The 72,089-nt window shown below is 41.9% G+C and overlaps 2 long non-coding RNA genes across 2 annotated transcripts; both read right to left on the reverse strand.

Annotated features, from left to right (window-relative positions):
• Positions 1-41,263: 41,263 nt before the first annotated feature.
• LOC119874314 lies at positions 41,264-45,289 on the reverse strand. Its single transcript, XR_005367497.1, has 3 exons — positions 45,199-45,289; positions 43,967-44,014; positions 41,264-41,632 (listed from the first exon to the last, which is right to left on the reverse strand). It is a non-coding gene; the product is annotated as an uncharacterized LOC119874314 (long non-coding RNA).
• Positions 45,290-45,357: 68 nt separating this feature from the next.
• LOC119874315 lies at positions 45,358-56,536 on the reverse strand. The gene is made up of 3 exons (XR_005367498.1): positions 56,372-56,536; positions 46,837-47,806; positions 45,358-46,344 (listed from the first exon to the last, which is right to left on the reverse strand). It is a non-coding gene; the product is annotated as an uncharacterized LOC119874315 (long non-coding RNA).
• Positions 56,537-72,089: the final 15,553 nt, after the last annotated feature.

Raw genomic sequence — 72,089 nt, forward strand, 5'->3', positions numbered from 1 at the left:
AGTAAGTTCTCTGACATCAGCTGTGACAATATGTTTCGAGGTATGTCTCGTGAGGCAAGGAAATAAAAGTAATAAACCACTGGGACTTCATCAAAATAAAAAGCTTCTGCACAGTGAAGGAAACAATCAGCAAAACTAAAAGGCAACCTACTGAATGGGAGAAGATATTTGAAAATGCCATATCTTATAAAGGGTTAGTATCCAAGATATATAAAGAACTTCTACCACTCAGCACCAAAAAAAAAAAAAAAAAAAAAAAAACAAATAATCCTACTAAAAATGAGCAGAAGAGAGAAATAGACATTTCTACAAAGAAGACATACAGATGGCTAACAGACACTTGAAAAGATGGTCAGCGTCACTCATTATCAGAGAAATGCAGATCAAATCACAATGAGATATCACCTCATACCTCAGTATGTCTAAAATCAAAAAACACAAGAAGCAACAAGTGTTGGTGAGGATGTGGAGAGAAAAGAACCCTCATGAGCTGTTGGTGGGATTGCAAACTGGTGCAGCCACTCTGAAAAACTGTGGAGATTCCTCAAAAATTAAAAACAGAATTACCATGTTATCCAATAATTTCACTACTAGGTATCTATCTGAAAAACGCAAAAACTCTAATTCAAAAAGATATAAGATCTATGCACCCTTATGTTTATTGCAGCATTATTTACAAAAACCAAGTTATAGAATCAGCCCAAGTGTCTATTGATAGATGAATGGGTAAAGAAGAAATGGGATATATATATATATATATATATATATATATATATATATATACACACACACATACACACACAATCCAATATTACTTAGCTATAAAAAAAATGAAATCTTGCCATTTGCAACAACATGGATAGAGCTAGAGGGCATAACGCTAAATGGAATAAGTCAGTCAGAGGAAGAAAAGTACCATATGATTTCACTCATGTGTGGAATAAAATCAAAGAAAACACAAAACCAACCTGAAAACAGACTCTTAAATGTAGAGAACCAACTGATGGTTACCAGAGGGAAGGTCCAAGTCAAATAGGTGATAGAGATTAAAGAGCACACTTACCATGATGAACACTGAGTAATGTATAGAACTGTTGGATCACTATATTGTACACCTGAAATTAATATAACACTGTATATTAACTATACTGGAATTAAAGTCTTTTAAGAATAAAATATATGACAAAAATAAATCCTAATAAAATAGAGATCTCTGAAAGCCATATTTTAAGATGAAATTGCAAAAATATCTATAGGCTACCTAGAAACAAGGATTGTGATTACTCAATTATATGAAAGAACATACACACATAAAAGCAGTGTACAGTTGGTTATTTGAAAATAATCTACTGTGATTATTCACTCAACCCAATAAAGCATTCTTCTTTTATGAGGGTTTTAAAATCCTAGACAAAAGTTAGTGTAATATTCCTGGATTTTACTTTGCTTTGGACATCACTTCTGGTCATAAGAAAGTAAAAGTGTTCAAGGAAATTCTCTTCATCGGTTCACAAATACAATTTTGTTCTGACCTGTCCTTTTCAAAAACACCCCATGAATATATGTGGCATAGGCAAGAGGTTGGTTCCTTTCTTGTCTTTATTAGTAAACTCTTTTCTCTCAATCCCAACGTGAATCTGATGGTTGGTTGCCAGAAAGTACTCTCGTTTTGCTAATAATCAGATTTGACTATCATTGGAAAGAAAAGGAAATAATGTGAACCTAAAAAGGGATTTTATCTTAAACATTTCAGAAAATAAGACTTCAAATAACATCTTCAGAAAGCTAGAAAATAATGTCATGTGTTCATCTTGGAAATTTTGGTAAGTGTTAACATTGTTAAATGAGGATTCTTGTTATACTTTATAGTCAACAGATAGAGGTACTAGAACATCTTTATCATTATCATTATTACTTTAAAAGTCCTCTTCAAATGACAGCATATAATTTCTACAAATCAAGTAAGTTTTTTCTATACTTATGCATACCTAAATGAATTTTCATGCCATCATTTATTCTTCAATTTGCTTTGAGAGTTGGTAATTACTGTAATGTACCATAACTCATTCATGTGAGCCTTTAAGTTTAGCTTTATGATGTATACAAATGTGAAGAAAGCTCTGTGGGAAAGATAAGTAAAAAGAAAACCTTTTACTTCGCAGTATCAATATTTTTTTTTCCTCAAATAGTCTAAATTAGATTACAATTTTTAAAATTAGTGTTTATCTATGCACAATATTTTCTTTCTCAAATAAACACTACTGAAAATCAGTATGAAAGTAGAATGATAATGACATGTTTTATAGAATAAGATAATGTACAGAAATTGGCATAACACTGAGAAATTATATTTCTTTGATGGAATCAGAATGATGCTTTGTCGGGATAACTTTTATATTTGCATTTATTTCTTTGGTTCTATTCAAAGTCACAATCTACCCACATAGGTCTGCTTATTCTGTGTGTGCCATCAATAAAACTCTTCTTTAAACTATCAATTTGCAGATTTTATAAGCTTCTGCTTTCATTTCATTTCATCTCCACTGTTCTTGGTTGTATTTTTATATTTAGCTGAACATACCTAATATGAACATTGAATGGACTGTAAAGTACCTGGCACTAAAAAGATACATTTATGTTAGTTCAACATCAGAGGTTCACCCACACCTATTAGATGAAATTACTGTTCATAAGGAACTAATTATTTTTCTGGCTCTTACCATACATTAGCCTCAAAAAAGTAACACATCAGGAAACAGGGCCTTAAATTTCCACATTTCATACTGATATTTATCATTTTAAAACCAATGATTCTACCGTAAACCACTGACCCAATCTACCATGGAAATGCAACATGGAGGGACTCTTAGGCCATTGACTTGAACCAAATAAAAAAAAAAAAAAAAAAATCAGGGAAAATGTTATTTTAAAGAGCTGGATATCCTAGCTTAAAATCATGGCTTAAGTCCCCAGGGAACTACTATTGACAAATTGCAGAGTTACACTGGCATCCTTTTCCTCAAAACAATCTTTGAGCTTGCTCACCACTCGGACCAGCATCTACTCCCTCTGGGCTCAGAAGTCATCAGAAGGCACAGCCACAGGTAGTCAGAGCAAACTGCCCACCGGGCATGGTGGTCACTGCAGGGAAACCGCCTTGTCCCTGTGAGGTTCCTATGTCTTCTATGTGCTCTTTAAATGACTCATCAGTAATCAAAGTCTCTTTTTCTTTAAAGGAAGAGTGTAGTGACTTTAATTACTAAAAATGTTATCTAAAGAATGTCAGGATCTATTAACTGGAGACTTGCTATCCGAAGTGTAGTCCCCAGGCCAGCAACATGAGAATCACTCAGGAGCTGTTAGAAATACAGCATCTCTGGTCCTGGCCTAGATCTGATGAATCAGAATCTGGATTTTTAACAAGATCCTGAGATGATGCATGTGCCCATTCAAAATTGAGAAGCCCAGAACTCAAACAGTTGTCTCAAACTGTTTGTCACATTGTGGTGAGTGAACTGGGTTGTTTTTTTGTTTGTTTAGTGATTTCTTTACAATCTATGTTTTTGTAAAATATAATAAAAGTAAATTATTAGAATAATTAAATAAAAGACACAAAGGCATACAAACTGCTACAGATATGACTTTTCTATTATACACAGACAAAAGAGCATGCTATCAAATTTATCAGGTGTTTGGTGACAACTTTTCACAAATGTGCAGCAACAGGATTGACCCTCACTTTGTTGAAAATTGTTGTTCTATTATGCAATTTATCATAACCTAGAGGAGCTCTAGTCCTTCAAGCTTCTGACTTCTATTTTGGCTTTTCAATTTTATCTGCCATTGGAAAACACATTGCATACTTTCCTTGCACACGTGCAAGATTATTATCATTCAAAAAAACAAAATCAAATATATTAGAAAGATAAGAAAGTCCAGCTAACCAATTCCCATCTTTAAACAGTTGGGAACGAACTGCTTCTTATTTTGCAGATGCACAAAGAATGTATTTCATAGTTTAAACCCTCTTGACAGGAATTTTCACCCTCTTGCCTCAGCGTGTAATAATAGTAGTCGATAATCAGTTTCCATATTATCTCGTAATAAAGAGAACAATCTCTAATTTAATGCATCAGGCTTTACATAATTCATAGTTTTTACTGTGTTGCTAGGGGCACTGCTTAGTACTGCTGTCTTTTTATTTTAATAGCAGGCCTCTCTTATTGAGGAAAGTAGTGCATTGCTTGCAACCTACCCCAATCTCCTCAACTAGATGACTACCCCAGAACATTCTTCTGTCACAGTCAGCATCACAACATGTCACGCACCACCAGACCATGCCCCTGCACAGAAATTAAACCCCAAACCAGATTTGTTGATAGTATAATCCTTCATAGTTTTCTTCCTTTTACACAGTTCAGAGCTAGCATACATGGTCAGCTCGGTCAAACAAATCATTCTTCTATACACCATCATGCTCAGATTGCACATATATGAAAAGAACTGCTATGTTAATAATACATGTACATTTCTCAAGTGTCATTAAAAAAAATCCTGCTAACTCAGTTTATTCTTTGCATAGATCTTCCGTAGAACTACCAGCTCTTGAAAACATCAAGCTGTAACATCATTGGTTTGATTTGGTTCAAGTCAATGGCCTAAGAGTTCCTCCATGTTGCATTTCCACAGAAGGTAAACTGGGTCAGTGGTTTTCTGTAGAATCATTGGTTTTAAAATTATAAATATCAGTATGAAATGTGGAACAGATGCATAGCCTTAATTCTCCTCTGCAGACTTCCCAGTATTTCTAGCAAAGCATCTTTGATCTGGCCTTTCACAAGTGCTTAAGCATTTGGATAACTTCTTATTCTTAACAGCCCAAAGTGCTACTTTACAAAAAGACCAAAAATTACTAATATTTATATGTGAAATACGAAACATCTTCTGTCAACTTTTGAATTTAATAGCCTTACTGTTAGACTTTTAAAAAAACAAAAACAAAAACCTGTGCTCCATGATTTTTATATAAATTATTCTTAATGTTTAATGGTATCTTTACTTCATTAATCAGTACCTTTTAGTTAATAACCAACCGTGATTTTAATACCCCACCATCAATTATGGATACAAAGTAGAACTTGTTTATGAAGGATCATAATTCCAAGTGCAAGCAGGATAAACTCCTTGATCTTCATTTTTTGGAATCATTGTCACCATCATCAGCATTTTGTTTCTGTATTGATAGTTATTAACCAAAAAATAATCCAGTGAACCTTATTTTGCCATATGTTAACTGGAAATGCAAATAAATAATACATGCTATGTCTGTTGTTTAGCTAATAATATTAAATTATAAATTTAATTTGATTGAAAGATAATGGTGGGGGGGGTGCCTCGGTGGCTCAGTTGGTTAAGTGTCCAACTCTATTTTGGCTCAGGTCAGGATCTCATGGTCATAAGATCAGGCCCCACGTCAAGCTCTGTGCTGGGCAAGGAGCCTGTTTGAGATTCTCTCCCTCCCTCTTTAAATAATAATAATAATAATAATAATAATAATTGGAAAATTATAAGTTATAGAATAAATGCTTACATTTTTCTTTTCTATTTTTGGGTTACAGTTCACCAACCTGAAAATATCACATGTCGTAATGTATTCTTACTACACATGATTATTAGGTACTTCATGCCACATATGACACCATATAAGTTTGACAATGGTCTAATTGGTCTATACTCTCTGCATTGAGACAAATCAGGAGTTTAAATATCACAATAATATAAAGTTGCAGTAAAAATTCCTAAATGCTTATTCTCAATTTCTGTACATATCTCAGTGCAGAGCATCAGATGCACCGTCTGCAAGCTGGTACCATCTGGTTGGGCCACATTTGACTAGCACTGATCTAGTCTGGCTTTCAGTTTTGTTGAATTTATTTCACTAAGGATATATTGAGCACAGTGCCCTGCTATGAGGTGAAGGTGGTTAAAGCATGTACCTGTTCTAGGGATGCTAAAAGTCTACAAAGGAGACAAAGAAGGAAATGGATGGTATTTTTACATATGTAATTGCACTGGGTTTTACTTAGAGTATCTAGAGATGCAACTACATTGACGTAGGGGATCTGGGAAGTTTTCCAGAGAAGATAATGCCTGAACTACATATATTAAAAGATGAATGAGTAGCAATAAAATATGGGAATTTTTTCCATGGAGAGAGAACATCTTAAGGAATAGCATGACCTAGTGCTGGAAGAAGGGGTAGGAGGAGTGAGAACACGGTGAACATTTCGGTGCTTCTAAAGGGTGAAGTACAAGATGGGTCATGACAAAAGAGGGAACTGCAAGAAGGAAGTTCAGTTTATGAACCCAGGAATTGGCTCCATGATGTCCCCTGAGAGATAAAACAATTTGTTTCCTTACGTATGCTTTGTTTCATTTATGAACATATGGGAAGCAGGCACAAAACCACCCCACTCCATTGCTATCCAGGCTACTGTGGAACGCTCAGCCACTGTGCATCAGCTTTTGCTTATGGTCTTTAAATGTTTCTGCTATTCCTGTCACCCTAGCATCTCCTTTGTGACGATGACCGTGAGTCCTTAATTTCTCAAAACTGATCATCCACTCAGGCGTTATTTCAGAATGTTGCTTCTCTCCTTCAAACTAAGTCCTTCTCTGATCTATAGCTATATGATGAGGCCAAGAGGATGAAAAGAACAGGTTATGCTGACTTCAGATAGTTTTATTACGTGCAGGCAGATAGCTTTTAAAAACAAATACAGCGAGCCAACTGAAGGATGCTAGAGGAGGAGATGAAGACCGGCTGGGGATGGGCAAAATGGGCAGATGGGGTGGGGGATGTGGGCTTCCAGTTATGGAATGAGTAAGTCATGGAGATGAAAGAACGGGGGGTATAGTCAGTGATACTGTGATACCATTTTATGGCGACAGATGGTAGCCACACTTGTAATGAGCATGGCATAAGGTATACAGTTGTCAAATCACCATTTTGTACACCGGAAATTAATGTAACATTGTGTATCAACCGTACTCAAATAATTAGCAAACAAACAAAAACATAGTGGGGAGATGGAAGTTAAAAGTCACTAGAACAAGAAACGTTGGCCTTTTCTTCTTTATTTTTCATTTAAACATGCTCTTCTTCATCAGTTATCAAAATTGCTATGTTGTTAGGTTGAATTCCCGTTCTGACTTCCTTTCATAAGCCTATAGGCCTCAAATAGCTGCCTGCTTCTTACGTTCTCACTCTTTTATTTTTTTTTTCAGACTCTCCTTTTAGAACTCACTTTGTCCGTGAATCCATTCACTTACTGTGAAAATAATTTGATCACTCTGAAGTTCTATTGATTTGCTTTTACTTTATGTCCTTTTCCTATTTCATCAGGGTAGGAAACTGGATGTTACCGTATCCAGTTAATTAACGTGTTTATCCATGAGGTTACATTACTTAAAGGTGCAAGCATACTTCTTATCACAGTATGTTCCCAGAAGCTATATATATATTTTTTTTTAAAAAAAAAAGGTGATTTCAAAATGGAACCTACTGTTTTTAAAGAAAAAACATAAATCAGGAGATTTTTTTTTTAAGTTTTTTCATTTGCGTGGGTATCTCTGTTTTTTGCTGGCTCTAGCCACTCAGAATAAGAGAAATCAAAAGTAAATTTTTCTTTCATTTTGTGGATATACTTTGGGCAAGTAAAACTTAAGAAGCAACTTCTACAAGAATTATCTTAAAGATTTTATTTATTTATTTATTTATTTATTTATTTATTTATTTATTATTTGTGTGGGTGGGGAAGAGAAGGAGAGGGACAAGCAGAGTCCACGCTAAGCATGAAGCCCAAAGCAGGGCTCAGCAGGGGCCCAACCCCACTACTGTGAGATCATGACCTGAACCAATATCAAGAGTCGGATACTTAAGCAACTAAACCACCCAGGTGCCTTTACGATCATTTAACCTTCTAAGGCAATTCTCTCTTCACTGAATAAAACTGATGTAAATGCTCACTATGAAAAAGAAATTGACACATAAAAATGCAACTTTATTGACTCATACAATAGGCTAGCTATAACTTATACATTATTCAAATACTTCAAAATAATTTATTTGTTTTCTGATTCAGAATCTGGAACAGCTTCTGGACTGGGTTTGGGTGTCCCCATCTCTTGAGATCATTGTCCAGGTAAGTTAGAATTATAGCCTTCCTTTGCTTACACAAATGTCTTTATTAAAAGAAGACACTTTCACAATTGTCCCATAGACCTTAAAACATTTTCAAGCTCCAGAAGTAAGTGTTAGTATTTTTCACTGTTGATCTGGTTGACATTTCTTAAAATAAAAAGGAAGTTTTTAAAGTAATGACTAAGCCAGTACTTTTCCTGTTTTCTTCCATTACCTTAGGTAAAGTTTCTCACCTGAAGTTTCTTGATATCTACAGTGGCGCGATATCTGCTTAATAATTTATTAATAACTTATTCTGCTTAATAACCAAATTGTAAGTGCTGTTACCTTATTCTTTCCTTGTCACTCTAGGGACATTTTGAGGCTTGGTTGACGGTTGTCACTGACCTTAACACTTCGTTGGAAAAATGAAAGCTTTATAAGCAAGTATTCGATAACCACTCGGTCTTTTCAGAGGAAACCTTAAAGTTGCACCCAAAGAATTGTAAAAGCTGGACTAAGTAGTGCTAATTTGTGAGTATTTACTTGGGGTTGGGAATGCCAAATAGCAAATAAAAGGCATTGTGAGCTGTGGTGTGAATGTTAATTGGTCAGTAAGAAATGAGAGATGTGGTGAAGCACAAAATTATAGGAAATGAGTAACCTTAAGCAGCAATCCAGCAAAGTCCTGAAAATCACATGCTCCAAACTCACTGTCTGCGGCCTCCGCTACTTATTCTGCAGAACGACTTCAGACTTTCCAGCACAAGGGTAGAGTAAATCCTAAGAGCCAACAGCTGCTTGTGTTATTTCCAAATTATTTCAATTCGTATGCAACAGCTAACCATTGCTCAGATCCTTCTTTGAATATAAAAGTAAGTCAAATATTTTGAAAAGGATATGGATGGTTTGTATAAACGCAAATAATGAGTAATTTACTTTGTATCCTCTACAATTCTCTCATTTCTCTTATATTAATTTTGTAATTGGGATTTTTCTAAATTCCATATTACTCCGGGCTTCCCAAAGTGGAGATCATAATTATGTTGCATTGTCTGTCCCCTCAGCGTGCTCAATAAGGTGCTCAAAAAAGTTTGTGGACTTGCTTTCTTTTAAATCCATTCTTCAGATACAACTCTTTTTATTCCGTAACGGCCCACTCCCTTCTTTATTTTATTTATTTATTTATTTTGGGGGGTGTTATTTCCTCCTCTACTCAAAAGGCTGCATTGATAAAAGTCAAAAATAACAAAAACGTACATGCTTTGTGTTTGCAAATAAGCTCACGAATGGAGTTCACATCTTTGATCTATTTCTTTTCTTTGTTCACATCTGTTGTCCATTTTAATAAAAATTCTCTTTCAGGGCTTGAACTGCAACTTTGATCCGCCACCATGCTTTTGTCTACTGGTCCTCAGCATGAGGCATCAGGCACCAGAGATTTTCATGGGAGGAAAAGATAGAACATAAACCTCCAGTGACCTTCTAAAGAATAGATTTAATATTTTGACCATGCTTTTCTTTGGAGTACGAGGATATTTCTAGGGTTGGTCAGACACTTAGAAGTGTGGTTCGAAGGACTACTTGCATTTTGTTCCTACTCAAGAATAGGTAACGGTTAAACCTGATACTAAATGTCTGTGTTTTAAGAAAACAAAGCAAAACAAAACAAAAACCTCTGGATTAAGACATCACTATGATCAGATTACAAAAGGATTGCCAAAATTGGTTATTCACACTCAACTGTGACATCGATATCATACCAAGTTGTGTGGCCTGTATTTTTGTTTGTTTGCGTATGCGGATGAGAACATGAGTTGTGAAAGGAGAGAAATTAGTCAATCAGACATCCAAGCAAAACAATCTACTTGTGGTTTTATAAAGGAAATAGCCACCTCACCATCTAAAACTTTTACTCTCTAAATAATTGTTAAAGCATTGCATAAATACATCTAATGAAGAGACTCTGGTTGTGTGCTTTGGAAAGCCTTTTAGACTTGGTCTTGCATCCCCCAAGCTTGCTATTCACTTAGAAGATTCTTTTTTGGTTGCATTTCTACCAGGTCCCTGTGTTTTAATACAACGTATGCTTATATAATTCTCCTTGAAAATATGCCCTTATTAATTTATTTCCAAAATAAGAGAAAATGGCCCTCGAGGTCTTTATTAATCTCTGAGATTTTCTTTCTTATTTATCAAAGAATATTAATTCATTTGAATTATATCCCAATCCCTTCCTTTAGTAACAAGGGACTACTGTAGCAAGCTAGTGTTTGTGAGAAATGAGACAGGGGAGGGAAGAAGAGATTTGCAGGTAAATTGAAGAAGCAGTTTCACAGGGGATTTTTGTTTTTAATAAATTTTATGTTCAGGGTTTATGTAGAGAGAAATCTAGGGAAGAAGAACCATCAGTTGCAATGGTCTCGCTGCATTGCCCAATGTCTTTCAAAGGTACACTAATGAGATAAGAAACCCCATGTCTTTAACACAAAGCAGGATGGGAAGGTACTTCAATGCTGCTCAGTGGAAGAGGATAGAGAAATGAGGCCTCCTTGGTCTCTTCCCCATTACGTCCCTTGACTATTTGCCCTTTAGGATGAAGTGACCCCCTTAGAGCACTCTTTGTTGGCTCTAGTAGTTTCAAAGCAGAAAATTCTGTGTATAAAGGCAGGTTTTTCTGGATTTTTTCATCCCCAAAGAGGATCATGAATAACACAAGCCAAGTATAACTATTCCCCACTCAGATTTATTCATATGGTTGGGTGTGTCATGGTGCTGCTGTGAAGCTTTCGTGGGTTCATTGTCATATGACCGTGGTATCTCTACATGAATAAATGTTCTCTCCTCGGCCAGCTGTCTCATCAATGTGTGCCATTATTCACAGAACCACTACACACATGTGTTGAGGAAAACTCATTGCCACTATCAGGAAATCAACTCAAAACATACATCCTATTTTAAAAATATACATAGCAAGTCATGTTCTTTTAGAAAATCGGTTACAAAAGACATGAAAGTATCAGTTTAGATAACTTATTTTTTCACTTTCTATCATCCTAGAAATTGTCTAAATACATACAGTTGCCTCCAAGAAATTGTGAACCTTAATATATCCAATTTAGCAGTCCTATCATGCAGTGCACGTGTTTAGGTTTAAGTGTAGCCGTGGTATGTTTCTTCCAGCTGGTATGTATGAATACTTCAAAGTACTTGGCTCTTGACTGATGAAGATTCCATGTCTTATTGATTTGGTTTCTAGAAAAGTAGGAGATTTGTTATTTTCTATGAGCTAGTGGCATTTGAGAAACACATGTGTAAAAGACTTGAAAATTTATATGCACATGCATGTGGGGGCACTTTTATTGATCTCATATGAAGAAGCAGGATCTCCAGGTTGATTTTTTATGTGTGTGTGGAATAAGTCATATTATATAACTCTTTTATTTGCTGCCTATAACATACATGATAGGAAACTAAAATAAAATATTTGTTTTTAAAACCAGATGGAAAATTGTGCTGCCTAGATAATACAATGTCTTCTAGAGACTCACACAAAAAGTATAGCAAAGATTCCTATTTTTAAAAAATCTTTTTAGAAAGAAAGCAAAGGAAGCAAAGTTTTTTTTTTTTTTTATCTTTTTAGAAAGAAAGGAAATTATTTTGGAGAGATTAGGATTATTAGGTATTTTTTTCTTTCTTCCTTTTTGCAAAGGAAGAAAGAAAAATCTTGCCTAAGACAAGACTCTGCTGCCAAATACTGGTTGCTGAAGGCCCACAGTGAGGTCTAAGTAGAGTTCAAGACTGAAATAAATGTCTAAACACAAGACAAGCATAGTTTCTTTCACCACTGCAGTGCTCCATGTATTAATCTGAGCACTGGAGTTCTTTTCTGCATTTTTGGTTTCTGTTTTTATAAAAATAAAAACCCTCAATATAATGAGAGGAATAATTCCTGAAGCCACTAATGTGTTTCTCGGAGTCAGCACAGATGAGCCTCATTGGCAGTGTTTCCTTCATTGTGTGTGTTTCCACACTCTCAACCCTAAATCTGCAGACTTTAAAGTTTTTTTAATCTTTCAACATACAGACTAGAAGTCTCGTCATTAAGTATTTTGCTGCTTGTTTTTAGAAGGCAATATCTTGCAACGTAGTCTCGATTCCTGACTATTTAAGAAGGTACGTGTTGCCCCCTAGGAGTCAGGCCACCAGGCTTCACAATGTCTTTTGGTGTCTTTACCTTTTTGAGCTCATATTATGACTCACAGTACTTTGGTAGACATACTCATTCATGCTTTCATGATTAGTATCCACTGGATCTTTCATTGCAAATCATTTGTGTGTCTGTGGCATTGATGACGATAATAGCCAATATTCATTGAGAGCTTACTATGTACCAGGTGCTCTCCTGTGCTTTATACAAATTTATCATCTACTGTTAGGGTTAAGTGCTCTAATCATATCCTCAAGGATTCTGAGGCAAAATACCTTAGCTAAATAACTTACTTAAGATCACTGAGCTGGTAAATGGTGGAGCTCGAATTCACATCTAGGAAGTATGGCTTTAGAGCCCTAACATTTAAGTGAGACCCTATGGACATGGATCAATCCACTGCCCTTTTCATTATCCCCATCGCTAGGTGCTGCTGGCCTTGACAAATGATGGAAGGGCTCATTGAAGCCATCCTTAGGCGGTGGTAGATGGACAATGCTTTTTGGGAGGGCATTCTCTATATGATCCACTGACCCACTGAAGTTGTGTGATTTCTCACATAAGCCAAGGAGAGAGATCTAGGAGCCAGGGAAAGAAGTCCAGGTGGCACTTTCTGCACCTGGAAAGAATGACTCCTGGGAAAATTTCGATGGAGATTCCAAGATAATAGGCTCTGATGGGGATCCCAGGGTGGCTCATTGGTTTAGTGCCTGCCTTCTGCCCAGGGCGTGATCCCGAGGTCCTGGGATCGAGTCCCACGTGGGGCTCCCTGCATGGAGCCTGCTTCTCCCTCTGCCTGTGTCTCTGCCTCTCTCTCTCTCTCAGTCTCTCATGAATAAATACATAAAATAAAATAAATAGGCTCTGATGGATTAGAGCTGTGCTGTCCAACATGGTAATAGTCACATGTGGCTATTTAAATTCATTTTAATTAAAATTAGTTTAAGATTAAAAATTTAGTTCTTCAGACACATTTCAAATACTCAATAGCCACATGTTGCTAGGAGCTGCTTGTTGAATAGTAAAGATACACTTTCATTGTCATGGAAATCTCTACTACACAGCCCTGGTTTCAGATCTAAAGGTAAAAGGAACAGAGAGTCTGGCAGTGGTGGTGACACAGGTGTCCAGATGTGACTGCTCCAGGGGCACCTTTCTAGCCAGATCCCAGCTGCAGCTGGACCCGAGCTATTCCTTCAGCCTAACGGCTACAGGTCACGGCCTATTTTGCAAGCCTGATTCTGGAAGCCACCTACACTCCTTCCAACCAATTTCTTTTCTTTTCTTTTTTTTTTTTTAAGATTTTATTTATTTATTCATGAGAGACACAGAGAGAGAGGCAGACCCAGGCTGAGGGAGAAGCAGATTCCAGCAGGAAGCCTGATGCAGGACTCGATCCCGGGTCTCCAGGATCAGGCCCTGGGCTGAAGGCAGTGCTAAATCACTGAGCCACCCGGGCTACCCAGGACCATCTGGGTTTAAGCCAGTAGCATAGCAGATTGAAGAGGACCAAAATGAAGAATTGGGCTAGAACTGAGGTCACGTGTAAATTAACATCCTGGAGGAATGAAAAAAAAATTTCTGAGAAGCGAATTCAAACAAACAAACAAACAAACAATCACCAAAACCTCAATTTCTTACAAGGGCTCACAGGGACTCTAAGTCAGCATAATTTGGATTTTAATGGAAACATAATCTTACAAATTTTCAGAGGCTGAAAAGGTGAATAGAATTTGAATTATATAAGGAAAAACATTTTTTTTTTTTTTTTTTGCCATCCGATGTATTCAACAATAGAATGGGCTGACTTGTGCCCTAATAAGGTACTTACTAAATCACGGGACGGACTCAGCTAGAAATTGGATAAACAACTGTCAGCAAGGCTGCGGGAAAGATTTCCGTGCAGGTGGGATTTCAAAAGCTTCCTCTCACCTCAAGGCTTTGTGAACCTCTGATTCCAAATAGACTAGCCTCTAAAAAACTAATGCGATTTCTGTTGCAAAAGTAGCAAAATTTTCCTTAAAACCCAGGGAAAACCAAGAACGTCTATTAAAATACTTGGAATTTTGTGGCTGGGCTCTCCAGTTTAACTCTGCTGATGCCTGGCTCTTTCCACTTCTTTCTGTTTCCTTTGTGTGTAACACAAACTGTAATTTTGCATAAGATGGAAGCTATTAAATTGTGTTAGTGGAAAGGTAAATGGCTCTTAATACTATTAGGATTTTAATCAGAATATGATGAACAAATCTTGGGAAATCCTAACCCTATTTTCTACAAAGATGAAAACATTTCTCTGTAGAAAAACAATCCTATAACTCGCTCTGATTTCTTCAGTGTTCTGCATATTTATGTTTCCAAGAACATTTCAGTCAGGGGCTGAGCAACTTGGGGAAATAGAATTATGGCTGAGTTTCCCAGGACATTCACATGTGCGACCAACTCTGTGGATATGCTTGGAATCTGTTCCTGGCCCAGGATCAGATACATACATAAACTCCTCATAAACTCATACCACATTTTCATCCTATCTGCTTCCAAGAGTAATTCTTCACAAATGCTGGAAGCCTGCTTTATGTTTCACTCATTTATTAATGGCCCACATCATCTGTAATTTTTCATACCTTTGGAGACTTCAGGTCTACCTTAATCTCTGCTTGCTCTGCTTTTCACATTTTGATTTTTTTTTCTTTTAAGTTGCTGCTCTCCCAGCATATGCTAAAAAGGAATATCAAAATAAATGATCATAAACGTTACCAACTTTTCTCATTCAGTAAACATAAGCATTAAAAACCCATTGTCCGTATATGTATGTGGTTTGCCAAGCAGTAAGCTACCACCCTGTGATATTGCTTGCCTTGTTGTACATGTTCCTACTTCTATTTCTCTGTATTCCCATTTTTTGTGAATTTTGTACGTTGCCTCAACAAGTAGGTTATAAGGTCTTAGAAGGCAATGTTGATAATCCCTATATAGTCTGATAATGCCTTAGACATACTTGGTATGTGACATATATTTTTATTTTATTTTTAATTATGAATATTTTTATATTAAACATGGAAAAGTCAACAAAAAGAAAACATCCAGGAACAATGATAATATTACTAATATCTCCTGAGGACTATGTGACAGTCACTTTTAACTGCTTTGCATGAACTCATCTGTTTAATCCTCACAACCCTCTGACGTGAGAATTATCATTATTTCTCCTTTATCACTGAGAAAACTGAAGTACAAATAGTTAAGTAGTTGGCCCAGTGCCATACAATATGGAAGTGGTGAAGTCAAAATTTTAACTCAGATCTTGTGGCTCCAGAGCCTAGACTCTAATCACAAATGTGTGCTGTCTCTAAAGATGGAGAATATTTTGAAAAACTTGGAAGATGCTAGTTCTTCTTTCTTTTCATTAAATCTTCCATCGGGAGGATCAGTAATCAGGGTGACAAGGAAATTGGATGCGTACCTTCTCCCCTAACACCCGCACCAACAAGCATCCTCTACTCCAGTACACAAGCAGAGGACATCAGGTGGAGGACCACAGCACACCTGCCCTGATAAGATTCTGGAAGGCAGGGAAAGAATATGGGCCCTGTTGAGCTCTATTTACTGCACCTGAGAGAACATAGGTCTACATGCCACAAAAATAAGCACAAATACCCTCTAAACATTTATTCCTGGTGGTTTTTTCAGTGATAAACATCTTGCCTCAAAACCTTAGGGTTACTTTATGTTTTGCCCTTAACCTGAGTTAAAACCATCCTGAGATAAGATTACAGATCCTCCTGGTTTTCTGAGACATGCTTACTCAGTCATTTATTTCTTCAATAAACTATTATTGTTTGACTACCAGACACTGCATGATTGGGTAAAGACAAATAAGACAAAATTCCTGCCCTTGTGAAACTCACATTTTAATCAAAAGACAGGTAATTGACAAGCAATTGCATGGAGAGGGGGAAACCAGCCTCTCTTATACAAGTGAAATAGATCCTGTTCTTATAAATGGTCACGCATTCATTCAAACATGCATTCATTCAGCAAGCATTGACCAAGAATACAACATGTACTGGGTGCTGCACGAATGGTAATTGCCTTCTGTAAAATATGTCCCAGAACTGATCCTAGATTCCCAGACACACTTGACCATCATAGAGTAGCACAGAGCCGTTAGCTTACCTGGCTCCAAACCCAGAGGTCAATTTATATTGAACGTAAGGTCCAATATACTTGATACTTGTTCAGTATACTCGTACTCGACATGGTATCATCATCCCATACTGGGGGATACTATGATAAACACTTCTATAAAATCTGTCCCCAGATTTACGGTAAGTATAGTTGCATGAAAGCCTTTGTGGGAGAAACCACCCTCTGGTTGCCTATAAGAAATAGTGATGCTGGGATCCCTGGGTGGCGCAGCGGTTTGGCGCCTGCCTTTGGCCCAGGGCGCGATCCTGGAGACCCAGGATCGAATCCCACATTGGGCTCCCGGTGCATGGAGCCTGCTTCTCCCTCTGCCTGTGTCTCTGCCTCTCTCTCTCTCTCTCCTGTGACTATCATAAATAAATAAAATTTAAAAAAAATTAAAAAAAAGAAATAGTGATGCTTCATATAGATACCTCATTTGCTTTAATAGCATGGACATTACATCAATTGTAAGTGATTCCTACCCTAGCTTGCTGATAGAAAATCTAAATCATGATTTAGGAGTCCCTCCTCACCATACCTTATTCAACTATCCCTACTGGGTCTGCTCACGCATGCATACAGGACTTCATGCGTCCATGCATGTTTTGTGCACATTTCCTCTTATTGTCTTGTGTTGACTTTCCCTTTGCTTCAATTTTTATTTATCTTGCATTTATTTTATCTTCTAATAATGTATGCTTCTTTGTGAATTACTTATACCTTGTTAAAAGTGAAATTCAGAGAAGAGATAATTACCTTGATATCTAGCAAGCTGGATGACAGATGACAATGAGAGAGAGAGAGATTGCAGATTCTTTAACATTCCTTAAATTTGATACTATGCTTCCATCCCTGCTGATTAAAATGTCACCTGCCTAGAGTTTCCTGTCATCACTGTCTTCTACTTACGTGTGCTCTTTAGCACTAAGCCACTACACACATATACTGCACTTTCCCCTTGATTTCCCCCTTGTGCATGCCCTTTACCAACTCCCTTTTCTCTGCAGTCCCATTTCCTCTGTCCTTGTCCAGAGTCTATGGCTGGGTTAAGGCAGTCATTCTTCCAAATATCCCTGCGGCAAATTCAGGTTGGAGTTTCTGTCCCATTTACAGTGATTCCCACAGTGACTGTTTCTGTGATACACCTGCTCTCTCTTTTGGGAGAAATGGGTCCCATCCTATTGTACACATGCTCTGAATAGTAGATGCCAATTTCTTGCTTGACATTACCTCCCTGGCCACAGTATTTGACTGGAAGTACTGCATAACACTTAGCAAGGCATTTGGTTGCAATTAACCATAACTGTTCAACAGTAGCTCAAACAAACCCAGTTTGTTTTTCTCACATAATGAGAATGCTGGAGGTAGGTAGTTCTTACATTAGTGATGGTGGCTCAAAAAATTGAGACCTATAGTCTTTGCCATTCCCTTGGCTTTTCCACATAAATAGCAATTCATCGTCACTAGTTGGCTACTATGACTCAAAGCATTATATCTGTTCTGAGGCCAAGAAGAAAAAGCAGAAGGAAAGTGGCTCCCCATCAAGTCCAGTGCCTTTCATCAAGAGCCAAGGTGCAAGAGTGGAGTACCAATGAGTTTTTAGAAACTCCTACAACACACAAATCTCATTGGATTGAAGTAGGTTTTGAGGATACCTCCAGTGAAGAAAAAAAAAAAAAAAAAGTTGAAAAAACAGAATAAGATTGTAATGCTCAGCTTAAACAAATCATGATCAATTGCATGATGCTGGGCCCACTACATCCTGAACAAATTCAGGGTTCTGTTATCAATTAAGAGGTTGGAACTAGGTATTGAATAGGCAGGTGAGCCCCAAGCCTATCTACACCCTGTCTCATGGCCTCAGTGATATTTCCATGGATGAGCAGCACATGACTGAAACTCAGCCAACAGAGCCCTTACATAAGATTTTTGAAACTCTGGCAAGACAGCCTCCTGTAGTCACAGATTAAGCCTAATAAAAAAAATTAAAAATAAATTTTAAAAATACCTTGTATGAGAGAAGGAAGCTGACATGAAGAGAAGACAAGATATAAAAAAAAGAAAATCCAAATGGCACTCAAGGCACTGATCCATATGGAGTAATTGGTAAGGGCAGTTTGCATCTACCCTTGAATACAGGATCCAATCAATTCTCTATTATGTTCAAACTAGATCAAGTTAGATTTCTATCCCTTGCGATCAAAGACTTCTGACTTTCCTACTTCTTAACATGTTTCCCTGCTTCAGTCAATGAAGCCCTGAGCCCTTAGAGTTGTTTTTCTCCACCATAAATCCAATATTGCCACCAACTTCAAATTCATGATATTTTCACTTCACCTGCAAGATGAAGATCAAATATTTTGTTAATTAAAAGCTTTTTGTAACCTGCCTTAAACACAACTCACAAATCTATGTTTCGGCCATATAAAACTTGTAATACTCCTAAAACATGCCTTCATTTCCATGCCATTGTCTCCTTTATCTGAGATGTCTTTCCCCACGTTGTCCAAATAGATAACTCCAATTAATTCCTCAGGACCCGACTCAGCAGATCCTGCCTCTCTAGCTTCCACTGACCTGTATAGGTGCATTCACATCTAAACATACATATGCACACCTGCAAAAAATCTCACTCATCCTTTTCTCAGCTCCAACCATCCCTTTTACATATCTTTCTCACAACATGGATTGTATTGTAGTATAATTCCTCCCGGTTAAGTGTGAGTCCTGCAAGGGCAGGGACTGAGAAAAAGCAAGGAGTGTTTGTTTCATTGAAATAAGTGAAATATTTGCACAAGTGGAGAAAGGAGAGAACTCTGAAAATCATCTGAATTTTTCACCCATTTGGCTTATATTCAATTACATTCCTCAGTGCTTTGTTTCTTGAACTGTTATTATAGTCACCTCTCATCTTGTAATAATGTTACTGATACTTTATAATTTGAAGAATATGTCTGTGCATAATAATATGCTTATGCACAATAAACCTGGTATTGTGTTTTAGCTCAGTTTTACAGATGTAAAATATTTTGATGACTGGATTCTATAATTGGAAGGTATCCTCTCATACTTACGTATGGCGTTAAGAATTATTAATTCTTTATTTCTACGGCATATTGATAATATGTGGAGCAGGATAGAATTTAGAGTTGTGAGGGACACTCACTAGGACCCTTATATAAAGTTGACATTGATCTACTGACCAACGGTCTTTTCGCCTAATTATTATTATTTTTTAGTAATCGAAGTATAATTGACATGAGCTTAGTTTTTTGTCTTACTGTGAGTCCACCTAACTACAGTTTCATCCAAGCCACAATTCTTAACCTTGTTCTCAAGAAACCAGTAATTTTCATTGAAAATACATAAATCGATATGCTTATTTTAGAGATGAAGTAAAGCTAGCTTCAGAAAAGCTATGTGACTTGTGAAAGCTTATGGAACTGATAAATGGGAGAGTTGGGTCAGTTTTCTGATTCTAAATCCAAAGATTGTTTTATTATACAAAAACCACCTCAATGAAACTCTATCAAATGTCCTACTGAAATAAAACATACCTGTAGCATTTTGTAATCTACCACTCACAAAGCTCATTTAAATAGGAAATGGTGTTTCGTTGGTATGATTTGTTTTCAATGAAGCCATGGAATTTCTGAACAATCACGGCTTCTTTTTCTACATGCTTACCAACCATCTGTTAATAATCTAGTTTAATCCTAAATGTCTCTTCTGGTTATCCAAGATGTCTCTAGTCAGAGTGTTTGCTCAGCTTCTTATAACCTCCAAAACTATAAGACTTCTGTAGGTTTTTCAGGTTTGGAAACATTTTGTTTCAGAAGCTACATGATCCAAGGAAGCTGAGTATGACTAAGAAATATCAGGGAACAAGTATGACAACCATAATTCTTTTTTTTCTTTTTTAATCTGGAAAATATTCCCTTCTAAGCTATTATCATGACTAGTTGCAGCATTACTGTGTAAAAAGAGCTTACATTTTGGAAGAGGAGGATTATATGTTTGTCTTGAATTTGCATGCATAGCAAGCTCACTGTTTGTTTTGATTTAGATTTTTAGACATTTGACGTGTTTGGAGGGTATGTTATGGAGATTGGGGTAGGGAACTAAAGCACTGCCCCCAGCCACCTTTGGTATTGTCACTGGATCCAGGCCAGTTACTTCACATGCCTGAATTCCTATCTCATCCAAGTGACATGCTTGCTTTGCAGTCAATAAGACCAACGACTGAACAGAAGCCTGCTAATTGTCCAGACCACTCATGTCTGGTTGCCAATTGGCAGTTTCCCCTGGAACAGTAGTGAGAAGTCATTGTAGACCAACCTGAGACATTTCCATCCCCGAAGGGGAACACAGCAGAGGGACTCAAAGACTTTGCCAACCAGAAATCTGAAGACTTAATTTCTCCAGGGAGGAGCAGCCTACTGTGCAAGCCAATAAAATCACAAACCAAGAAATCCAGACTATAAAGTACCTCTTCATAAAATTCACACTATGATGGAGGTAAAGATTAGGTCTCTCCTTACATTTCCTCATTTTGGCTGCCAGTGAGAAGAAGAAGAGGAAGAGGAAGGAGAAGAAGAAAAAGAAGAAGAAGAGGAAAAAGGAGGAGGAAAGAGAAGGAGGAGGAAGAAGGAGAAAGAGTAAGAAGAGGAGAAAGAACTGGAGGAAGAGAAGAGGGAGGAGCTGCAGCAGTTTACAAGGTAGACTGAGAAAATCAGCAATTCGTTTTTAATGAGAAGTTCCTTGGAGAACAAATAAATGATATACCCAACCATGGCACATATTATACCTCTTGCCTGAGTTTTCCTATGAGCCACATAGTGGTTGTACATTTTGTAGACACTCACACACACACACACAAATGCATGCACACACACACACACTTACAACTTTGATTTAGTGAGGAAAACAACGCAAACATAGGAACCCTGTTTCTCGGCTGTCAGGGCAGTGGGGCCAAAGATTACCACTCAGTCTAAACCAATCTCCCAAATTTATAAGCTTAAAGGCATTTCCTTCGTTTGTTATTGTCAGGGCCTACTCTGGGGGCAAGGCCCTAGGCGAGTATTGTTCAGTGTGCCCATTCATAATAAGATCAAGTTAACATAATATTTTGAATGTTGGAATTCCTTTCTCTTCAAAAGGAATATAGACACAAAAGTCACCTCTAAGATAGGGACAGGAGAACGACTCAATGTCATGGCTTTGTCTGATTTTAGTGATGTCGGGATGAAGTAGGTAGACTGTGGTTTTATTGTCTACATGCAGATCACAAGTACCTTGTCTCTTGGTAAGCCAGTTCCCTTCTGGTTTAGAGGCGGTCTCTCAAAAAACCAATGCAGGAGTGCCTTGAAAATGGTAATTTCATAATCTAGGGGTGATCCCAGACATGACTTTTAAAAGTGAAATAAGTCAATCAGAGAAGGACAAACATTATATGGTCTCATTCATTTGGGGAATATAAAAAATAGTGAAAGGGAATGAAGGGGAAAGGAGAAAAATGAGTGGGAAATATCAAAGAGGGAGACAGAACATGAGAGACTCTTAACTCTGGGAAACGAACTAGGGGTGATGGAAGGGGAGGTGGGTGGGGGTGGGGGTGACTGGGTGACGGCCACTGAGGGGGGCACTTGACAGGATGAGCACTGGGTGTTATTCTATATGTTGGCAAATTGAACACCAATAAAAAATAAATTTATAAAATAAATAAATAAATAAAATAAAATAAAATACTCAGCCATTTCCACACTTTTCCAGGACTTAGGAATGATGGTATTTGATTAAACGTACTAGTTGCTAAAAGGAATGACACACTGGCCATTGTTTACTTGTTTCTAATAAAATTTATAAATTAATCATTTTAACTTTTCCTTATTTTGTCTTGAATTTCTGAAATTATTCATATAGTAAAAGACTATCGAACTCGCGTATTTATAGAAATAGGTTAAAATATTCTATATCTTGGATGATTACCAACAAGAATGTTATTAGCCTGTGTTGAAGGGAAGCCATAGCCACAGCGCTAAGTCAAGACTGTTTTCAGAGGCCGGGGGCTTTCCTTAATGTGGAAGCTAAAGAATGAGTATTAAGACCTTAGAGAAGACTTTCAACTCTCAAAACATCTTTTTTTTTTTTTTTTTTTTGGTCTACCCTGTAGGTTTGCCCACAAAGTTAAACACTTGGAAAAACATTTTGCAAAGAAAAATGTGAAATGCTTGTTCATGGGAAATCTTTACTCCACCCAGGAAAAGATAAATGGTACTTAAGAACTACTCTTTAAGAGTGAGATGTTTATCGAAATAAGGGAGGCTAATTGTCAAAAATGATGAGAAACAAATGTGAAAACCCCTGCATTTGGAACTCTGGCTATATGGAGCACTTAAACAAGCAAATGCTGTGTTTCAAAAGAAGAGGCATAGTTTTAGAAGTTGCCAATTTTTGGAAAAAGCGTTCAGTGTACGAAAAAAAAGAACATGGCTGCCAAGGAACATGGAAGAAGAACTGGGGAACATGGTGCTGAAGTCCACTTCTCGGAAGCACTGGGGCACCACTTTGATATCAGTTTAGCTCTTTTATAATATTCGGTGACATCCCAGTGACTAGTCCTGCTGAGGACAGGTACTAGGGGAGCTGACACGTGAGAGCTGCTGCAGATGGAGAAAATTCTCCGTAGAGATGTACAGCACTGCTTGTCCAAGCTCTCAACCTTTCCAAGGATTTGCTTTTAGTTTCCAGAGCATCGAGAGTAGGGTTTCTCAAACTTGGCACTACTGACATTTATTCTCTCAATAAAATAACTCTTTATTGGGAGAAGACTGTCCTGTAGCTTATAGGATGTTCAGCAGCAATCTGCAACCTTGGCCTCAAAGCACAATATGCCAGTAGCAGCTCCCACCTAGTGGTAACAACCAAAAATGTCTCCAGACATTCCCAAATGTGCTGGGGGTGGGGTGGGGGGTGGGGGGGAATTGCCCCTGATTAAAATCCGCTGCTCTTGAGGATAAACTATTGACTAAGGTTGTCAAATAAACCCTGTATTGTGCATTTGCAAATGCATTCAGCAAAGACGTAAAATTCATGAGGACACTACCACCCTGGTCCCCACCGGAAAAAAAGGTAAGTTGGGGATCCATCTATTCTTCTCAGGTAATGAGGATTGCTTCTGGTGCTTCCATAGATTTTGCTCCTGGCTGCATCATTGCCACTGGTGTGGCCAAGAACTTGTTATCTGACCTTTGTAAGCCTCGGTTTTCCTCATTGCAAGATGGGGTCACTACCTACCTCATGGTTTCGTTGTAGGGATCAAAGAAGAAGCCTGTCTTAATACTCTCACTTGGAAATCACTTAATACATCACCATCTGTTATTCCATGGCACAACTCATATTCAGATTCAGCGAAGCAGATCTGTCTTTTTTTTTTTAAACCACTAACCCAATCAGCATTGACAGATCTCATTAACTGGAACAAGTTTAAATAATCATACAGGAAGACCTACAAATGATTAGAGCTCTTTCCAGCTTGTATTTCAACTTGCCTTAGTCACCCTCATGTTGGATGCGTATTAGTCACTTGTTGCTGTGCCATCAGCCCAGTTTTTGTTTTCAGGGGGAGTGCCCAGGGAGACACTCAACACCAACTGAACTGCGGCTTCACACACCGCAGAGTCGTTTCAATAAACCCCTGATGTGCCGAGCCGTGTGCATCTGGGAGCGGCTGACAGGACCGTCGACCAGGACTATCCTGTGTGGGGGTCCACCCAGTCACAACCCCGTCACAGCATGCCCCTGCGATCATGGGGGCGCTGCTGATTGCTCAGAGCTTGAAACAGAAACGCACCTGCCCCAGGAGAGAGGATGAGCGGACACAGAGCCGGTTGGACCAGGCCATGATCTAAGTGACAAGAAGAGACAGGCCCATCTGAGGTGGCTTCTGCTCATTTTTGCTGAAATTTTCCCAAGATCATGCTGCTCGGGGGACCAGCGGTGACTATCAGAAACAAAGTAGTCTCCTTTACAGAAGCTTTCCAGAGAGATTAGGATGTTTACGCCACTTAGAGAACAGGCAAGCCCGAGTGAGCTCCAGCCCAGCATGGAGAAGCCACCGCGTTTACGACCTGTGGTCTGTACTTGGGGCAAGCAGGCCAAAGGGCCCCCCAAGAGTGGCACTGACTGGAGAGCTCTATGGGCCATTCTACAAGGGAAGATGATTCCTCGTCGACAGTCACCTCTATCTGGGAGACTCTCTGCTTTCACCAGCTGCGCAAGCCCACAGAGCCTCCCCCAGGAAGATGTCGGGGGTCCTCACCTTGGCCTAACCAGCTACATGCACAAGCAGCTGCTCTCCCTACCCCCTTCCCAGCCTCTCTCCAGCCCCAGAGCCCGGCGCCTACTCATTTGTACAAGCAAGACCCTCGCAAGGAGCAAGAAACGGTGGTACAACTCTGACCACTTTAGGCCAAAGACAAATTTGTTGACTCCATGAAATAAAGAGTAAGACTCTTGCTCAAGAAAAGAAGACTCTCAATCAAACAAGAGTGTGTAGGCCCGAACTCCTCCATCGCAGTGAGTGTGGCTGAGCGTTTCTCAGAGGAAGGAGACCGCTGGTCCCGCACACCAAGTACTGGGTGTCTACGCCTACGTCCAGCCACTTCCCACAGGTCATCTGGACGCAGAGCAGTGACGATGCTTTGCATCAGGCCCACTGGCTGCCTTTGTAAATTAGGTTTTGTTAAATACAGTGGGTGATTCATTTACGTGTGGTCCATGGCTATTTGGGCCCTGCGTGAGCCAAAGGGTCGCTCTCAAGACGGTGGCGCCAACAGAGCCTGTATCTATTGTCTGCCTCTTTGCAGGAAAAATGTGCTCACCCCTGCTTTAAATAATTCTCTCAGAGATTATCTAGGTTTAAAATCTGGCTTAAGTAAATCCGAAATGGTTACAGGTTTGACAACCCTTTCCAGCCCCAACTGTTTCCTCTGAAAGAAAATTGGTTGTGTGTTCCCGTACTTACCCTGAGACTTTGACTTGTTTATACGCCCTCTCTTTAGAGGCTGGAAACATGAGGCAATATATTTACAGTTTTAAACATGTCTTGCATGATGTGGGTTTGATAATTGACGAACCCCCAAGTCACTAGGCTCGCCACCATCCTACACGGGTAAGAGTCCTGTATATTGTTATGATTCCCTCCTTCAATGGATTTTTCTTTTTTAAATAACCAACTAATTTCAAATGACAAACAGATAAGAAAGATCCTTTCATATATTTAAATGTTTTTCAAAGTCCACAAAATTTGGACAAGATTTGGCTGAAATAAATGCCTTTATTCTTGCTAATGTAATTATTACTGATTAAAATAATCTTCTTTTTTTTCCCAGGCTTGACTGACACACCCTGGGACTTGTCTACAACTCAAGATTTCAAAAAAGACTGGTGCTAAAGGCTCTGTAAGGGACTTTTTTTAGCCTTTGTTTTCTCTCTGTAATTGCTAAAATTGCCTGGTAATCGAACCGGACTATTAGTTCATGAGAAGGCTCTTGTGGGTTTCCTAATGAGTTAGATAGTCCCTGTTCTATTTCCTCTGACTTGTCCTCATATTCTATGACTTAATGAGAAAACAGAGGGAGGTACAAAATATAAAATAAATTAAATAGGAAGAACATTCTATCCTTTTTGGCCTCTCAAAGTTTTCTTGGGGGTGCCTGGCTAGCTCAATCAGTAGGGCATGCTATTCTTGATCATGGGGTTATGCGTTCAAGCTCCACATTGGGTATGGAGATTACTTAAAAAAATAAAATCTTAAAAAATTTTCTTAATCCTCCAGTTTAGGTTATTTAATGATTTTTAAACAATGGTAAAATTAAAGATAAATAAGTTTCATTTTATTTCGAAAATAACCAGGCAATGAACAAAACATTTGTTGAGTGCCTGCATTGTGCAAAGCACTGTTTGGGGCAGTGGTGGTTATAGGAATGTCTAAGACAACATGATCCCCCAACAACTCCCCAATGCAGGAGGAAGATGAACAGACCTCATCTCAACTCCTACTTTGAAAATAAGGGTTTTGATGGAGGGAAAGGAAAGTGCTATGGGAACGTAGTGTAGAGAACAACTAACTCCAGCTAGGAAGGAGGCAAGATGTCTAGAAAACGTTTCCCAGGGAACACACATTGGAATCCAATCTTAATGCCTCTGATATGTGTGAAAGGGTGCAGATGAGGGCTCAGGTTTACTGTTTTTCAAGGAGAGATAATATCAGGAACAAAAGCAAAGAGCGTGTGTACCTCTTTCAATCACTTACCATATCGCATTGAAGTTACTTGGTCATGGGTCTACCTTTCCCACCAAATGTTAAGTTCCCAAGAATTTCCCACGTCTGCTTCATCACCTATGCTACCAGAGTTTCACAGGTAGGTGCCCCTTGAATTCGGCAATGAATTGATCACATGATCCAATCTGTGCCTTATTTCACTTACTTCAGTGTAATTCAAGTTTTCCAGAATGAAGCTTTAAAAAAAAAAAATTGTAAATTTTAATCCCTGCCTAAGTCTTACCAGTTTACCGGGACTCTATACTTACCCTCTCGGATCCTGTTTCCTAATCTACCCCGTTGGGAACAGGAATGGGGTGCATGGCCAGGAAAAAGATCAGAATAAACAAGACAACACCTAACCTAACTCCATGTTGGGCCCAAGAGATAATTAATTTGGCTTCATTTCTTTTCTCTTAAAATCAAGAGTGAGAATTGTGATTTCCACATGCTCAGTACTAAACATAGAAATTCCAAAAACTGTGACCCAAGGACCTATTTCCCTGTGAGCTCTTCTAAATGTATTCCATCGATGAATGCGTTTGGGAACGTTGGTACTATAGTCCTCCTCTGGCCAGGTACGGGGCGCATCGGCATATTAAAATCCAAAGTAAGTCCTACGGAAAACAAGTCTGTTGAACTTTATTTGTCCCAACGTCTTTCAAGCCTATTTGACCACAGGCTTCTTCCCCGTGGTATTAGCATCCATCAAGACATACTTTATGCCCTCAGATCTAAAGAGGACAGTCTTGGCTCACCACTCTCATTCTACCACCCACCTCACAAATATTCTTGCCCTTATACACATCTCATTGCATAAGTAGACATAGCAGGAAGGTAGTTTTTTGATGGTTCACTTGTTTGTTTTGTTTTGTTTTTTGGCTCTGAATAGCTGTGGTACTAAGTCATGTGTCCTGTTTTCTTAAGCATGACTTAAATAGTCCTCCTTCCATTAATACTGAGCATTTTTTAAATCAAAGCACAGCAATTAAGGACCATGTTATTCTAAGGATTATAGTTTTCTCTCTCTCTTTTTTTTAATCTGCACTATTTGGGCTTATGTATTTATTTTTAATGCAAAGAAAAAGAAAAGTTTCAGGAAAATCCCCTTAGTGACTCACACCACCCATGGCTATCTGGGTTCTTCATTTCTACCCCCTGCCACTATTCCCGAAACCGACCCAACACTGTTATCATTTGTCATTCAACACCACTAATGTGTCTGTGTGATGTTCAGTCCCTCTTTCACCAGTGTTTCACTTTTTATTTTGTTTTCGCTGTTATCCATTAGTCCCAGCCTGAGGATATTTTCATCTTGCTAAAAGTATATGTAATAATGATGCCTCTTCTCTCTCATTGTGAAATTAAAGAAAACAGAAATATTGCTTTCATAAGCTCAAAACTCTTGATTTAAAAAAAATGCTAGAAATCTTTTATAAATAGTAGTAAAAAAAAACAGTAGATTAGCACAAAATATACAAATATGTTTTTGAAAATTTGGAAAATATTATCATGTTCCCCTTTTCCTGCTAGTGTCCCACACCAGATTCTAAATTCCTCAGCACTGAAATAACATCCAATTTATCTTTTTACCCCCAAGGCTTAGGGTAGTGTCTTACACATAGCATGCTCCCAAATATTATTTATTGAACTGAACTGAATTTACGTCTTTAAAGAGTTAATTTTTCCAGTGGAAGTTGTTTCCAAGAACATCTAGATCTTTGAAGAATAGTGGATTCTAATTTCATATCAATTTCTGAGTCTTTACATGAGCAGAATCTGAGTAAATCAGTGGGGAAAAAAACAAAAACAAAAAAACACAGCCCAATATCCTGAACCTCAAACTGTTTTTAATGCTGACCCACTCGAGGAAAAATAAAATGTGTTCTACATTTGTGTTAGAAATTCTCTCAGTTTGATGAATAACATCTTGATTATTCAGAATTTACAACTGGGTGTTACCTTGCTCTTCTCTTCAGGACAAAGGGGTGGGAAAGAGAGAAAGACAGAGAAGAGAAATGGGGAGAGAGGAAGATCAGAAGAGAGGGAAGGGAGAAGGGAGGAAGAGGGGGAAAGACCAAAACAAACAAAAAAGGAACGGAAGGAAGGAAAAGAGGATGCTGTTATTAGGGTGCTTCTTTATTTCAAACGACTTTGGCAGTTTAGAGGGAGTCTAAATTAAGTTGAATTCCTATCAGTCTTCCTCAAGCTTCAGGATTGTACAGTCACCTTCAAAGGGGAAAATTTTGATGATGAACTTACCTTTACCATCAATCCCTTATCAATAAAGTCCAATAGTGAACCACAATATAAAATAAGTTTTTTTAAAAAAAAAGAGTATCAAAAAAAAAAAAAGAGTATCAATGAATTTTTCAAATCTTTCGCTTGTATTTACCTCTGCATTTATTCCTATTGAACTTTTACAAGCTTCTCATACACAAGCAAGAAAGTTTCTCATGCGACACTCGCTCACCGCCTGAGCATTGGGAGTCTGGTGCCAACTGTGTCTGCCCAGGCTCTTTGCAGTTGCGCTTCTGTCCCATGTGCCAAGCGGAGGCCTAAACTCCCATTACTTCTCTTTAACCAATTATGGTAAAACCATCTTTTGCATGGTTCTCCATGATATCATTTTGCCTCCACGTAGCAAAAACATATCATTTAATTATGTACTAAGTCCACTCCTGTTTATTTTCCTCCCTGCTCTGTAACAATGAGTACTCAATTGCACTTTGATGGTGCGAAGTCCCAATTTCTTAAATAACATAAGAACATTTCTGCAATTAAAACTGGCAAAAGAAATTCATCTCAATGAATTTTCTAAGGTAGAATTTTTTTTTTTTTGGTTTTGGTTTATTTTTAAAAGTTTTTATAAAATAGTTTTTTAATTAAAGGTATTTTTTCTCCTTAAAATATTGTTTAATTTGAAATTTTAATTTGTCAATGCTCTCCACTTGATGAGAGTTTTGTTTTGTTTTTCCCCTATTGGGTTTCAGTTGCCAAGACTTATAATTCAGTTTTTAAGGAGTAAAATCATCCATCCAAGACCTGATAACAAGGGAGTTCATCATTGTGACACTTTTAACATTTCTATAATTATATTGTGCTTCTCCTAACAGTTTTTTTTAATCAGTTTGTAACTAATAGAATTTCTTTTTCTTTCTTTCTTTCTTTTTCTTTCTTTCAAAGTCAGATACCCTGACTTTATATTGCTGACCATTTCCTTTTTTTTTTTTTACCAAGCTGAATTTTTCACTTGGTGGTATGATCATTCTTTCAGTGTACTATTACTCTATCTAAACACACCATGGTTCAAAATGTCTATGTTCATAAAGGATTGAAAATAGAACAAAGTATCAATGTGCAGTAAAAGAACTATGAGAGTATTTGAAATCTGGTTTTTCTTTGCAGAAAAAGCAAGTTTTCTTTCCAGAGCACCACCCAGATAGTATCAAATCACATTAACTAACCATATGGACCCATTCCAAAAAACCAATTTCAGAGTCACTGGGCTTTCTGACTTTGAATAAGATAATGTCATTTCTATTGACACGATTTACTAAAATTCAAATTTAATGCAGCCTGAACTATGGTCATTACCTATAACTACCCAGAGTTATCACACAGTATGAGATCTAGCAAAATTCCTGTTTTTCTCTGATATGACCAACTTTCCTTTTGGAATGCTAATTTATAAGAAATTGTACATTTAGAAGTAAATATGAAAGTATCTTTGAGGCATGAAAAATTCGCCCCTCTTAAGAGTTTCTGGTTTGGTAGTGCTTGGTTGGTTTGTTTTCTTTTAATTCCCAGAGTTAATACAAATCAGCAGCTTGTAATGCCCTAATTGCAACCAAGACCAAAAAGTCAATGCCAATAATACCACTAAAGCAATTTGAAGAAAATCATTACGTACTAGGCTAGCTGTTAATGGGGATGGTAATCACAATAATGATATTTTATACCTCTACAATGCCTTTCCGCTGAGCATCTCAGGCGGCTTTATTGATAAATACTTTGATTTTTACCTAAATAAATCTGCTTTTTCATGTATATGCACTTCTGTAAAGTTGCTCCAAATATCATCATTAATCAAAAACACAGAATCCTTCAATTTTACCATTTCAACCGTTTATACACTTAGCTTGAGGAATACCTGTGCACTTTTTGATGTTCTAGAAACAGCTTGCTTCCTGGGAATTCATTATAGGTGTTATCAGAATTAAACATCTGTTATTGTAAGAGGTACCAGAATAAATAATAGATATCTGCATTCTTCTCTAGGTCAGGAATAGAAATTCTAACGACGTAGAAAAGCAAATCTTTGGGAAATTTGTTCTAATCTCAATAAAATTTAGGCATCTGTTGTTCTTCTTCTTCCAACTTGAACATCTGAATAGCAGAACACTTTGTATTTTTTAAAATATATACATACACACACACACACAAACTCCTCGGGTTTCATGGTGGTCTGATATACTGTAAGATACCCCCGGTGTCAGAGTACTATTCCTTCCTTTACTCTGCGTGGGCCTTTCCAGGGTTGGTGCTGTGTTGTATCCCTGTTAGAAAAGGGCAGCCTTGCCCAAGGGATACATCTTGCTCTGTGGACAAAGGCATAAATTAGCCAATGGTCTCCTGATAGAACGTACACTCAGGCTCCCCAGGTTCACCCATGAGCAACCCAAAACATTTGGCTTGGTCAGTCATGTAGTCAATGCTAAGTAAACAACAACAAAGCCCATCACTCAGTAGGATTACTGAAGGGACTAACGGAGTTAAAGGTTGAGGAAGTTCCTAACATGATGCCAGGCATTCATGACTGCTTATGAGCCAAGGGAACGATTCCACTGAAAATTACTTTAAAACCAAATGGAGCAAAACAAAACAGAAAACAGACTGAAATATAAACAGAAAACTCCATTGTTGCCTTATGGACCAGGTCTCTTAACCTGGGGTCCAGGAATGGCCATTTTGAGGGGCAGGTCTCAGGTGATTTATAAGCACAATTGGAGGTAAAGATGTCCATGGGAATTTTTCTAGAGTCTCTCCCTCTCATCAGAGATTCCGAAGGGTCCCAGACCCAACAGAGCTCAGGAACCACTGCCTTACAGTGATAATAGTGAGGTCAGTAGCAGTGACAGCATGACAGCAAAATCCTCTCCGCCTTCTCGACATACCACACCCTCACAAACTCACTGGAGGGAAAAAAAAATGTTTACAAATTACAATATTTGATAATTTAGTGTCTTCTGCTGATAATTTCCTGATGATTTTATTTGTAAAATAAGGCGTGCAGCCCGTGAACTCTGTACTACTGCTCTTCCATTATCTAGACACATTGTTCTCTCTTTCCTTTTCTTCCTCCTTATCTTTCACATCCATAAATCCCCTTTCACTAATTTCTGGGTAGATAGAGATTAAGATGTTGGTGTGTAACTACATGGAGATGTATAGTGTTTGTGAATCCCAGTCATTGGGGTGTGTGCAGCAGCTGATAGTTTTAAAGTCCTTAGTGTGAGTCCCATTTTGTGGATCAGAAAATCGGGTTTTCTCCCCACTTACTAGGGAGCCCTGCTAAATGGCTAAATGACTTGTCCAATTTTAGTTGCCTCATGCAGGATAGAGCCAAGGCCCAAGCCTAAGAGATCTCCCTCAATATCCTATATTCCATCTACTGACACTGCTACTCTCAAAGGGATGCAGCCTGGCCCTCTTTTCCCATAAGATTCCATAAAAAAAGCATTCCAAAATCAAATGCATCTCAACTCCTGTGGCTCTGTTCTGGAAGATATAGAAGATCGCAAAGACAACAACAGCAACAAAACAACTGTTTAACTGTCTTACCCCAGACACAACCAGAAGACCCTATAGAACAAAAATACCAAATGATGCCAAACTACATCAAGCTGTGTCTCAGAAACTAAGTCTCAGGATGGAGAGTTGGGCAGGAAGTAACTTTTTATTCCATTTTCCCTAACAGCCCTCCCAAAACATGTATTTTGAATGAAGCAGCCGTCAAAAGGAGAAGTTTTCTCTCATCTACCTGCTTTACTTTATCAAAGTTTTTAGGCAGCTCTATTCCGGATCTCCAGCCCCCACTTAGTGTCAATCCATTTCCTACTGTTGGTCTCCCCCAGGCTATTTTTCTACTACAACCAAGCATACTATGTTTTTGCCAGATCAATCTTTCTAGAATACAGGCCAAGTGACATTAGTCCCCCACTCAAAAACGCTTTACTGTAGATGGTGACCTACTACAGAACACTCTCAAGGGCTTCTATAACCTGGACCCAAGTTGCCTTTTCGATTTTTGTCTTTCCATCCTGCCACATTGAAGTTGATAAATATGTGGCACATCATTCAACAACTGGCTGTTGAATCTCTACTGTGGGCATGGACCCTGTTGAGCTCCAGAAATATCATGGGCATGTGATTCCTGACCTCATAGAGGTCAAGACTAAGTGGAGAAGATAGGCAATAAACAAGAAAACAAATGAACTGTGGTAAGCATATCTAAGGAAACAAAACTGCTGCTGAATACAGAAAAGGAGTTGGGGCTTATGGAAGACAGGAAACGACCTAGTTAAATAGTATGTTGGAGGAGTGCCTGGGTGGCTCAGTAGGTTAAGTGTCTGCCTTTAGCTCAAGTCATGACCCTAGGGGTCCTGGGATCAAGCCCCCTGTTGGGCTCCCTGCTCAGCAGGGAGTCTGCTTCCTCCTCTCCCTCTGCCTCTCCCCTCACTTGGGCTCTCTCTCTCTCTCTCTCTCACTCACTCTCTGTCTCTCAAACAAAGATCTTTTAAAAAAGATAGTTGGGAAAGACATAGCTGAAGATGTGGCATTCAAACAAGAGGAAGTCATCCTTGCAAAAGAACATTCCAGACAGAGGGACCAGCATGGGTGGGAACGAGCTTGCAGAACTGGAAAGAGGCCTGACTGGAGACCAAGGGCCCAGGGCTGTGGCCTCCAATGAGGCGAAGTCTACATCATGGAGGTCCTTAGACCGATGGACAGAGTTAGTTGTTTTACTCAGTGTACTGAGAAACCAACAAACAGTTTTAAGTAGAGAAGTGCCACAATCTGATTAATATATTTTTTTTTAAACTCAAGGAGACATTGATAACCAAGATAAGCCTCCGCCTTCAAAGGGAACTTAAACTATAATAGTAATAATGCTAAAAAGCAAAAGTCCTGAGGCATGGGGGGGGCGGGGGGCAGGGGAAGAGGCTGTTGTACAAACAGGTTTATTTTAGATTTTTTTTTCTTTCTAACAAAAAATAAGACTAAAAAAATGTTAGAAGATACATTTTTAGGATTGGAACAACTAAAGGTCTCTCTAGCCTAGAAGTATGGTTTGGCACATTCTGAATGAAAAGAAGGTAAAAGTCAGAGCTTTTAGTACCAGCTTCAACTCTTTGGGCCCAAATCCATCGAGGAGCTGGGGTAAGGGTAGAAATAGAGTATAAATGCAGCATACAGAATACTTTACGAACGAAGCTCAGCCTGGGTTTTAGAGCACAAGGGCACTTGGCATTCCTGAGCATGCTCCATATATAAAATCAGGGGACATCTAAGGAAATCAAATATCTAAGAAAAGTCAGCAGATCCCCTGAAATATCAAAAGCAGCAGCCCCGCAGCATTCACACCGACTCAGAGGCTGATCCACCAGAGTTGGGATCAAGTCCTTGCTAGGTCAGCAGCCTGTCCGGCACTGGAGATGATTTTTTATCTTTTTTGAATCTGATGTAATATATATATATAAAATCACGGAGATGCCGTCTTGTCACGAGTTGATGGGATCAGAAAAACAGATACGTTAAGTAATCAAAATAAGTAACTTTAAACATGTCTTTTGTGAAAAACTGTCCAGCCTGTGCTTTAAGATTATGATCATTTATGGGGACCCCTGGGTGGCTAGCGGTTTAGCGCCTGCCTTTGGCCCAGGGCATGACCCCTGGGTCCCAGAATCGAGTCCCACGTCGGGCTCCCTGCATGGGGCCTGCTTCCCCCTCTGCCTGTGTCTCTGCCTCTCTCTCCCTCTCTCTGTGTCTCTCATGAATAAATAAATAATTTTTTTTAAAGAATATGATCATTTGTCTCCTTTGTAATGATACTTGGCAAAGTGTATGTACGGCTTTCACAGATCCAAGGTGCTCCATCTGGAGCCAGGCTCCCGGCCGAACCCTGGCTCTGTCACTTTGCAGTGGTTGAGCTGAGCAGTGTCTGCCTGTGCCCTGCACACAGGCGCGAGCCGAGGAGCCTCAGAACCGATGGCATAAACCACGTGGCCGTGTGCGGGAAGCTGGGACACGACGTGCCCTCCCCGGGAAGGAAGGCCAACGTGCACGTGCTGCTGCTATCGGCTGCCTGGGACTGGTCCCCGTCCTCACCATCCCCGTCGTCCTCGTCATCACCTTAGTGGACGCCACCACAAGACAGTGCGGACGTGTGCGCGGTGGTCTATTATATGAACCAAAGAAACTAACTCCCTTAATGGAATGAAGGAAGGAATATTTAAGTATTTACATAGTTTTTTTTAAAAATAAGACTTTCCGGGGAGCCCGGGTGGCTCAGTCAGGGAAGTGTCCACCTTCTGCTCAGGCCTCCTCCCAGGGTCCTGCGATCCAGCGCCCTCTCTCTCTGTCAAATAAATAAAAAATAAATGAAATCGTTAAATATAAGACTTTCCAACGAATTAGAGCAGAGGCAGGACTAGAATTCTGAGCTCTTTCCACGGGGGGCACAACCGGGAACGCGGCAGGGAGCGGGTGCGAGCTCCCTCCAGGGTAAGGCCGCAAGTGCTCCGGGACAGCCACAGCCCCTGGGCCGCTGTGGGTGGCCTCGTCACTCCCACCTCTTTTAAATGACAAGGCTAAAAAAAATTAAAAAATAAAAATAAATAAATAAAATAAATAAATAAATAAATGACAAGGCTGCTGATACACATATTACCTCCATGCCTTCCCCCGCGTCCCTGAAAATAAATCTCCCCCTATTTGCTGGGGACCACTCCTTCCTCCTCCTCCTCCATCTCCTTCCTCCCCTTCTTCGGTCCCTCTTCCTCCCTCCCCTCCGTCTACCTTGCTCCAGATTTCTGTTCCACCAGTTATTCTCCTTTTCTAAAATTCCCCCACATTATCCCCCCTGACTTTTTTTACTCTACACGAGAAAAGATCTTCCCTTTGTGTCAAATCCTTCCTTTCCATTGTGACTTTTCATGAATGGTCCACAATCTCCTCCGCTTGCTCCCGCTATCCTATCATCTAGCCCATAGGGTTGTCAAGCTTATTGGGTTTTCTTGCTTGAAAGTCACCAGGAAGCCATTTCTTACTGTATTTGGTACTCTTTTCTTGGCCCCTGCTTCCCTTTGTCTCTAAAGCAGTGACCCAGAGGCCTCCCCACCTTTCACTGTGACCGCAGAGGACTCCCCACCTCTTGCTGTGACCCCAGAGGCTTCCTTACATCTCACAGTGACCCCAGAGGCCTCCCCATGTCTCGCTGTGACCCCAGAGGCCTCCTTACCTCTCACTGTGACCCCAGAGGCCTCCGCGTGTCTCGCTGTGACCCCAGAGGCCTCCTTACCTCTCACTGTGACCCCAGAGGCCTCCCCGTGTCTCGCTGTGACCCCAGAGGCCTCCCCATGTCTCGCTGTGGCCCCAGAGGCCTCCCCATGTCTCACTGTGGCCCCAGAGGCCTCCCCACCTCTCGCTGTGACCCCAGAGGCCTCCCCCCTCTCGCTGTGGCCCTAGAGGCCTCTCCCCCTCTCGCTGTGACCCCAGAGGCCTCCCCCCCTCACTGTGGCCCCAGAGGCCTCCCTGTCTCTTGCTGCACATTCTCCCGTGGAACTCACTACATCTATGCCATCCTCATTCTCCTCACAGCCATTCCTCACGCTGTCTCCACTAATAGTTGTCTTTGTTTTCTCACCTGGCTTTTTAATTTTTTTCCCATTAAAAAAACATTATTTTGAAAAGATCTGTCCTCAAGCACTATTCACTCTCTCTCCTTTATTTACTTATCTGTATTATGGATCTGCAGTTTCAACCCTATCTCCTCACTAGAACCTGTTCACCTCCCAATGATTTCTCTATTTCTTGTCTTGGTCCTGGGTAACTCTCAAGAGATGAGAACTAAAAAGGGCCTGGGATTAAATCTGAGCTTTTCCATTTACATATCAACCAGAAGATCTTAACTTCTCAGGACTTTGGCCCAACATCCACAAAATGAGGCTTGGGATGAGGAAATTATAAGTCCATGCCATCCCGTGAGGGGGATCATGGGAAGTTACCCCCACCCTCTCCTGACCCCCACCCCACCACATCCCTTCCCCACTTAAGGATTCCAGCACTGAAATCAGTACCGGGCTGGAGTCCTTCCCCTGCCCCATCCATCGCTCAGGACCAGTCTACCAAGTCCACCTGCTTAGTGCCTCCTTCCTATGGGTTTTCTTTCCATCTCCAGAGCACGTCCCCATTGCTCGCTGCTGGCTTGTCACCACAGTCTTCTCCCCAGTTCTTTTGTCTCCATTCTCCCAACCTTCAATCCATACTGGACAATGGCACCGCTTAGCATTCCAACCCACTGCTCAAAACAATTGCTTTCTCAAGCTAATAAGTAGGACATAGACTTGAGCCCAAACAGTCTATTCCTGGGTCTATACTCAATACTACAAGCCTGTACTGTGTCCGTATCAACGTTTGGTCCAGGAATTTAGCATCCTTCATGATCCGATCCCCGCTACCTCTCCAAGCTTTCCTCCCGCCACACCTCAACACCAGTGTTCAGTTTACTTGTGCTTCCTGACATAGATGTTCATTATCCCTCAGGGTTCTTTCAGCCGTGGGTCACAAAATACTAACCCAAGTGGTTTAAACAGTTCGGGGATTTATTATCTCATGTAACCAGCCCAGAGGTAGAGTATTTCCAGAAGTATTTAATATCACAGTTTAACAGTAAACCTAAGACCCAGATTCCCTCCATCTTCCTTCCATTTCGCTACACTCCACGTGATCTCATATGGGCTCCCTTTGCGGTTGCAGCGTGGGGTACCCCAGCTCTAGAAAGCATTACAGATACGACAAGATCCAGCGGAAGACAAGACAGTAGCTCCACGACATAGCATAATTTGAGGGAAGAATCTTTTCCCAAACCCCACCTTTCCCAGCCGACCTCCCTTGACATCTCATTGGCCAGAGCTTTAAGAAAAATCACCAATTTGTAACTAAAGCACCAAGGAGCCCGACAGATTAAGCAGCTTTCAACACTTCAGAGTGAGAATTACACGCTATACCCCAACTCACTGGATGCATAAATACACTTCAGAACGCCCATATGAAAGGCAAATGGAAGTTTTATAAAAAAAAAAAAAATCATCCTTACTATGTGACACATTCAGATACCTTCTATTCTATTTTATTCCCTATTCTACTCTATTCAGTTAATCAAAAAACAAAAACAAACAAACAAAAACAAAAAAGACCACAAACCTGATTTTGTAACTCCCTAATGGACTGCTACCTGCATGTTGAAAAACACTGGTTTGTACTAATGAGAATTTATTTGGGTATTGCTGGAGAGACGCGAACTCAAGAATATTATCAGGTCGGTATGGTGAAAGGGGAAATGACTGTTTTAAAGATGACTAATACTATCTCATTTTTGTGTGTCTTAGATTATATATTTATCATGTATCCATGCAGATGACACCCCTCACTCAACACCCATTTGCTAAAATTGGGATGTTTTAAACGGGATACTTCAACTTGCTGCTGAAAAGGCTACAGTTTTTATTTGTAATTAAAAAAAAAAAATCTGACATTCCTCAGTAGTTTGTAAGCCACAGAAAATAAATCAAGTATTCTTTTTAATTTCAAGATCTAGTTTCTTTTGATGATACAAGTAGGGTAAAAGGTCATGGGAGTTCAATTAATTTACTTTAAAATGCTCCTTTTAAATGATGTCCAAAGAATAAATCATCAAAGATTAATCAGGAAAAACTAAGTCTCTCCCCCTTGTTTGGAATGTCTTAGGATCTGAGAACAGCTGGCCCCATCTCTGTTCTCTCTTCTCCTGATTCATCTTGTTCATGATCCCAGGGAGAGGTCACCCTGGGGCCCTAAATAATATAAGCCTGCACACAGAGATGGACACTTCCTCCCTGCAACCACCCTATCCTTAAGGACCTTGCCGAGTTCAGCAAAGGCTTTCAAGAAATTGGGCTTTGTACCCAGTCCTGCTTTCACCTACTGAGCCAAGCTTCACAGGTCTATGATCTTTCATACCTTCCCAGAAACACATTGGTGTATCCAAGGTGCCCGCACATCCAACGGGTACACAGCAAGGTGCAAGGCTGCAGGAAACCCTGTGCTGATAAGCCACAGTGCCCACACTTTTTTTTTTTTTTTTAAGATTTTATTTATTTATTCATGAGAGACAGAGAGAGATTGAGAGAGAGAGAGAGAGAGAGAGAGAGGCAGAGGGAGAAGCAGGCTCCATGCAGGGAGTCCAATGTGGGACTCGATCCCGGGACGCCAGGATCAGGCCCTGGGCCAAAGGCAGACGCTCAACCGCTGAGCCCCCCAGGTGCCTCCATAGTGCCCACTCTTAACTGGCTTGGCATCTAACACAGGATATATTTCTGCAAACAGCTATTTAAACAGAAATTTAGGGGCACCTGGGTGGCTCAGTCAGTTAAGCATCTGCCTTCAGCTCAGATCCTGATCCCAGGGTCTTGGAATAGGGCCCTGCCTCGGGCTCCCCACTTCACAGAGAGTCTGCTTCTCCCTTTCTCTCTCACTTTGCTTATACTTGCTCTCTCTCAAATAAATAAATAAAATAAAATAAATTAAAATAAATTAAAATAAAATAAAATAAAATAAATAAAATAAAATAAAATAACAGAAATGTAACAGCGGAGGTTTCCAAGAAGGGATACTGGCTAATATTTGGCGAGTGCCCACAAAGTGCCAGACATTGTGCTGGGTCATTCACGTGAATGACGCCCATCAGAAAACCATCACTCTCTTGCAGTGTCCTCAGCTCCCTTTGCAGCTGAGGAAACTGAGGCCAGAGAGCCCCAGTAGTTTCTCCAATGGGATGTAGCAAGCAGTAGAGCCCAAGAGCAGAAGGAGATCCTTTAGACCCCAAAATTTGTTTTTTCTGTCATTTTCTCAGAGTCCACAGGCAAAAGAAAAGTTTACCAGGTAAATGGAAGACATACCTGAAACATGCCTTTGAAAAGGAACCAGGTGTTTCCTGGTGGGGGTGGGGGGATGGGGGGGCAGAGCAGAGCAGGGGCTGGGCGTGGACGGAGCCCTCGGGAGTTGTGCAGGCTGGCAGGGGCACCTGGCCGGGCTCAGGGGATGCTAACCGGTGCGGTTGGGTTGCCACGCAAAGGGCGCTTAGGGGAACAAAGGAAAGCAAATCTGGGAAAGGTGCTAGACTACAGTTCCCCCAGGTTTTATGATTCAGTGGAGATTCCCGAAGGAGGAAGGCCCTCCTGCGGCTTGGACTGTGGGCCGGGAGGCTTGCTGAAAGGGCAGGAGCACAGGCCGCCCTCTCAGAGCAGCCAGCAGGCCTTCGCCGGGCCCCTCCCAGTGAAGCTCAGAGGGCTGCAGTTTGCCCCAAATGAGTGGCTGACAGACGGACACAGGAGGGTCTCCTGCTCTCTCCTGCCACGTGGCTTGAGACCGGGGCAGGGTGAGTGGTTGGACGGTGGGTAAGCCTGACCTTCCCCGCACCAGCCTCCGGATGAGGGAACTAGAGGGCACGACCTGTCGTTGGCTCGAGCAGCGTCACTTCTCCTGTCGGGCAGAGATGTGGCAGGGGGTCGAAAGGTTCAAGGGAGAGCAGACAAATGGTGGGGGGCCACGGTCCTAAAGGGTTAGCCAGGGGCCCCATGGTCCTTACCACCAGGCTGCCCGGCCGCCACGGTTATTGCCCCCACCAGGCCGGGGCTCCACTGTGGGTGAAGGAAGAAGGGAGCCTAATATTCCAACTGTAGGTTCCTTGCTGCTGGGGGGGGGGGTGGGTAGGCAGCTCAGCAGCTCGGCCTGGCAAGTTGTTAAAGGAGGAACCCCCAGCAGAAGGGCCCAGAATGTGCAGCAGCAGAAGTGTGTCGCAAGGGGAGCCCCCTTGGCTTTGCAGCCAGGTAGCCCTGGGCCCCTGAGGCAGCTGTGGCAGCCTGGACAGTGAGGCCAAAGCTGGGGGGGGGGGGAGGCGGGAAGGGCCACCAAGGGGGGACAAGAGATGGAGAGAAAGACAAACTTAGAGACACATCCGCTTCTGAGACGGCGAAGGCCTTGAGCTCTTACTCCAGTAAGAGCTCCAGTCACGCTCAGCAGGAAGTGGTTGGGGACGCTTGTTTTTGATGCTTGGCCATACCTTCCATTGGCTTTTCTACCGAGCACGGTGCAGGACGGAGGTGTGCTGGCCACGTGTAACGTAGCAGAGGTGGAGGGAAGGGTCCCCGAGATGTTCCTGGGAGTGTCACCCAGTAATTAGCAAAGGCAGGTGCTGGAACCTGGCTTTGGATGAATGTGGCAAGGTCTGTGACTCCAGTACCACGAATGGGACGGCTCTCCAGACGCACCCTAAGGAGCATCCGGGGTTTAATCCGGCAGCGGTGTCCTTTGAAGAAACAGCTGAACCTGGAAGAGCGTCAGGACAGCCGGTGCATGACCCCTCGGCCACATGCTTACTGCAGAGAAGGAAAAGACCGAGTCCAACCTGCAGTGAGGAAAAACATTCATTTTGTAAAAGCCAAATAGAATCTTCTACGGATTTTTAAGGTGAAGGTATATTACTCTGCTTATTAAGATACAGGGGATATTAACTGCCACATGTGTTCGGGAAGCATAAGGAGATATTTGCACTAGCATCTAAAAAAAATGAAAATATTAAATATTAAAATATTATCAAATATTATCAAATCTTAAAAAGTGTTTAAAAACCAAAAAAATCTAGTGTCAGAGGCTAAGTGCACCGATGTGGTCAATAAATAGTTATTCCCTTCCTAGCGTCTCATTTTCTTATGTGATTGTAAAGGTGATTTTGATCTTCAAGCTGCAGACCTACTAAACTCTGGGGAACACAAAATAGCAGATAGACTCCCACTACCTCTGGCCCCAGCTCTCTCTCTCTCTACCTGACTTCATAACTACATGCACCAATGCATCCCCCGACATGATAAAATTAAACGTAACAAGCAAGCCAATTTCTTGAAAAATCTAAATTCTAAAATTAAAATGCATTTAATGCATTTTAAGAATTTGATAGGCTTCCAAATTATGCCCATACAAAAATGTTTGGGTTTTTTTTTTCATTTTGTTCTACTTGCAGATTGGAAAAGTTTGAGATATTTATTAAACATTAGATGAAACTCGCTATTCTTTATTTGTGAATCCAGGAATCCTAGACTGGGGCATTTGGGGAGACTCCTCCTGCCATCCTTAACCTGATTTGCCAAACCTTCACTAGTCTGTCCTAGGCTATATTTGCGGGAAGAAATCCCGCTGCTGTGATGGGATGATCTTTTGACTTTGGTAAAAAATAAAATGAGATGTAATTTTTCCCTTGTAGGCTGAGTTCCCTTGATTTCTGGCTGCAATGCCTTGCTTCTAGATCGTGGTTTCCAGGTAATGATTCTTCACAGGAGGACGGTAAAGGTAGAAACAGAGGTGTCTGAACTTGTAGTTTCTGAACTTGGCGAAGGATCCTATTCTGGATGAATCGGTTGACCTGCCTTACTTCACAGATGAGGAAACTCCAGCTGCAAACACTTAAGAGATTTTGCCCACAGGCATTATCGACAACCAATCCAGCAAATCCAGTGAAGAACCCAATGCTTCTGCCCCACAAGTCAAGGTCCTGTCACTTATGTCGCTATGATGCGGAAAAACAAAGTGAAATTTGTCATTGTAAAATGATGGAACTCCCTTCTGAAAAAGGTGAAGACATTTGCAATAGAGCAGATACCCTTCACCGTGGCAGGCTTCAGGCGCCAGGCTTGCGGGGAGCCTCTCTGATGGTCTCGAGGCCCCTTGCCCACCATCCCCACCTCTGCTCCTCCTTTCCTCTGCAGTGGTGTTCCTTAGCTCTTTATATACTCACACATGGTTCTGTAGACATGTGTTTCTAAGCCTGTTTTCTCCACCAGATGTTAAATACGCCAAGAACATAATAGTCTTAAAAATAAATTTGTTTAATGGCATCTAAATATTATGCTATAATATACGTTCCATGCTTCACCTAGAACATTAACCTTGTCAAGTTATGCATTAGTAGCGCAATGACATCTATGGAATACCTGCTCACTCTTCTCCTGGAGCTGTCAAAAAATGTTATAATCCTTCCACATGCTAAGGATTTCACTTTTAGCATCTTTTTGATTTAGAAGAGATAAACGGAGGGATGGGTTTTCAGATGCCCGACTTCACAACTCTACGATCTCCCAAGAGACCCGAGCCCACACGTTGGAAATCTCACCAGGTATAGATTGTTCCAACACCTAGAATGAGACCTTGATCCATCGTGCAAGTCATTACAGTGGAGCAAAGCACCCACAACAGGGGCAAAGTGCAAAGGTTTGGGAGCAAGAGAGAAAGAGACAGGAGAGAAAAAAGAAAAAAACAAACAGCAGGTCTCCCTTGCTTCCTACTTTAAAATATCCCCACTAACTCATAGGTTATTGCCAATATGTAGCTATTTCACCAACTTCAACCCCTTTGTCACAAAGAGACCCCATGTTCCCAAGCTGCATAAAAAGAGCACATACACACTCACTCATGCACACACACGCACTCATACATATTCACGTACACGTGCACACACACATCCCCCCCAGTAGCTCAAGAAGGCCATGTGCAAGAAAAATAGACAATCTCCAATTATGTTTCTTATGAGCCTGAAGAATTCCAAGTAGATTTCTTGCACTCTTCTTTTTTTTAAACATCTTTTATGTTTATGAAACATCTAGTTTCAAGTGATGGAAATCTAACCTGAATGGTTTAAACAAACAAGAAAAAAAAAATGAAGGTAGAGGTAAAGAATTTATTGGCTTACTGAAAAGGTCAAGGGCAGAGTAGCTTCACACAAGGCTGGATCCAGGAACTAAAAATAAAAGAAAAAGTCAAACAAGACTCAGTTTTTCCCTACCTCTGGTTTTCTCCAAAATAGGAATTATCATCAGTGAGGTTCCTCGTGATATAAAGAATATTAGCTGAAGCTCAAGATAGTAACTGCAGCAGAAAATAAGTCTCTTTCTCCCAGTGGTTCCCACAAAATCCCCTGGCTGGCAACCGGTTTATGTGTTCTACGTCTGAGCCACTCATTGTGGCCAAGAGGATAAGATGCATTAATGGGACGGGCATGGTTTACATGTGGGATGACAAGCCGTTCTGCTTTGCTGGAGACCAAGTCCTGTGTCCCAGAAAACCCTTGGGTAAATCAGGATGGTTGATCTCCCAGTTTTCGTGGAGCACTGAGGATGGGATTATTTCTGAATATGGGCGTCGAGAATGTACAGAGTAGCAGTGGTTGAGTGTCAGGCAGGGGAAATAGTCCCTACCCCGACAGACCAACTCTAGAGCTGTGCTCAACAACACGGCGCCTACATGAGCTCATTGATCACTTGAAATATGGTAGCCTTCATTGTAGTCAAAAGTAGGTCTGAATTGAGATGACTCTTAAATATAAAACACACACTGGGTTTTAAAAGCCTTTGAAAAAAGGAATGCAAGGACTCTTACTAGTAATTTTGTTAATTGATAATTTATTGTTGAAATGGCAATGCTCTAGATGGGTTTGGTTAAATTTTTTTTTTTTTTTTTTTTTTTTTTACTTTTTTAATGTGGCTCTTAGAAAATGTAAAATTGTGCCTGTGGCTCACATTGTAATTCCATTGCCTGGCAGTGCTATAAGTTTTTAACAAAGAAATAATATATTTATGTCACATATAAGCAGGGACGTATTTCAAAAGACGCTTTGAAGGTATGGCATCTTTTTTTTTAAGATTTATTTATTTATTTGAAAGAGCACAAGCTGGGGGAGGCGCCAAGGGAGAGGGAGAGAGAGAATCTCAAGCAGACTTCTCGCTGAGCACACGGGGCTCAATCCTAGGACACTGAGATCATGACCTGAGCAGAAATCAAGAGTTGGCCGCCTAACCGACTGGGCCTCCCAGGTGGCCCTGAATGTAAGGCATCTTAAGCAACAAATGATAAATTAGAGAACATCAGGACCACAAACAATAGGAGGAAAAAATATCAAACCCAAGACCGAATTTATTCACTCACCCCTCCCTGTCTTCCTCTGTGCCAGGATTAGCCTCAAGTCCTAGGACTTCGGGCCCGAACATGAAAAGACGTCTGTCCTTCAAGAGCTCAGTGACCAGAAGGCAAGAGACCGGGGGTTGGGGGGGGGGGGAGATTGTAATACAAAATAATGCTGTCAGCAATACGATAAACTCTAGTGTCCATGGGCTGTGTTGGTTGAATTAACTCTCTCAGCCACGTAAGCTTTGTGCATTCAATCCATACTCTGCATTTTCCCCTTTTATTGCATGCCAAGTTCCTTGAGAGTAGGAGTAGTGTGCTGATAAGTTGCACACAACCAATTGCATTGGTTTCAGGGCTCTCTTTTCACTTCATGACCAAATGTTTCTCCATCTCTTGGTTACTCTTACCAGAAGCGGGTTGGCCCCACGAAAGCTAATGGGCCTAGGTTCCAAATATTGCCAATGTTCCTCACCACCCCCCTTACTCCTGAAGGCGGTTATGTACCCTGTGCTTCATTTTCCACCAACAGCATTAAGCAACAAGATCCCAAGTGACTCTTCGAACACACACACACACACACACGCACGAGTCTTTGTTTGCAATTTAGCTTATTATTGTTAATCATCTGAAAATACCCAAATGCTTACAAACACTCCAACTTACTGTAATTGGACTCCTTCAATATAACTATTTCAGTCACAGGGAGGGCTCTGCATACTAGCAATTGAGTTCCCTCTAAACATCCTTGAGAATGTTTATTTGAAAAGATTACCTTGTTTTCCTTCAGGATTAAGTCATGGTCACTGCAGAGAGAGATGATTTGGAAAGATGACAAGCAGTTTTTGATAGTTCCTCAAAGACTTCCCTTGTTAAATAATATACCCACAGAAAAACAAAATGTGTTCTAGCCCACACACGTTAGAGACATTTTTCGAACACCTAGATTGGAGAAGATAGGTATTACAAATAACATATTTGTTGGAGAGAGTGAAGAAATCACAAACTTGCTTGGATAAACACTATTAAATGCATACTTAACCAGTGGATTGCGACAGTTCCCCTCTGGCCCTCACTGACAAGCTTGACTCCAGCTGTAAATTCGGTTGCAAAACTTCCTTGTCAGAGAACTCGCCCTGTTAGGAGGACTCAGCCCTGGCTTTGAATCTGCAAGGACAGAAAAATCAATGTGACAGCAAAGCAGTTGCTTGTGTCAGGCCTAACCAGGGAGAGAAAGGGCTTTAAATTAATCATGATTTAGGGATGCTATGAGCCGGTGCAAAGGCACATTCCTCTGGAGTCTCTGCGAAAAGGAAAAAAAAAAGAGCTTGGAGCTCTCTGCTCCGGCGACCCGCAGATACTGCCCTTCTGTTATAAACAGAACTCCGTGTTTACGGTGGGAGCTGATCTTGTGTAAACAGATAAAATGCATCAAAATCTACGGGCTTTGGGTTGAGGCAGTTAGGCAACAGGATCTCTCCACGTGAAGGGTAAAGATGAATGAAGGTTTCGTCTTTTCTTCTAGAACCCGTGAACCGAGTTCCCTAAGGCCGGGAGGATTTTAGGTTCTGTGTTAAATGTTGATTCCCTACAGAAGCACAGGGCTGGTGTGAGCTTCTTATCTCCTTCGAGATCCGCCTTTGTTCATCCCTCACCTACCTTGGACAACCAGAGCATCGAACTAGGAAACAGTTATTTGCGCGTGGCTCCTCCCAAAGCTGTCAGGAAAGACCTACTAGGGTTCTGTTCAGCTGCTACCATCCGGGGGCAGCTGCGAGGCAGTAACCCTCCGAATGGTGGAGGCGGGCTCTAGCTCACCTATGGGTCTCTGCTGGCTGAACAAGGCCACTTCAATCAAGAGAGGTCGGCCTCCATTTCCGATTTGGGTAGTTGGGTCTGCATTGGAGGGAAAGACCTCCGAGTCAGCTGACTTCAGATTGACCTTATTCCTGTACCAGGCCCCACACCTTGTTAGCTCAACACGTATCCGCCCATCCAGGCTACGTTAGGAAAAAAAACGCACTCCCCTCTAATGAAACTGCTGCCCGTGGTGGGGGGCAAACATAGGATTCAGGGATGGAGACGGACAATGTCCTCGGTTGAGGCACGTTCAGAGAAAAGATGGAGCTTGGTCTTCCGTCCTCCATCTGGCGTTAGAGGCCAAGTCAGTGAACCAGACTCACTTGTTTCCGCAGCCGTGTCGCACTAACAGGACCAGGGGTTTGCAGGGCTTTAGAAAATCACTGGCCTTGGCTGTTTGGCCATAGGGGTTTGTTCATGATGATACACACAGCGGTGATTCCTCAGTTCTCTACTCTGTAAACGGAGAGACACCCCCTGAAGAAGACCCAACAGCACCTGAGCCTACTTTAAAAAGGTTCCTTTGGCTTCATCTTCTGACGGCATCATCTCTATCATCATAAGACGATCACAGGGCCCAAGGGGTTCCATGAAGCACAGAGGATGAGCTTGGAGATGTCCCCTTTGAGAGGATGGCACAGGAGCTGTTCCTGCCCACGAAGGCTCATGACGGAAACCACAGAGCGCTGCATCTATGCAAATGCAATCAGTACGTGTAAACAACAGGATACAAACGCCAAATCCGTAGAACGTGGTAACATATCAGCATCTACGGAAAACAGAGTTGTGGGAAAGCATAATGTAAGTGAATGTATTTATTATAATAAATATATTTTTCCTTTTTCATTAGTGAAACTTTGAAATTGAATCCAGGATAAGGAAAAGAAACAGTTTTTACGACTACGCTGCTTCCTACCTTCAGTGGTCCCAAAGCTGAGCTGCAGACACGGCCCCCTAACTTACACAGGGCGGCTTTCGTGATAGACTCTTTCAAGCAGCATTGGGTGTCAAGGAGCTTTCAGAAATAAAACCATTCTGTTACTTTTTACACAGAAGAATTACAGCCATCAGCGAAGGCTTCTTTGAAAATCAAGAACAGTCTTCGTAGGCACCAAGGGGAATTACCAGGGAAGTTAGTGGGCACCTCCTCTCTAGAGAGCTTTACAAACAGGATAACTTTTCAACTGTTTTGTGTGGCTTTCTCTGAAGCAGATAATAGGCAAAGAAATCCTTTCAAACCCCTCTTTAGTTCTCTCATTCGTCGGTTATTTTCCAGCCATTCCATCCACTGGCCTTTTCTGCATCCTGCAGTCAACTCTTGAGAAAGGACGATCAGAGAAGATGAAGCAAACAGGGTCAGGGTGCCTGGGAGGGTAGTAACAAGAGAACAGCTAATAAATATTCAACCCTTTCTATATTGCAAGAACGACTTAGTACTCTACTTGGGTTTTCAAAAGGAGGCAAAAAAAAAAAAAAATGTTGTAATCTTCCTGTCTAGACCAACTCAGCAGCCAACTTTATAAAGAACTTTCCATTTGCCAAGCCCTATCCGGAGCCTTTACGTGAATGATCCTATTCAACCTAACAGCAACTCCGTGAAATAGACATTTTGTTGTTCCCATTTTACAGAGGACAAAACCGAGTCTTGGAAAGATGATCTTTCACAAACTAACAGGATTAGGATGTGTTGGAACTAATATTCTGTGTGGTAGTACACAAATGGATTCTGTTACAGTTCTGGAGGTCAGAAATCAGAAATCCATGTCAGGAAAAAAAAAAAGAAAGAAAAGAAAAGAAATCCATCTCAGTAGGGCAAAATCAAAGGGTCGGCAGGGCTGGTCCCTTCTGGAGCCTCTAGGGGAGAATCTGTTTCTTTGTCTTTTCCAGGATGGATGTTGTCCTCATTCCTTGGCTCCTGGCTCATGCATCACATCATCTTTTTTTTTTTTTTATTTATGATAGTCACACAATGAGAGAGAGAGAGAGAGAGGCAGAGACACAGGCAGAGGGAGAAGCAGGCTCCATGCACCGGGAGCCCGATGTGGGATTCGATCCCAGGTCTCCAGGATCGCGCCCTGGGCCAAAGGCAGGCGCCAAACCGCTGCGCCACCCAGGGATCCCCACATCATCTTTTCTCTCCTTGCATCACATTGCTTTCTCCTCTCCTTTATCAAATAGCTTTCTGCTTCCCTCTTATGAGGACATTTGTGATCACATTTAGATTCTATTCTATCCAGATAATACAGGATAATCTCCCCACCTCGAGATCCTTAACTTAATTACATCTGCAAAATCACTTTCACCATATAAGGTAGGATGTGTAGATTCCAGGGACGCCTGGGTGGCTCAGCGGTTTAGCGCCTGCCTTTGGCCCAGGGCGTGACCCTGGAGACCTGGGATCAAGTCCCACATCAGGCTCCCTGTGTGGAGCCTGCTTCTCGCTCTGCCTGTGTCTCTGCCTCTCTCTCTCTCTCTCTCTCTCGTCTGTCTGTCTCTGTGTGTGTGTGTGTGTCTCATGAATAAATAAATAAAATCTTAAAAAAAAAAAAAAAAAAAGGTTGTGTAGATTCCAGGGGTTAGGACCTGGATATCTCTGGGGCTGTTATCCAGTCCACCACAATTAGCATTCAAACTTCCATTCTCCTAAACACTATAATATCTTCTTCCCAGATGAGTAATTCTGGACAAACTGAGTGACTGATCTTCGGCAAGTGGGTAGATATCTCCTATAAATGAAAAAGATTAAATTTAATCATTTTTATGGATCATAGGACAATATAGTGACAGGAGACCTGGACTTACAGTCAGAAATTGGAGTTCTTATCATTAATTAAACATGCAAGCTTGGACTAAGCCCTACATCTCTTGGAATTGGGGATCATAAAGAAGTCCCAGCATGTGCCAACTCTGATCAAATCTCTTCCAGCGTCAGTGGGAAATGCTGAACCCGGTTATCAGTGCCTGCCCCACTTAATCTCTGGAGCTCCTTTTAACCCAGACTTTATGATCAATGATATATGAATTATCAATTACTGCCTAACAAATCATCCTAAAATATAGTGGCTTAAAACAACAAACATTTATTATCTAAAAATGCTGACGAGTCTGGTATTTGGGAGTGGCTTAGCTGGTGGCTCTGGCTCAGAGTCCGTAGAAGGCTGGAGTCGGGATTCCTGCTGGGGCTGCAGCCGTCAGAAGGCTTGCTCAGGGCTGGAGAGTCTGCCTCCAAGGTGGCTCATTTACACAGCTGCTACCAGGAGGCCCCCATAGGCCACATTAGGACATAGTGACTGGCTTTCCCCAGAGCAAGTAAACCAAGAGAGAATAAGACAGATGCCCCAATATATTTTATGATGTAGCTTAGAAGAGGCGTACCTCATTCCCTCTGTGTCCCACTGGTTACACAGACCTACACTAATTCAGTGAAAGTGAGGATTATACCAGTCATGGATACGGGGAAGCAGGGCCAAGGCCATGAAAGTTCAATGACTTATGGGGACTAGGGCTTCCACAATGGGACTTTCGTGTTCATGTCTATCTAGAGACCTCATCAGCATGTGGAAACCCATATTACATAATACTTTGTGATGGTTGAGTGGCTTTGTGGCTTTGAGAAGGGTATTAGCAGCGTAAAACATATTTTTAAGAAGATAGCTCTGATGGCAAAGCAGGGGGTGAACCAATGCGTGCCCCTACTGCCTACCAGGTGTTCCAGGCCGTAACAAAAATGTTTAGACTGGCCTTGCAAATTTCACATGTGTCCCCAACCTCTTCTGTCCGTGTGTTTTGTTTCTAGCCACTGTGCCATTCTCAGTATATGCGGACCATGCCTTAAATAACCCGCCTAGCTCAAATGCCATACTCTCCATGAAGCCTTCCCCTAGTCCTGAGACAGAGCAAGCATCTCTTTCCAGCATTTTCATAGCACTTTATTCACCTCTCTGTTACAGTATTTATCATACTCTCCTTTGAATAATCTGATTATGTTTCTCTCCCCAAATATTGGGTGCAATCCCTTGAGGGCAGAGACCGAAACCTTACCCTATGATTAGGCTATCAGAGCAATCGACAAATATATTTTTTGATGTAAAGAATAGACTCATTTCATAAATCATATTTCTAATACACTTAATGAACACCAGTTAAGTGATAGGCATTGTGTTAGGCCCTAAATCATGGAATAGTGATCAGTGGGGCACCTGGGTGGCTCAGTGGTTGAGCCTCTGCCTTTGGCGCAGGGGGCAATCCTGGGGTCCCGGGATCAAGTCCCACTTCGGGCTCCCTGAAGGGAGTCTGCTTCTCCTTCTGCCTCTCTCTGTGTCTCTCATGAATAAATAAATAAAATTGAAGAAGAAGAAGAAGAAGAAGAAGAAGAAGAAGAAGAAGAAGAAGAAGAAAAAGGAGGAGGAGGAGGAGGAGGAAGAGGAAGAAGAGGAGGAAGAGGAAGAAGAGGAGGAGGAGAAGAAGAATGATCAGTATGGGCAGGCCCTACCCTGAGGATTTAGAGAGCAGAACCACAGCTGGTAGTCTTGACAGTGATTATGTGTCTCTGCTCTCTCTCTTTCCTGCTGCATTTTCAACTTTCCTACCTTATCCTGCCTTTTCCAATTTTCCTTTCCCTTCTGACCCTTTCCTCAGCATACACTGCACACAGAGACATTGCTTGGTCTCTCTAACAAATATCATGGCCAAACAGTTACTCCAGGGCCAGGGCCAGGACCAGGGCGAGGTTATGATGTCTATGTTGCTGGCAAAGCCCTATGTGTATGAAAATCTGTTCCTGTTTCTCAACTACCACTTAGGGGGAAAAAAAAATGAAGGATAAAACAAGCATTCCCATGTCTGTATGGCTCACTTTTTTTTTTTTTTTATCGTTTCCTATCTTTATTATCTCAAGTGAGTTGAATGCTCATAATTGTCTTTTTCAAAACGTTGGTTAGAGCAGCATCCATTATATCCATTACCACCTAGAATGTAAGCTCCATGACTGCAGAAAACATTGTCTCTTCTTTTCCTTCTAAATCATAGCTCCTTGAATGCTGCCTGGCATACAGCGCTGACATTTGTTAAATGTGTTCCTTGAAGCCATGATTTCTTCTCATGCTAAGTTTATAAATGACCTGTACTATTTCCTGTTACAAGTGGCTAGGTGGCCTCAGTCAAAGCATTTAGTCTGACTTTCCTTTCCTATAAAACAGGAACATCAAGTTACCTCTCTCACACAAGAATGTTTTGAGTATTAGAGAAAATGAATGTAAAGCACATAGTTCAGTGTCTTTCCAGAATATGAACTATAAATGGTTTGATGCTGACTCCAGAATCCTTCTTATTCCCCTGAACATGTAGGTTTGATAAATGCCTTTCTTTGCTTGTCTATAATCCACTAAGTCGATTGGCTTTCTTTAAAGCCAGGCTCTTGATGACTTCCAAAACACAGTATACTGAATCAATACTTATTAAGTAGTTATAATACAATTGCAGTTATGCAAGGCACTACAAATAAAAAGAAATACTGCAATATGGCCCTTCATCTAAAGGACTTTATTCTTGGATAAGGAGAATAGACAATATAATTTTTTTAAAGTTATAGAATAATATGAGATGTGGTAAGACTGAAATAGGCATTTCGGAAGAGCACCTAACCCAGCCTGGGTCATAGGGAGGGTTTTTCCAGGTTATCTTAGTTAGAGGAGTTAGTCACAGAGAGAACTCAGCCAGAGAGTTTCCGGAAAGGAGAGCAGGATGTTGTTCTGAGTGGACAGAGCAACCTGAACAAAGGCACAGGGAGCCCGAATGACATGGTCAATTAAAAGAGTGCCAGCGAGGGGTGCCTGGTGGCTCAGTCGGCTCAGCTCCAACTCCTGATTTCCACTCAGGTCATGAGCTCAGGGTCATGAGATTGAACCTGCATAGGGCTGTGGGCTCGGTCTGTTGGAGATTCTTTCTCTCCCTCTGACCCTCCCCTCACTTGTATGCACTCTCTCTCTCTCTCAAGTAAATAAATAAATCTTTTAAAAGAGAGAGAGAGAGAGAGAGTGCAAGAGATACCATTTTGATTAGGACATGGAACAAGAGACAAAATCAGGTCAAGGGCTAAAGCCTTACAGTGATGCGCAGAAGTCACATCTGACTTTGTATGTCGTGCTGTGGATTTTGGACTGTGCCCTTATGGTTTCTGGAAAGCCCATGAATATTTTTAAGCTGATAAACTGATAAATTGGACTCCACCAAAATTTGGAATATTTTCACCTCATCACGGTTACAAACATTTGCACTTCATTTTTGAAAACAAAAAAGCAAGCCACAGACCAAAAGAAAATATTTACCAATTATGTGTTTGATTAAGGACTTGAACCCTGAACATGTCAAGAACACTTACAACGCAGTAATAAGACAAACATTCCAATTTAAAAATGGGCAAAAAAAAAAGGGGGGGGATTTGTCAGTATCAAAATGCAAGTTAAAACCATATGATATGCCACTTTACATCTACTAGCATAATAATCAAAAAGACAAACAATACAAAATACTGGCAACGATGTGGAGGAATGAGAACCCTCGTGTATTATTGGTGGCAAAGTAAAATGGCCCTGATACTTCGGAAAACGTTTGATAGTTTCTTAAAAATTTAAGCATAAAGTTACTATATGACAAAGCAGTTCAATTCTCTTGAACCTACGCAAGACAAATGAATGCATACGTCCACACAAAGACACGCGAGTGAATGTTCACAGCAGCATTATTCATAACGGCCAAAAAACGAAAACAATTTAAATGTTCATCAACTGGTAAGTGGATTTTTTTTAAAATGTGAAATATCCATAAATAGAATATTATTCCGCGATCAAAGGGTAGTACAACTGATACATGGTATAACATAGATGAATCCCAAAAAAGAAGACACAAGTGGCATAACTGCTGTAAAACTCATTTATATGAAATATCTAGGAAAAGGAAATTTGTAGAGGGAAAATGCAAATCAACGTTTTGCTTGGAGTTAGAGGTAGAAGCAGGATGACCTATAAAAGTGCACCAGGGAAGTTTTAGGGATAATGGAAATGTTCTAAAACTGAAATATGGTAATGTTTGCATTGCTACATAAATTTACAAAAATCTTTTAATTCTGAGCTTACAATGGGTGAATGTTATAGTATGTAAAGGATACTCCCACAAAGCTGTTTTTTTTTAATAATTGCATTATATTAGAGGATATATGGCCATAAACTACTTTGTAAGCAAGAGGTCTGCTTATTATAAAGACATCCTCAGGATTAAGAACTCTGACCTATTTTGTAGTTACTTTTCGTCTGGACCCGATCAAAGTAATAGAAAGTTGATTTAGTTAGATTCTCCTAAACATGAACACATCATAAATGTGGAAGCAAAAAAAAAAAAAAAAAAAAAAACCAGCAAGTCAGCTCTCACATGACCTGAATTTGTTGGGCCATCTCTAAAAATGAGTCACAAAGGCAGTTTCTTCCTTGCTTATGAAAATGTTTGAGGAAAAACTATGTGCTTGCTTGGGCATAATTGACCACAGTAATTATAGTGCATGCAAATTTATGTTGTATTTATAAGACTGCTGGATTTGGTAGTGGGAGATGAGGGGAGTTGGTGCTTGAAATCTAAGTCTTTAATCCACAAAAAGCCATGCTTTTTTTTTTTTTTTCCTTTTGGTCCAAACTGGCAATTATGGGTTATAGAAGTATTTGTGCTTGTTCAGATGTTCCATAACCAAGAATTTGAAGATGTCTATTTTCTACATAAATCCAGTACTGAGGAAAAGTATTAAATTGTCAGATCTGAGAGCTGTATCTATTTTTATAATTCACCACATAACTGGGAATGAGGTAAAGACAAGCTCATCTTTTAAGAGAGAACAATGCTGTCCAGAGATTATTTAAGAAAAAGGTACGATTCGGATTCTTGGAGGAAACCAAACATTGCGCTTATAATTTGGACTCCATCGCTAAATCATTAAGGATGGTCTCAGAGCAGCTATTAGCTCAGACACGGGTCATCAATTTGATTTCAAAGCATCATAATAGCACGAAGACCCCATGAATTCCCCCCAGAGCAGCAGAGTGATCACAGCTCTTAAGCAACTGCTACTTAAACTGATAATTTTGTCATTTGGTCAAAATCAATAAGGCACCAAAGCCATTATTTCAACCCAGATTAGGATCACAAGATCATGAAGGCATTTCCTCTGCTGGGCATCATCTATACTTTATAATATTAAGGTTAAAAAGACCAGCTCTCAAGCTTGATACCCTACAATCATTTTGAGACAGGATCATTTCGATTAGGCTTGTTTGATAGATTGTTATAGTGAAAGCAGATGGTCCTACGTATGATGACTTCCTATATGCCACATATTTAGTTTTGGTTCTGTTCCTCCACGTAGGCAAAGAACATAAAGAAAAGGGAAGTGTTTAACCATATGTCTCGATCGCCAAGTAGTTTATGCCCAGTATCAGCGGTGATGTCAGAAAAGGAGCATTCTGTTGTCTTAAACCGTGTTGAAGAGCCACGGTAGCATCAGAGCCCCTCATTTCTGTCCTTTTCCCTCCAATCCAGAGCCCCACAGACCGACTAAAGGACCTTGGTTCAAAAAATAATAATAATAAATAAAAATAAAGGACCTTGGTTCATATTTTAAACAGCAACACCCCGAACGCCTAGAAAATTTGTCAGAATCCACATTGGGCTCCTTTCCCATCCCATCAGCAACCAAGTGACATCGCTCCTGTTGGCACCGAGACATTCGGATGTGATCCGGAACCGTCACTGCTCAGGCCGGAGGTAGGTCAGAGGCACGTGGCTGCTCGAAGCTTTGCTGTGCGGGGCTTCCCCCCCCCCACCCCCTGACACCTCACCTCCTCTTCTGGCAGGTTCGGTACTGTACCTACACCCACCCCTGGGTGCAGTTCTTTCAATGACCTGAAGCTCATTGGCTTGAAACACATTGAATTCTTGTCACAACGTTTTGCATGGTGTCCTGATGTCCTTAGACCCCTGACCTCTCCCTTTTTCTAGCACCTCAGAACCCTACATCCCTGCACTAGCTCCTCACGCCTGGCGTCTGCCCAGCGATCCCCATCTTCGTCGCTGTCGCTAGACCTGTCCTAGCCATGCCACCGAGGGACGGTGACCACTGGCACTGCGAGGAGGCGTTGAACTGCCGTCTTGGGCCACGGCCTTCCCTCCAGCCAGTTGTCATTTGGCAACACGAGGCTTTCAACCTCCGTTTGTGAGTCCCCTTCCCTCAGTGTAACAAGCATTTCTTAAAAACCCTCTCTCTGCGACGTGTTCTGCCAAAATTACTACCTACCTGTAGTTCCCCAAATGCACACCGCTCCCCGCTCCCACCCCAAGAGTTTTCTGGTTTCCAACTGGGCCTGAGGAAGAGTTAGCAGTGAGGGAAAGAGCCGACCCTGAATGCTTTACTCTCCGAAGCATGAACCCAAAGTTTTTCTCTGACTCATGAATCACAGTCATGAGGACAATATGCTTTGAAGTTATTTGCCTTGAAATGTTAGTAAGAGGCATTTTTCTATCCTCCTCACAAGGGTTTTATGTAAATTAATGTTGCTTCTGGAGTACTTCAAAGGGAGTATAAATGCACAAAGTATACCACAGGGTCTCTCCATGACGCTTACTTCCGAGGTGTCCAGGCCAGTGCTCGTCTAATAGACATAGAATGAGAGCCGCATACGTGATTTTTAACTTTCTAGTGGCACCCTTCAAGAAAGTAAAAAGAAACAGGTATTTTTATCTAAAAATATTACCTCCACGGCCTTTAAAATCTCAGGTGTATTTTATGCTTACAGTACATCTCCGCTCGGAGGAGCCAACTGCAGGGGCTCAGGAGTCACAAGTGGCTGACGCCACCACGTCGAACAGCACGGGCCCAGGTGGTCAGGTGGGGAAAGCCGTCCAGAACAGAACTCTAGACTCAGAACAATTCTTCTGAATTATTAAGCTTTTGTAATGGACTGAAACTTGCCTAATGGCCAGGATCTTAGATTTTGCTTCAAGGTAAGCTGCAAATCAGAAATACTGTTTCTGATTGGTCGAAGCTTGCCAAATTACAAAATTGATAAAGTTGGTCCGATGACTTGCTGAGACCTTGCCTAAATGTAAAAGGCCTTCCATCACAGGCCTGGCTGCGAGGATGTGAGGCGTCGCAGTTAACTGGGCAAGGCTGTTAGTCCAGGCAGTTCCACCTTTTGAACTGAGCTCTCTCAAATGCACCTAAATGGGCTATGAATCTCTATATTAGCATCAGGAAACAAGTTAACGAGGCTCTTCAAGTTAGACTCCATCCTTTGCCTATCTTGGGGTATATCTAGTGGCACCGAGCCCTTGGAAGGTTAGAGACACAGACGTGGAGCCAGAAGGACTGGGCTATAATCTCGTGATAATTAAATTTGAGGACATGAAGTTGCTGACCCTGAAAAGAGAAGCCTCCCCTCATTGAGACGGCGCATCTAGTCTCTTCCTGCGTGAGAATGTTTTGCTTCCATGTAAACAAACTCAAGAGTTGAAAAATGAGGTGCAAAAATACCCTCTTCGGGGTAAACAACAAATCAGTTAGAATATGATTTTCCTGGAATGTGTTGTGAATTCCAAAGGCAGGCTCACACTTGTCAAAGAACAGGCAATTCTCCCGATGGACACAATAACTCAAGACTTAGTTGGACGCATTCATGCATTAAGCTCCACAAATCCAAATCTGTGTTTACATTTTTTTGTATTTTTTTTAATATATCCAGATATTTTTCTGGGCTTTAATTAGGGGGAAAGGAGGCACAGCAAGTGCTTGTTGCAAAGAACAACTTGGTTCTGAAGACCATTAGGACCCACCTTATTTGGTAGCTTCGCTGAATATTACAGTCACGTTCTAGGACCCCTAATACCCATTTTGTGACACATCAACTGAAGAAGTAAACGTTTCCCCGACTATTTGAGTAACTTAGCACAATTGCAGGAGGGTACGGTTGACTAAGCTGCTAAATATCCCAGCAGGTAGAAATACATCCCCTGTTCCTGATATTTCCATCTGGAAAGGCCTTCATTAATGTTAACTTTTGGGCTTCTTGCAGGGCTGGGACCGGGGCGAGGCTAGTGAGTCACTCACCCCGTGAGTACACATCTTAGGGAGGCCACTCATCAAAACTCGCTAATTGAGAACTCTGTGTATTTTAACGCAATATTTTTAAGAATCAAAATTAATGCAGAAAGCACCTATACTGAATAAAATATCAAAACTTTACACCAAGACAGAATCTGACCCTGCACTAGCTTCGCCCCAATTCCGGCCCTTTCAGTCGCCTGCTTGGGAGGGAGAGTGATGGCGAGTTCCAGAGAGGGAACAGAGCATGGGCTTCCTTCCCGGCTCCGTGAGGTCAGTGTGCACCAGGTGGGCCCCCAGGTGCGACGGCCTGCAGTCAGCCAGAGCTGCCAGGGACTCTGAAGTGTTGGCGGGATTCACAGTCCTGCTGCTGTATCACTGAGGCCCAGATCCCATAAGCAGCCCGTGTGCGCTGCCGTGTGGTCCCCTCTATGCCATTCACAAGGTAGCAATGGACCCCTCTGAGGTCAGCAGGACGGTCTCTCTCCAGGCTGCCGAGATAAAGGCTGCGTCTTCATCTAAGGGACAGCCCATCGCCTTTGCCCTATTCCGTGGGCTGGATACAGTCACATTCAAGAGGAGGCTACACGAGGGCACTCATCACCGACGGTCACCCCGAGGCATCCCTGCTAGAGTGACCGACCGTGTTCCAGAGAATCCAAAAAGCGGTTCAGGGAGGCCTGGAAGCACGCTTAGGCCATGCAACAAGCAAAGAGGCGGTTCTGGGATGAAGGCCCGCTCTGCCTGAGGTTCCACACAGGCCCCACTAGGCCTGCACTTTCTAAAATACCTTCTGTAGAACCCCCCGTCCACGAGATGATATTTGACGTATTTGCAGGAGGGGAGCTTGGTATCCAGGCAGGTCTAGAGAATGCTGGCACAACTAACGTTAGCAGCTCCCCATCTTTGTTCATTTTAAATTTGTTAATTTCTAACAAAAATTAGAGCTGGAACATTTTTGTGATTAAAAGAACAACAACAACAATAATAATAATAGCTAACAGCCGCTGAGCACATCCCACGATGCAGGGACTATTCTAAACACGGCGGTGAGAGGTAATGCTGGAGGGGGACCCGCGCCAGTCAGTTGTGTGCAGGTGTGTGTGTGTGTCTGTGCGCACACACGCATACGCAAATGTGTAGTTAAAACTGGAGTGACGCAGCTTCGCCCTCTCCCCCCACTCCCAACGTCCAGAGACAACGGCCGGCCCCACGCATCTTCAGACAGGTGTACTGTCACTTAAACAACCACGAGGTGGCCCGGATCCCAGCCTGTTGGTTCCAAGGCGGTTGCTTGGCCGGGTGGGAAGCGGCCTTGCGCGCTGAAGGCAGTCACCCGTGGTGTTGCTCGGCTCTGAACATGTATCTGGAAGGAAATGGGGTGGATCAGAGGCTGCAGCTTTGCAGTGCGCTCCCTGAAGTCAGCCGAACACGCTCCATCTGTCTCATTTTGGTACGATCCCTGCCTTGCTCCCTGACTTCCTCCGCCTGGACACCCATTCCCTGAGATTTGCTTTCTTGAAGGAAGGCCCAAGGCTGAGGCTAGCTGGCAGCCAGGAAGTGGACGCCACCCTCCCTCAAAGGTCAGCAGAGAACTACAGCCAGCACCTCAGGAAGGGGCCCCTTAGCCAGGAAGCCAGGCCGTGCATTTTCGCCAAGGCCATGTGACAACCAAAAATCTTCCCGAGCCGAACAAGAGTAAATATGCCAGGAATGGCTTTGCGGTTGGTTGTACCGTTCCCACAAGAGCTGAAGGCAATTTTAAGGAACCTGCCCCAAATCCTGCCTGTCTACGTAAAAACTGTTCATCTAATCCTCTGTTTCTTTGTCGCTCCATGGAGACTGATGTCAAAATGAGAACAGACTTGGGCAGGCAGGAGAATTGCAAATGGAATACACAGATTTAACCAATCACTGGAGGAAAAAAAAAAAAACAATATTTAATACTACACGTAGGTAAAATTATTTTTAGATTTTTGGAAACAAGGAAGGAAATGCTCAAGAGAACTTGTAGAAATAATCTTACACAGGCCTGACGAGTGTCTGATAACTGTTTATAATATTAATCTAATATTTTTTTAATTTATTGTTATTATTTGTTTCAAAACCTCCTTGCTCTAGATCGTATTTTTCTGTAGTTACTGCTTTTTGCTCTGCACAGGGCTGTTTGCCATTCTTCAGTTAATGGAAGGAATTCTGTGCATGAAATGGTACAAACGAAGGTCAGGTATTTAGGGCCAGGATGTCAGCAGGAGCTCATGTTCTGGACTGCAAGGGGTAAATCACCACTGGTCACAAGAAACGAGAGAGTAATTGAGAACTGGTTTTCTCTCTTCCTGCAGGAAGAGAACACTGTTTTTCAGGTGTGCATTTCCACTTAAGAGAAAAGCAACACAAGTGGCAGTTTAGTTTCCCAAGACCCTGGATTGTTCTCCATTATCTGCATTTTTTTTTTAAGATTTTATTTATTTATTCAGGAGAGACACACAGAGAGAGAGAGAGAGAGGCAGAGACACAGGCAGAGGGAGAAGCAGGCTCCATGCAGGGAGCCCGACTTCGGACTGGATCCTGGGACCCCAGGATGACACCCTGGGCCCAAGGCAGGCGCTAAACCGCTGTGCCACCCAGGGGTCCCTTTATCTGCATTTTAAAAGCAAAAGCACTTTTTCTTTAACTGGTTAATGCCTGAGCTTCGGTCTTGTTCTATGAAAGAGGATTTCTTTGCAGGTGGGGTCATTGAGTTCGAAGACTAGTTAGTCTTCCAAACCTCAGTGCTTTCCTTTATCACCCACTAAGGAGAATTAGTCTTGAATGATTACGGCCAGAAATCGAGATTCTACTCCGGATCAGGGAAGGGTAATCCTAGTTAGCATAAGGTCAGAGAGTTAATTTAAGATGTTACTGTATTAAGTCATGAAACAATCAGGAAAAAAACCAACTTTTTCTGTGAGAACTGAGATATCGCGCTGGTTAACTGAAGCCGTCCTCCATGAGGAGGCTGCACCACGGGGCAGCAGCGAGTCCTGGAAAGGATGAGGACCGCAGTAGGAGGAATGCAAAGACAACATTTCATGTAATCCTTAGACCCGGGGCTTTGTGGACCACCTACAGTCTCTGTGGCATACTGTCCTTTGTTTTTCCTACAACACTTCAAAATGTAAGAGCCATTCTAACTCTTAGACCTGTACACCAACAAGCTGCACACCAGATCTGGCCCAAAGGCTCTAAATTTGCCAATCCCTGTTTTAGTCAATTTATACCCATAAAAATCAAATAAACTCTTTTTTTCTTTAAGATTTTATTTATTTATTCCTGAGAGACGCAGAGACACAGGCAAAGGAGAAGCAGGCTCCATGCAGGGAGCCCGACGTGGGACTCGATCCCAGGACCCCGGGGTCACGCCCTGGGCTGAGGGCAGACACTTGACCACTGAGTCACATAGGCGTCCCAAATTCTTTTTTTAATATAGATTTAGAAATCAAAAGTCCTGTTTGTTTAAAAAGAACTCAATAAGGAGACGGTTCAAATGTGATTAAAAATTTGATGTCATAAAAAATAAACTCAAAAAAACAAACAAACAAAAAAACCCAAAAACAACAACAAAAAAATTTGATGTCTTAAAAATATAATCCAAGGTGTCAAGTCAAAGAGATGCATTACTTGTCAGTTTTTCTTTTCCTTTTCTGTCTCAAAAAAAAAAAAAAAAAAAAAAAAAAAAAGTAAACTTAGGAAAATCATTGTAGTGCCTAATTAAAATTGTGTAGTTTCAAAAATAAAAAAGTGTTCTTCATCTATTCGTCTAAAATTCAAGAAATATACATTGAAAGGCAGTAGTTACCTAAGATAGCCTTAGAGGGATAATTATATATTTCCCGTAAACACCGGAATAATGGTAATTCTTGGTTTGGTTATGAAAAAAAGGAGAAGGAGGAACAGAATGAGAAACATGTGTATACAATATTACAACAAATCGACAAGCGTAAACAGCAGTAATTAATAAGAATTCAGCTGATTGGGTTAGTTTTTAAAAAACATAGTTGAAGGCAAAGAGTTATCTCTTTTTCACTAGAAAAAATAGTCAAACAAAAACCATTTCCTTCCACAAGATGAGTCTCACAGGAGTCCAATGGGACTACGAGTAGTGGTCGTCCACCGTGGAGACGGGTGGAAGCTGAGCTCAGGAATGCAGAGCCCACTGCCTTTCTCCATAAGGGCCTCACAGCGCCTTAATGCCAGGGAGGAAGACTTCCACATTCCACATTTTATATTGTGCCCACCTCAAGTGTGAACTTATTTTAAAGTCTTAATGTGAATTTTGAATTCGACCTTGCAATACATCCATTATCATTTTTTTAAATAGATTTTTTTCCTTTTTTAAATATTTTATTTTTTAATAGTAAATTTATTTTTTATTGGTGTTCAATTTGCCAACATATAGAATAACACCCAGTGCTCATCCCGTCAAGTGCCCCCCTCAGTGCCCGTCACCCAGTCACCCCCACCCCCCACCCACCTCCCCTTCCACCACCCCTAGTTCATTTCCCAGAGTTAGGAGTCTTTATGTTCTGTCTCCCTTTCTGATATTTCCTACCCATTTCTTCTCCCTTCTCCTCTATTCCCTTTCACTATTTTTTATATTCCCCAAATGAATGAGACCATATGATGTTTGTCCTTCTCCGATTGACTTACTTCACTCAGCACCATACCCTCCAGGTCCATCCATGTCGAAGCAAATGGTGGGTATTTGTCGTTTCTAATGGCTGAGGAATATTCCATTGTCCACATAGACCACAGCTTCTCTATCCATCATCTGTCGATGGACACTGAGGCTCCTTCCACAGTGTGGCTACTGTGGCCATTGCTGCTAGAAACATCGGGGTGCAGGTGTCCCGGCGTTTCACTGCATCTATATCTTTGGGGTAAATCCCCAGCAGTGCAGTTGCTGGGTCGTAGGGCAGGCTCTATTTCTAACTCTTTGAGGAACCTCCACACAGTTTCCCAGAGTGGCTGCCCCAGGTCACATTCCCACCCACTGTGCAGGAGGGTTCCCCTTGCTCCACATCCTCTCCAACATGTGTTGTTTCCTGCCTTGTTAATGTTCCCCATTCTCACTGGAGTGAGGTGGGATCTCCTTGTGGTTTTGGTTTGTATTTCCCTGATGGCAAGTGATGCAGAGCATATTCTCATGTGCGTGTTGGCCATGTCTATGTCTTCCTCTGTGAGATTTCTCTTCATGTCTTTTGCCCATTTCATGATTGGATTGTTTGTTTCTTTGCTGTTGAGTTGAATAAGTTCTTTATAGATCTTAGATAGTAGCCCCTTATCTGATGGGTCATTTGCAAATATCTTCTCCCATTCTGTAGGGTATCTTTTAATTTTGTTTATTTAAAAGAGAGCGACAGAGGGCTCAGTGATTTAGTGCCTGCCTTTGGCACAAGGCGTGATCCTGGAGTCCCGGGATCGAGTCCCTCGTCGGGCTCCTGGCATGGAGTCTGCTTCTCCCTCTGCCTGTGTCTCTGCCTCTCTTCTCTCTCTCTCTCTCTCTCTCTCTCTCTGTCTAAAATAAATAATAATAAATAAATAAATAAATAAATAAATAAATAAATAAATCTTAAAAAATAAAAGAGAGAGAGAGAGAGAGCTACAGAGACCAGGGACCAAAACAAAGGGAGAGAGAGAAGCAGGCTCCTACTGAGCAGGGAGCCTGATGCAGGGCTTGATCCCAGCACCCTGGGATTGTGGCCTGAGCCCAAGGCAGATGCCTTACCCACCGAGCACCATTTTTACATCAGAGAATGGGAGATTGCTTAAATTTCTCCAGGCACTGCTCAAGTTCTCAGTGTGTACGTTATAGTTCATCTGCATCCCCCGATGGTACACGCACCCTTAGAGTAACACCGTCCCCGTGCTGACTTGCCGGAGTCAACGGAAAAGAACTGAAGAATTTCTCCTGCCAAACGCCACCTTTTTGCCATGGTGACTGAGCTGAGGCTTCTGGAAAGGACAAAAAAAAGAAGAGGACAAAATCCAGACCCTGGGGACTGAACAATCACTTTATATGATTACATGAGGCTTTCTAAGTCAAGATTGCATAAATTGGAGAGAATATTCTAAGTGTCCCAGAACACTGCTATTTGAAGGACAAAAAAAGTCTTTTGGTAAAGAAAAAAAAAAAAAAAAAAAAAGGAAAGAAAAGAAAGAAAGAAAGAAGAAAGAAAGAAAGCAAGAAAGAAAAGAAGAAAAAAGAAAGAAAGAAAGAAAGAAACAAGACAGAAAAAAGAAAAACAACAAAGAAAAAAAAGAACAGAAAAAACAACACAAACGCCAACACCAACTCACAAAAGACAACATCAACTCGACATCCCCTCCCGCCCCGCCCCCTCCCTCCCTCCCCTCCCCCCCTCCCCGCCCCGGCCCCCGCCCACTACGACCCGCAAAGCCCCTCCACCGAAAAGAAAAGAAAAGAAAAGAAAAGAAAAGAAAAGAAAAAAGAAAAGAAAAAGACTTTTTTTAACACGGATTTCTCTCTGCCCATTTTTCTTACAATGCCAAACCACCTGCGAAAGATGATACGGTGATGAGGAACGTACCGTCTTACCCCCACTTCACAGAAAACCAGGCCTCAGAGAGGACAAGGGAGTAACGTGCCCATAGTCCCGGGGCTGGCGTATAGGAGGGACCGACTGGAACCCAGGCCGTGGGACCCTGCCGCCTGCTTGAACCCAGCCTGACATAAAACTACATTAAAATCAAAAATACTTGGGCAGCCCGGGTGGCTCAGCTTTTAGCGCCGCCTTCGGCCTAGGGTGTCACCCTGGGGTCCCGGGATCGAGTCCCGCATCAGGCTCCCTGCATGGGGCCTGCTCCTCCCTCTGCCTGGGTCTCTGCCTCCCCCCCGCCCCTCTCTCTCTCTCTCTCTCTCATGAATAAATAAATAAAATCTTTAAAACAAATCAAAATACGTCGTCTTATTCGGTAGCTCCTCACTGTCTGCTGCTGCTGCTGACACCAGCGCTACTTGCTGTCATGGGCCGCCTCGGGGGCTGCTGCAGCGCCCGCTGACCTATCGCCGTCTCAAGAGGCGAGGAGAGAGGCCTCGCAGCTCTTCGCCGCCTGGGGATCCTCTGGGCCCGGGAGGCTCTAGGGCTTCGCTCCATTAGCCGGTACTTAACAGCTCCCCACTGGGCCGCACGGCCCCGGCGACTCTCCGACCACCTCGGTGCTTCCATGTGCCAAGGCTCACCTGCTCCCCGCGTTCACAGGCGGGCATGCGGCGGGCTCAGCTTATCCCAAGGCCTCTCCTGCCACGAGGTCATCCCTTCTCTCCGCTTCCTTGGGTGGCCACTGTCTGCACCCTGACGCGGCCCGCAGCAGCCGCAGAGATGTGTTTCTGAGCAGCAGAACTACCCAGAAGGCCGACGGCAGGAAGGAAGGGGTAGCTGCCGGCCACCAAGGCCGCGACACCCTGAGCTCCCAGGACTGGCCGGGTCGGGCCCAGCTCGGCGAGGCCCACGGCGCACTGAGGCCGGCGGCTGGCCCGCACCGTGGCTCGAGAGGACGGGGCCGGCGTCGCCCTGCTCTCCCCACTGCGTCCCTCAGTTCAGTCGGGGCCTGTGCCAGGGGCCTGGGCCCAGGCGGCGGCCCGCAAGCCCTCCCCGCTGCAGACGCAGGACCAGTCAAGGTGGTGCCCCGCCGTGACCTCGCAGGCCCGCTGACAGCAGCTTCGCCCTGCGACTACCAGGATGTGGCAAAGAGGCGATCTGAGCTTCCTGCTTCTTCCGGGCTCTGGAGACGTGACCTTTCCCGTCCCAGGTCCGGGGGGGTCAGGGGTAAATTCCGATTCCCACATGCAGCACTTCCCGTGTGCAGATGCCAGGCACGTAAGCAAGCTGTGACCAAGAGGGGCTGTGCTTTTTTGAACATGTGGAAGAAAATCTGTTTTATTGACCTTTTTAGGTTTGGGAAAAACTCTCTGCCCTCAGGTGCACTCTGACAGCCTTTGGTTAGCATCTGTTCTCCTTGGTACGATTACCAGAAACAATATTAAAGTGTCACATTCTTTGGTTTCAGAGCATAATGCGCACAGCGTCCGAGAGCCCCATCTGTTTATCGCTACAAAGCAATAGCGTAGAATTAGGATAATTGTCCAGAGAGTCGAAGCAGAAGACCCTTAATCACAATTTTCTACACATATCGAAGGTAATGTGGCGGTGTTGGGCCGATTCGTGGCTCAGTTGCCTCCAACTCCCTGTTTCATTTTGTATCAGACGAGGAGAAATTTCTGTCCCAGCCCCAGAACCACCACCCCAACATCATCCCTTTAACACATCTCTTTAGCTCCACCCTTTGAACATCATTTACCCCGGGTCTCACGAAGTGTTCGCGTAAAGTCTTACTTCTGAATGTCACACTAGATAAACCACCAAGTAGTCAGTATGGACAGGCAGCCCCGACGTGTGCAGAACAATCAGGGGATCCAAAAAGAAGAGTCTTTAAAATCAAGATTTGAGTCGAGTTAATTACTTCCTACTGGTAAATTGCACCCATTATAAAACAGAGACATTAGGATCGTGTTGTGAGGATTAATGAGATCGCGTTGGTTAAGCGCTCTAAGCCCTTTGGAGATGGATTCCATCATTTCACCACCTGGGTGCATGATTAAAAAAAAAAAAAAAGAAAAGCACAGTTTTCTTTGAGGCATGATGTAGAGAGTCAGCAACAGCCAGCAGCCTTTATTAATCTTCTTTCTTTTATTTCTGTAGTAACTACCGCTGTTGGAGGAGGGAACGTGGTGAACCAAGGCTGACAGTGAGGTAAAGGCAAACAGCTGCTTCCTATAACTTTTATCCGATGCATTAACATGATAGCCAAATTGTACCAAATGCACTCGTCCGTCTGAATGACGGAGCAAAACGAGCAAGTTGAGGATGAGAACAAATTGGATTCAAATTCCGGTTCTGCAGGATGGATAACTTCCTTTAAACACCTATATCTATTAAAATGCAATGACAAGCGTCCTTCTAATAATTACGATCGAAGTAATTCAGACCCACGCTTTTATTGAGAACAAGTGAAACTTGCTGAACAAAACATGTATGATGATAATAATAATAATTGCTTCTTATAAACATCAAAGAGATAATAAGATACCGAGGAATTACTGGACCAAAACCTAAAAGACAAGATTCCAGGGACACCTGAGTGGTTCAGCGGTGGAGTGTCTGTCTTTGGCTTAGGGCGTGATCCCAGGGTCCTGGGATCGAGTCCCACATTGGGCTCCCTGCATGGAGCCTGCTTCTCCCTCTGCCTGTGTCTCTGCCTCTCTGTCCCTCTCTGTCTCTTGTGAATAAAAAAAATGAAATCTTTAAAAAAAATAAAATAAAATAAAAGACAAGATTCCAGAGAAGGAAAGCCACTCTTGCTCTGAAGTCATCTGCTGATCTAGAAAAAATAAAATAGTAGCAGAACCAAGCTGAGCTTCTGGCCGTCTTAGAGACTGACAGGGAAAAGTTAAAGCCCAGACTTTACCAAAACTGGGGATTCTGATAAACCACCACCAGGGTAACTAGATACCCTCCACCCAGCCCTCCTGCAGACAGACCTGCAGCGCTTTGGGTGTCCCAGCGGACCTCAGCCTTGGACTTGGATCAAGAGATTTTCTAAAGCGCCTGGGACTACTATGCCTCTGCGACTGGTGGCTCCATAGACATTCATCCATAATGAAGCTTTGAGGTCTAATGTACCCTTTCTTAAGAGTCTTATACTTCACTTAGGCAAGGTTCGTTAACACCTATCGCTCAAGCTTCTGATCGGACTTTGATGAGACCACCCACATCAAGGTTTCAGCAAAGCACTGAATCAGTCCCGTGTGTTGGCCTTACTTACGTTACCCTCCTTCCTTTCTCTCAACTTTGTACCTTTCTTTTTTGACCTCTTCTCCCTTCAACCCTCAGGTTCATCCTCTTCCCTCAGTCCCATTCACCTAATAGCTGCTTCCATGTTAGGGATTACTGTCCGGTTGAGTCATGTCACACAGGAAGTTGTATCAAGAAGAGGCAAAATGGGATCAAAAGAACATCAAGGCTACTTTAGGACACGTGTTCCAAAATTTTGCTGAGAATAGTAATTTTGAAGAGTTTGTTATTTTAGAATATTATGGTTTGGAATCTGTCTATCTTAATCTTTGTTGTTAGATGTTGAGTGGATGATATGGGACCAGTAGTAGCCAGATGCTGAAGAGAGTTTAAAAAAAAAAAAAAGAAGAAGAAAAACAATGATTCCTGTCCCTCAAGGTACACTTGACCTGTAGCTGGAGAAAATAAATGAAAATGCATTGGTCAGTTAGAGAAACAATGGGAATCCAGAGAAGACTGCATGAGGAGAGTAGGACTTCAACTGGGAACAGAGGGCAGGCACTAAAGTGTCAGGGAAAGAGGAGAGAAGATGTTTGGCTGGAAAGCAAGGAATCTAATGGAGAAGACGGGGCAGAGGGAGCATGGTGATGACAGTAAGTACACGAATCCAATACCCATTCTTCTTTTTTTAAGATTTTGTTTTATTCATTTATTCATGAGAGAGGCAGAGACACAGGCAGAGGGAGAAGCGGGCTCCAAGCAGGGAGCCCGACGTGGGACTCGATCCCGGGTCTCCAGGATCACGCCCTGGGCTGAAGGTGGCGCTAAACCACTGAGCTACCCCAGCTGCCCTACAATGCCCATTCAGTATTATATACTAGTCTACACGTTGGACAGAGGCTTCCCAATTTTAGACACCCCAAAAAGCCTTGCCAGAGGGCATCACCATCAGTTACAGATCTTCAATCGAGGCCGTACCACAGAGCCTGCGAGTAGTGAAGCTAAAACTTGAAGCTAGTTCGTGAGGACACCAAAACCTGTGCTCTTAGCTATGACCCCAGAATGAGTTCATTAGGGTCATTTTAGGGAAAGCCTGGCAAGAAGGTAAATAGCGGTTATCAATAATAGGCCAATGCAGCCCTTCCTCTGGGTTCTTGAGGAAGGAAGTGAAATGCCAAAAGCAGCTTTTAGAGCAATTTCTTCAATCTTGACATGGGGAAGAAATAGAATTCGGTTACAACCAAATCGACTGGACCAAGTAGAGGGTTGCGGGCTACATCCAGGGTTTGATGTGTTCTGGTCTGAGACCAAGTGGTGGGTGTGAGAACAGAGAGCAACGAGTGAGTCTAAAAACCAGTCTAAAGGAAGAAAAGGAGGACTTGTTGACATTGGCTAACCAAATGAAGGGGGAAGAAGAGTCAAAAAAAAATCTTAGAGGGAAATGACCAAAAAAAAGACAAGTAAACAGTAGACAGGGAAGCAATCTCTATGAGAAGAAAGGGAGTTCAAGTTCTAATGTGCTCATTCTGGAACAGGGGCAGGGCATATGACGGCAGGTGTATCATAAGCACTGAGAAACCCTTGGGTAAAAGACCACACTAGGACCCCTGTGAAGCACCAGGCGGGCGGTCCGTAAGATACCTGCTGTCATTTTGTAAAGTCTCAGAAGCTTCTTCTAGGAAAAATATAACCTAAGTACGGGATAAATAATGAAAACATTTCTCCCAGCTGCCACTTTGCCTAAACTTCTCTTCATTTCATGCTTTCCTCTTAGGACACGCTGACTGCCAGGCATTCATGTGGCAATACCACCTCCACTTCTTAATCTCGGCCCCGTGTTTGTTTGTTTAGATGAGTCTGGGCCTTTAATCCTGCTTTTCGTTTTGCTGTCTCAAATAATAAGGTCAATAATGACTGGAATCTATTTGGGCCTATACAGCACTGATTGGAGTGATATACTTCTATACCATGTTATTTCATAGTAAACATGACATTAAACTCAATTACGTTGAAGATTAAATTCTTTAAAGTCAGCCTTTCTAATGAGACTGACCTTGCAGCTCTTTGTCTGACCTTTGCTATATTAGTGTGGATAACAACTGAGCCACTATTAAAACACAAAAAAGCAAACACCAAACAACGATAGCAACAAAAAAGCCTCAAAATGCAGGGACTCAACTACATGGAATTTTATTTTCCACCCATGTCACCGTTCAAAAACAGCCGTCAAGGTCTGGTGGGGTGGCTCTGACATCGTCAGCACCTGGCTTCTGTCCTAGAGCCTAAGGTGGCTATTCCCAGCCATTGCAAAGGGGGCGCAGGGAGCATAGGGCAACTCGCTTCTTTTTTCCAAAGAATTGATACAGAACGTACACACATCACTTCTACTCATACCTTATTGCTCCGAACTTAGTCACATGACTCCAGGCTGGCTCGAGGAAAGCTGGGAAACACGGCTTCTAGTTGGGTGGCCTTGTACCAGCTACCATCAGGGGAGAACAGGGAGTTCAGGGCTTTATTATTGAAAAGAAAAAGGGGAGAATGAATTTGTGGGAACAATTAGCAAGCTCTACTGCACCTGGGTTCAGGTCCCCACTCCTCATGATGCTGTTCTCCTATTTAACAAGACCTCCTTCTCCAGGCGTCCAACCAATTTTGACAGTGATGAATTCATTTTGTGGTACTGTTTTCAAATTTCCCTATTTAAAAGAGCTGAAGGGTTAAAATTGGAAGTGAGGAACCAGAGTAATCACCTGCGTCTCCTCGGTTCTCTCTATACCTCACTTCACGGGAGTCCCTTAATTCTGAGAAATAAAATTTGGAAACTGCTCTCATGATATTTCTTGTCAAAAAAGAATATGTTAGGGGCACCTGGGGGGCTCAGTCGGTTAAGCGCCTGCCTTCAGCTCAAGTCGTGATCCCAACGTCCTGGGATGGAGCCCCACATCGGGGTCCCTGCTTCTCCCTGCTTGTGCTCTCTCAAATAAATAAATAAAATCTTTAAAAAAAAAAAAAAAAAGAAAGAAAAAGAATATGTTATGCTTTCTAAGCCACCAAACACAACCAGTGAAAATTACTCCTATTTAAATAATGAAAAGTCCTCCTCAAGTCCTGATTTACCTCCATTTCATCAGCTAAGTGAACAAGGGAGCAGAACTATTTCCTGGCCTGTTCCGAGAGAGCTTCTGACCTTGCAGAACACCCTGCCAAGTGTGAATTAATAATCACTTTGATGCAAAGGGTAAAAGGGGAGGATATTTCTGTGATTCTTCCTCACAAATCTAATCTTGACAAATGGAATAACATTATGTCTCATTAGCTAATAAACTCTCTAGATTGAAATTCCGTGGAGGGGGAGAAATGAGCTCAAATTATGCCTAATACGCCTGGAAACAACTTTTCATCTTCATTTCAAGAATAAAATGATTTGAAGTGCTGGGGTTTGGAGCCAAAGACCAAGATGGAATTCTTGGGATGTCTTCGATGCAAAGAGGTGGTTTTATTAAAGCACAGGGATAGGACCCGTGGGCATAAAGAGCTGCACTGGGGTCATAAGAAGTAGCCCATTATATACCTTCAAGTTGGGAGGGGTTAGGGAGAGCGTAAGTCTCTAAGGAATTTTGGAAGCGAGGTTTTCAGGACCTCGAGGGGGCCAGCTAATATTAGGAAAAGGTCACTTATTACCATCAAATAAAACCAGAGTCATGAGGCCCTTCAGATGTGTATCAGTGGGCCATGTGCTTGGGGGATGATCGCCAACACGTATCTGGGGGGTTTAGAGATAAAGGAACTTTCCAAAGGAATTTTTATATGTTAAAAGAGACTTACAGGATTCTGGGGGTCGGGCTAAGGTTGCCTTTTGCCCTCAGCAAAGTATCAACATCAAGGCAGCTGAGTCCCTAGAGGAATGTCACTCTGCCTGTTTCGAGGACTTGTCAACGGGCTCGAAGAAGTAAGGAAATTTAATTTTTCCTTTGCCTTTGCTCCCCACATCATAACGGACATTAAAAAATACATATATCCCTAAGGAAAAGTCAACAGAATTGTAAACAAAACACTAA

The sequence above is a fragment of the Canis lupus genome, chromosome 12, assembly GCF_011100685.1.
Source record: "Canis lupus familiaris isolate Mischka breed German Shepherd chromosome 12, alternate assembly UU_Cfam_GSD_1.0, whole genome shotgun sequence".
NCBI lineage: Eukaryota > Metazoa > Chordata > Mammalia > Carnivora > Canidae > Canis > Canis lupus.